The sequence below is a fragment of the Peromyscus eremicus genome, chromosome 9 (assembly GCF_949786415.1).
Source record: "Peromyscus eremicus chromosome 9, PerEre_H2_v1, whole genome shotgun sequence".
NCBI lineage: Eukaryota > Metazoa > Chordata > Mammalia > Rodentia > Cricetidae > Peromyscus > Peromyscus eremicus.
The window spans coordinates 63,484,195-63,556,283 of record NC_081425.1 but is presented as its reverse complement, the minus strand read 5'-3'; the positions used below and the strand labels follow the sequence as shown (position 1 = coordinate 63,556,283).

Here is a 72,089-nt window from a genome sequence, read left to right as displayed (position 1 = left end):
AAGAAGAAGCTGTTGCCTGTTCAAAGTATGTGTGTGTGAGAGACAGCCCTCCCCTCTCTGTAACTATTGTTAGAAATAATGAATGATGTATCAGGAGATGCCTTTCATGCCAAGCAGTTCCAAGGCTCTTTGCAAATGCATGCATAAACAGGAATTCCTTCACCTGCCATTGAAATGGGCTGCCTCTTGGAGGGGACATGGCAGCTGTTTATTGGTGTTTAGCAACATTCCCAAACAAGCCAGGCATGGAAGAGAGGGGCACATTGGCATCCCACTCAGATCACCTGGGATGTTTCTGGCAGCTGGGCAGGGCTGTGAGGTGCATTTGCAATTACAGCAGGCTAGTTCATGACCACCTGCTGAATTATCCAAATCCCAGAGGACTAGGTGATGAGCAGTCCTCTGCAGTGAAGCCAACTTCCCATACACTGGCTGATAGAGGAGGCTGAGTGGCATGGAAAGGTAGTCTGGAAGGAGGCTGTGGTACCTTGACCTTTGCCAAAATATCAAGACGTGAGAATGAGAAATGGCTCCAGGGGAAATTGGTCCAGTGTTTGCTATTTTCTTGTCATTGAGCAAATGTCACAAAAGAAACAACTTATGGAGGAGTTTATTTTAGCTCATGGTACGAGGTGTACACCACTGTGGCAGGGAAGGGCTCCCACTGGCTGCAGGAGGAGTAGCTGGATGCTTGCTCACTCTAGGACAGAAGTTCTCAACCTATGGGTCATGACCCCTTAAGGGTTAAATGACCCTTTCCCAGGGGTCACCTAAGACCATTGGAAAACATGGATATTTACATTATCATTCATAACCATAGCAAAATGATAGTTATGATGTTGTAATGAAATGATTCTATGGTTGGGGGGTAACCACAACATGAGGAACTGTATTAAAGAGTCCCAGCACTAGGAATGTCAAGAAACACTACTCTAGGAGGATTGGGAAGCTGAAAGCAGACAGGAAGCGAGGTCATGCTCAAGGTCAACCTTCAGCGACCCACTTCCTCAAACAAGGCCTCACCTTGTTGGTTCCAGAATCTTCTGAAATAGCCACTAGCTGGGGACTAAGTGTCAAACACAGGAGCTTCTGGGGTCATTCCAGTTCACACCACAATATTATAAAGCATGTTCTCCAGCACTGGAAATGGTACCCACAGTCATGAACTTTGAGTCTCTACCATGCTTCACATGGGTCTGCCCCATGTACCACAGGATCTCAGGCGGGACCACAAAGTGTATCTATTTTCAGCCAAAATCTGCTCAGCAAAAATTTCTTCTCTTTCAGGTCCAATAACTCAATTTACAGGTAGATCCATCTATTCTAGATTGGGAAAAATAAAAGTTTGATGACCATTTGTATTGCCTAAAGCATTCTGTGATCCCCTCCATCTATTGTCATGACTGAGAGGAAGGAGTTAATACAACACACCAAAATGTATGGAAGGCAGCAAATACAGTGCCCACAGGAAAATGAATAGTGTGAAGACATAGCCATCTAAAACAGGGCACAGGGGCTGGAGAGATGGCTCCTCAGTTAAGAACACTTACTACTCTTGCAGGGGGGCCCGAGTATGGTTCTCAGCACACATGGACCTCTTCTGACCTCCATGGACACCAGGCACACACACACAGTGCAGAGACATACACACAGGCAAACCATTCATCCATATACAATACAAACAAACCTCTAAAAATGAAATACCTTCAGAGAAATTCCTTCACGTGACATCTAGTTGTATGCCTCAAGGAACTACAGAAAGCACCACAAACCTAAACCCACACAGGGAAGGAAATAATGATTAGAAGGGTGAGAGAGGAAGGAGTCAAACAGGAAACCGCTTAATGAAACCAAACGTTAGCTTGAGGAGAAGTTGTTCAGCCTTTAGGTGGAGTGAGGAAGGAGGGTGGCAGGGACTTGATCTTCTGTTCTGGGTCTGGTCTAGTTTCCTCCTCCTCATGGTACAGGAGTCTTCACTGTGCTGCCAGGGATAACAGTGTTGGAGAGCAGTAGAGCCTGGTCCTGGAAGCTTGTGTAGCCAAATAAACCTCCACGTCTCATCCTCATTAGGTTTTCGAGACAGGGCCTGATTTTGAATTTGCGATCCTTCTGTCTCTGTCTTCCAAATGCTGAAATTGCAGGTGTGTTCCACTGTTCAGTGTTCTGGGTAGCACATGAGCAACAGGGAGATCACAGCATGGCAGGCAGGCAGGCAACAGGCAGGCAGGTAGGCAGGAGGCAGGCAGACAGGCAGGCAACAGGCAGGCAGGAGACAGGAGGCAGGCAGGAGACAGGAGGCAGGCAGGCAGGCAACAGGCAGGCAGGTAGGCAGGCAACAGGCAGGCAGGAGGCAGGCAGGAGACAGGAGGCAGGCAGACAGGCAGGCAACAGGCAGGCAGGAGGCAGGCAGACAAGTAGACAGGCAGGCAACAGGCAGGCAGGTAGGCAGGAAGGAGACAGGAGGCAGGCAGACAGGCAGGAGACAGGAGGCAGGCAGACAGGCAGGCAACAGGCAGGCAGGTAGGCAGGAAGGAGACAGGAGGCAGGCAGGAGGCAAGCAGACAGGCAGGCAGTGAAAAGGAGCAGCCTGGGGCAGAGGCAGGGATGCAAGGTCGGGTCCAAGTTTAGTAAAATCAGGAGGAAAACAGCAGTACTGGGGTGACCTTTCTGGAATGATTGTCTAGCCAGGGTCTTGGCTCAAGGCCTCAGTTGGCAAACCGTCTCCATTCCTGGTCTGAACCACTCCCAGCAGCTCTGTCTTCTCAAAGAGCAGGAGCCAGGGCTGGCTGTTGTTCCAATTCGCCAGCTTCTGGTGACAACTCTGACTCTCTGTGGAAAATTCCACATTTCCAGACTGGGTCCAAGTTAAATATTGACTTTGCTAATTTTAAGCTGTTTCACCCATAGACACTTGTGCTTTTAGGAGGGCATTTTGAAGACACATTCTGAGTGACCTCTAAGTCACCATTTCTACTGCCCAAGGCTTCACAGGGTGGTGCGCTGGGGAGCTGGAGGTATATACCTCTAGCTCTTTTCCATGTGGGGAGCAGTAAAGGACTTAGCCATAGGAACGCTGTTCCTGACCAGCATTTAGAGAAGCTGCTGGGTCTCTGTGGTCCTGTGAAATGTATATTTTGTTACAGTTATCCCGTTGCTTGCCTGCAGCACCTGACCACCCTGGGTCCCATTGATTTGCGGGTCTGCCTCTGCCCTGCTTTGGAGGCTCAGTGTTCCTTCCCTGGCCCATTCACAGAGGCTGCAAACGCACCCTTTATTTAACAAAGCCTGTCTCCCCAACTTACCGTGACAGGAGATAGCTTTTCAAGTGCTTGAATTCAGAGATCTACCGAGCTGTCAGCAGTGGTCCACAGCGAGGGCTCAGCTCAGCTTCGGGGGCTTTGCCATGTCACAGAGAGGCAGGGTTTTAGCAGGCACCTTGGGCAGCTTGATGGTTACTCTTGGCCGTCAGCTAGTCATGCTTTAAAAGTCCCCTAGAAGACACCTTGGGGGAGTGTCTGTGAGGAGGTTCAGGTTAACTGAGGAGGGAAACCCCATCCTGAGTGTGGGTGGCATCATCCTTTGGGATCGGATACTAGAACGAAAAGAGACAGGGAAGAACGCTAGCGTGGTGCCGGCAGCCGTCTCCCTGCGTCCTGAGCGCAATGCAGTGTGATCAGCTGCCTTGCTGTCTTGTCGCCATGATGGACCCTAAACTCTCAGACCGCAGACTGAACAAACCCCTCCTTCTTTAAGTGGCTTTGGTCGGGCATTTTGTCACGGCAAGGAGAAAACTGACTCATAAACTCAGATACTGGCATTGTGATGAAAACCAGTTAATGCCTTTCTTGTAACAGGTCCCTGTGGGCAACGTGACACATGACTGTGTTTCGGAAGTCTCCCCAAACAGTAGTTGCACTTGTATGCTCAGTGTGGAAGGAATAGACCAAAATGTCTTGTTGTTCACCTGATTAGCTGGTCGGTGTCTTGGCTTACATAGCACAGAACATAGCCCAGTGTCCCTCCACGTCAGGGCAGCCACCTGTGAAGCCACTGGAAGAAGGCAGCAAAGTCTGAGGCCTATTACCCTCAGCCTGAGGCTTTAGACCATAGCCTTGTGCTGAAGGTTGTCCTGAGATTCATGTGGAACCACCCAAGCCCCCTCTCTGTGGCCTGCGTCTTCTCCCTCCCTTCCTTCTGCCTTTGCCACAAGTGCCCGGAGAAGTCTGTTCCATTCACTGTTGCTGGGCACTGCTACAAAGTTCTCAATACTTCTACTGTCACGCTTTGCATATGAGGCCCTTCCCCCTGCCCCTGCCCCCGACCTAGAATTCGTTTAAGAGGTTTTCTTACCTGGAGCATTATCACTGTAAACAAGTCTCAGGTGTGAAGGCAAAGACTATGGTCTATGAATAAATCGGGATCTTGTTTCAACTGTAAGTGAAGGCATCGGCATTAGTAGAAATATTTCTCAGGCTATATTAGTAAAGCGGAAGTCAGGGAATGGCATGGGTGTTTAAGATGGGCCCTAGTCAGGCAAGTCAGGAGAGATGCTAGGCTCTAAAGGACAGTATTGGCCAGAGACAATGGTATCTGGTGTCCACCTACTCTCCTTTCAAGAAGAGCTGAGGTAGACATAATGAGGATGTTTTCCCGTGACGGATCTGGAGATCCTCTTTGGAATGTGCATCCTGTTACATACACTGTGCTAGGAGTTGGGTGTACAAGATGAGTATGCCCTGTTCTTGCCCTGGGGGTCCTCAATAGACAATTAATGTGAGACTTTCATGTACATACCAGTGAAGTCAGCTCACCTGCGTAGCATGGTAATTACGCATTTCACGCAGGTTTAATGAGATGGTAGGCGCAGTAGGAAAATGCAGCATAATTACTTAAAATTGAAGCAAGACGTTTTCTTAGATGTAGGTGTTCACACTTAGTGACCCCAGACAATCGTCTTTTAAAACCTTTTTCTTTGAGCCTGACCAACCCCCCAGTACTGAGTATTGAACTCAGGACCTCCTAAGTTCTAGGTTAGTGCCCTAACGCTGAGCTATACTCCAGCCTTTTTTTTTTTATATGTTTGTATTTTGAAACAGGGGTTCATTGTTGTAGCCCAGAATGACTTGGAACTCATTCTCCTGCCTCAGTCTCCCAGAGGGATTACAGAGGTGTACACGACTAAGCTTGGCTTCTTTGAGCCATTTACAATATTTCCTACTTAGCGTAGGGGCAGAAAGTTTACAATAGACCTGCAGGAGCTTGACTTAACCAACCCAGCTTAATTATCCCTTCCATAAAGGATTATTTTCCCACTCATTTCATGGTCACATTTATTTCTTGTTTTACTCACTCATCAACAAGACAAATGCAGAGAAAACCAAACGTAGCAAAATATTAAGTCTCTTTTTCTCTGGGAATCATTTATTTTGAAAAAGAGAGAGAGTGTGTGTATATTGTGTTTCTTAGTTAAGAACATTAATCTCTTTCTTGGAGTTTTGTAAGACTTCTGCCCCCTCACTCTGCAGCCAGTGTGGATAATACAGCCTTCTGTGTACAGATATTATTTTTCTCTCATACATCAATTCTAAAACAGTAGTGTGCATCAGGCACAGATCCCATGGACTTATGGCCATGGAGAATGCTTCCTGGCTGAGGCAGAGTTGGAAACTCCGATCCTCCAGGTTAGCTGAGCCCACCTGTCCCGACTCTCTTGTCTTGGCCAGCTGCTCCGAAGGCCTTGAGAAGCCCTGGGGGAAGAAGAGAGCAAGGGCTTTCCAAGGATCCTCTGCACGGCTAGCTTGTCTTCTGGAGGATGGATGCTCAGGGATGTGAGCAAGGACCAGCCCCAGAAGAATGGCAGTTTTCATACTCCATGTCTGCCTTACTGGAGGGTGTGTGGGAGGGTTGGCATCATCAGAAAGAACTCCTGTGTGGGTCAGCAAGAAACTGAGCATACTGTCACCTCTACACTGGAAAGTCTTCTCTCCACTCAGCAGCACATGTCTACAAAGTAATCCATTTCCGCCATCCACACAGGCAGTTGGTTCTTACCCCTCTTTCCTCAGAGTCATCCCTCTTCATTTTGAGCAGTTATGTTTGCAGACTGTTGGCCATACTGAAACCTTTCATGAGGCAATGCATTCTGCAGAGTTTCCCTTTCTCTTTGAAAAGCAGCTTTTTCTTCCCTTTGAATTTTGTTCTCTCTATTAAAATGGTTTCCTACTTTGTGTTTCTGCTACATTGGTTTGGTACATGTCTTCACCCTCTTTCAGGTTCTGATAGGAGAATATGATGTCTATGGTCTCTGAGAGATTCACCTCTCAGTGTAGTGTCTCAGTGTTTTCTCTGAGTGTCAGCTGAGGAATCTGGAGAAGCAACAAGCACTCTGTCTCAGAGTGTTACCATAGATTTGGACTCCCTTCATAACTGGCTCGGGACTTTAGGGGCAATTACGAATCTTCTTCCTGGCAGGTTAGATGCTGTTCAAAACCTGGGTAATGGAGGAGGTCGCTAGTTCCTTATTTGTGGGTAGCTGGGTCAGGGTCTATAGTAAGGAGGTGGTAAACATTAGCCATGAAAGGCAATGCCACTTTTTCTCTTTTGAGAATGGACTGAATGAAGGAGGTTTATCAAGGCCAGAGTGTTCTAGAAAAAGAAGCAAAAACCTTTGAGGAAATAACAGAGGAACGAGGAGAAAATCGAGGGAAGATGCTCCCAGTGTCTGGGTTTTTGTTTATCTCTCTTGGTGATGTGAAGAAGAAGAACAACAGGTGAGCTGCTGTTCGCTGGCATGGCATTGTGGGAAAGGATTGCCCCGGCTCTTTTGAGGACGGCGGTAATTCAACTCTACATGTAAGAACTGACACCTTCTTCCATTCTGAGTTCACCAAAACTGCCTTGCAAATCATCATCTCCTTGGTCACTTCAAGTGACTGTTTGCCTTTGGAGCAACAGCTCCCATCTGTCTGTCACTGGGATGTCCTTCCGCTTGGAGGTTACTGGGAGTTTTCCCATCCCTGAGAATGCATCAGGGGTAGGCAGGAGGATCAGATGGCAAAGTGATGAAACCAGAGACAAAGCAGCAGCGGGGTGAACTGAGAGCTCGCTCCCCCAGGCTTCTCTGGCCCCAGCTCCCTCCACTAAAGTGTGGTCCCCACTGAAGCCGGTTCTGTTTCACTTCCTGTTATTCTAATAGGCCATCTCTCTTGGCCTGTGATTGTTTGACCAACCTCCCCCGCCCCCACCCCGCCATTACCCAAACCACAGCAACATCAAAATGCAAGGGCTTTAGAAGGACAGCAAGTCTGCTATGTTTGTCCTGAAGGTTTTCACAAGATGAAGCAGCAGTCCTGGGTACGTGGGAAACTTGGGTCAGACAAATCCAGCTGCACTCTTTCCTCCCTGGACAGGAGACGGTGTTGCTTCAGATGCTTGGGGGTCATTTCTTTACCTCAGATGGAGGAACCGATATGTTGGGCTAACTTGGAGTTGTGAACTAGCCTAAATCTACCCTTTATTCACTTGCCTCCATCAGGACTCAAAGATCCCTGGCCTCTGATAGTTTTGCTCCTTTCCCACACAGCAGATATGTTAGTGGAGAAACTACTTCACTTGAGAAATGTGTAAGCAATTGTCATTTCCTATGGTTTATTGTGTCCGAGGAAGGGATGCAATTTTTAGTTGGCTACACATCTCCCCAGAGCAGTGGTTCTCAACCTTCCTAGTACTGTGACCCTTTAATACAGTTCCTCATGTTGCGCTGACCCCCAACAATAAAACTATTTCATTGCTACTTCATTACTGCCATTTTGCTACTGTTATCAATTGTAATGTAAATAGCTGTGTTTTCCAATGGTCTTAGATGACCCCTGTGGGGGTCACAACCCACAGGTTCAGCACTGCTGCCCCAGAGGTTTTTCATGTGAGAGCATTTACTGTACTTGTTTGAAAAGTGTTAGAGGACAAGGACTTTGGAGTCAACGTTGTCCCTTTGTGTTAACAGAGCAGCTATTTAGACTTTCTGATCCCTAGTTTCCATCACGTATGAAGAGGGAAACTAATATATCCCACACAGGAAACTCCCTGGGCTCAAGGCAGGTGGGTAGACAGTGCCTGGGGAGTCCAATGGTTAGTGGACCAGTTCTGTTTTGGTTCTGTATCTTTTGCTGCAGCAGTACACACGATAGCACTGATTTGATTAGTGTAGTAACTATCAAAGGTGGTGGTTGGGTGACCTTTGTCTTGATCTAGCCTCATCCCCTACTAGACTATTTTTTATCTGTGACCAAAAGAAGAGACACTGAGCTCCATGCTTTTGCAATATAAAAGAAAGTCTTGTGGTTTTTACCAGAGTCCAGACATACTGTAAGTGAAATTCTTCAAGATTCCTTATGATTTGTGTTCTCAAGATGCAAAGGTTTGTTCCTTGGTCACAGGAGCACATGTGGAATAAGCACCTGTTGAAGAATAATCTTTTAGTACACTAAAGATATGCCCTTGTGATTGGCTTCATAAAGAGCTGAATGGCCAATAGCTAAGCAGGAAGAGGTTAGGGAGGACTTCTGGGGACAGAGAGGTCTTGAGGAAGAAGAAAGGCATAGATGCCAGTGGATACGGAAAGGAAACAGGAGATGCAAGATGGAAGAGAAATAAGAGTCACAAGACAAAATACAGAATCATATAAATGGGTTAATTTATTAGAGCTAGTGGGACAAGCCTAGGCTATAGACTGAGCTTTCATAATAATAAGTTTCCATGTCATTTTTTGTGAGCTGGTGGCACAAAGAAAAATCCATCTACAAGTACCCTTATTCCCGTGGGGATAAAGCTGTTCTTTCTATGACAGTGGTAAGTCGTTTACACCTGAAGTTAGGATTTCCAGAGGAGGTTTTGCATAAATTTCATGAAAAGAAATTAAGTTATGGCTCTTGGTACTTGGTAAATATTAAAAGTCACCATGAAAGTGTAATGATGCAGATTTTACAGCGCCCCCTCCCCCATTTTTGTGCCTGGCATTTTCTTTTCAGTGGCTTCTGTTTGGAATCTTTGTGTCTGTGACACCTGGCCCCCATGTCTTGTAGCAGGGGAAGCTTCTTGGTTGGACTGTTAACCCAAACCTGCTGCAGGATTACTATATCAAGAAAAAAATCCAAACCCTTTTCTTCTCATTTTAGGGACGTAGTTATAAAAATGGCTCAGACCGGAAGATCCAAGGATGAGCCAGAATGTCACCCCTGTGAAGTGAGTCTTCTGTCCTGGAGCCTCAGATGGGAGGGCATTTGTTTGGGACACGAGACAGTTGGCCTCTTTGGAGTCGGGGCCAAATGGACGAGGATCTGAGAGGGAATCTGGCCTAATGGGGAACAGATTCAGATGCCCATCGGGCTTGAAAGGCTCCAGAATGGCAGGGATGGCGTCCATGAAGGACTGTGAAAGAGTCCACGCAGGCAGTTCCTGAAAAGATCCCCACGTGCACTTAGGAAGGGAAGCTGGGCAGTTCATCTTGAAACTGAGCAGGGTTGGGGTTTTGAATGGCAGAGTTGAGTGGCTGGGAGAAGGCAGAGACAGATAAATCTATCCCTCCTGACTTACCACACTCTTACATACAGTGGGATGGTGAGGAGGGTTGGGAGCACATACTGGAGAAAGGCTTGCATATTTGCTTCTTTGTTTTGCTTCATGAGCACTACAGGCATTGTGTAGAATAATTCATAAAGCTGCGTTTGCAAGGGGCCTTCCAGGGTATATGGTACATCAAAAGTACAAGGCAGAACCAACTGCCCTTTTTCCATAGCTTCTCCAGGTATGTGATCCCAGAAATAAAGTTCTATAGCTATTAGATTTTCAGGAATGAAGGCTTTGGACCCCACCCTGAAAATGTCATGTTTTTTTGGCCTATGGATCTTCAGTGTGGTCAGCTGTTGGCTTCTCTGTGGCTGAGTTGAAATGCCTTTGAGGCTATAGGTATATGCCACCAGAAGCTGATCTCTTAACAAAGAGATAGACAGCTAACCAAATGTTGTGCACGTTTGGAAGTCGTTGGTAACCTGATTTCACATTGATGATTGACATCATCAAACTCAATATTTTGTAATCAGGTGATTTTATTGGTGCTTCCTCCCTTCTCCCCTCTTCATCCCTTACTGCAATCCCAGTTCCTGTATTGCAAATGTTTCCTGCAGGTCCATCCAGTGCTCTCAATGATAGGAATGTGCAGCAACTCCCATGGGCCAATTGCTTCGTGAGCAGAAGACTCAGGATAGGAGTCTAGAATCTTTTAAATAGATTCACTTGTCTTGTAAAAGGAAGTAAAGTTTTAGTTGTCTGGTCTTGCAGATAAGCATGCACAACATCTGGAAAGGCCCTGGATGGAAAACTGGGTCTGAAATTGAGTTTTGTGAGTAAATTAGTAACTTCCTTCTGGGACCTCAAACTATCATTTAACTCATGGCTTTGTGTCATGTATCTAGAGAAAAAATTACCACATTTGGTACTGAGGCTACCCATGGCTTGCACCCTTCTAATAAACTAGTTAAATGAAGTAAGACTGGATTCAGACATAAAATGTAGGGGCCTGAAGAGATGGTTCAGTAGTTGAGTACTTATTCTTTCAGAGGACCTGGGTTCAAGACCCAGCACCACATGGCAGCAAACAACCACCTGTAACTCAATCCCAGGGGATTCAGTGCCTTCTTTGTCCTCTGTGGACATCGGGCACATACTTTGTGCACAGATATGTTGCAGGTAAACACTCATACAATAAAATAAAAAAAAATAAAAAACATAAAATGTAGATAATAGTCATACCAACCATAAGAATAATGCAAGCTCCTCTTCCCTGGCACTTTCTACATACCAAGCCCTTGATACTTAGGAAGCCTGCTAATCCAATAACATCCTGTCTTGTGTCCTCTTTATAGTAAGTAAATCTAGGAAGTGAGAACTGATGGAGACCGAGAAGCCTCAGGTCAGAAAGGCAGTGCATTAGAGGTGGTGGAGGAAGAACACACAAAGTGACATATTCTAACCTAGAGGTGCACTCTGTCATCTAATCCACCCCTGTGTCTCCTCTTCTGAAAACTACATAGGGACACAGTTCTCCCCGAGGTAACTAAGGGCACCAACTAATGCTGGCAACAATGAAGTCATGAGTATTTCCAATCATTTTTAGTTTTAGCATCTTTACCTGCTTTCCAAGCCTAGAATGGTCTGGAGTAGCACTTGCACTTTCACACATCCTGGTCTCCCACTTCCAATCCTTTTCATTTGACTCTGGTCCTAGAACACCCGCCTTTCTTGTCCTTGTCACCAGTGACACGTGGGTGATACTGCTGGGATCCACAGTGTGCACTGCTGAGTTAGCCTTTCCTCAGTGGCAGTCTTTTCAAACCCTGAGAAAACCCTTTGCTAGCGTAGCTGCAGACCCTTCCCACGCTCTGTTCTCTGTTTGGATTTTCTTCCTGCCGCCGCTGCTGCTGCTGCTGCTGCTGCTGCTGCTGCTGCTGCTGCTATTTCCCCTCCAAACATTGAGGTTAAGAGAGATAAACCTTACGGGGTATATTTTTCAAAGTGTCTGAACTTTTTTGCCAACAAAGAACCCACAAATAGATAAAGACCTCACCCACGGGAAGCATCCCAGCCCTGACGTCATCCTACCTCTCATCCCACAGAAAGGGTGGCTTCTCCAGGGTGTCTGTCCCCAGAGATGGACCTCTGACATGGCTAAGGCTTTATGCAGAGGGTAACAGCTAACAAAGCTCTGATTCCCCACAGTCCACTAAGGTGTGGAAATGTCTTACGTTTCATTTTTGTAGCCATAAAGTGTGCTTTTCTTTTGTTAGTCTTATTGGCTGCTTAACAACATTCCCGGCATGGTAGAATGTCACCATTCCATCATGGCTGTTAGCCTAGACAGTGGACACATTGTCTGGGGGAGACTCTCCCAGGTCCTGTTAGATCTTACGATCTCCTTTGCTGTCTGTCTGTCATGACCTATGACCCCGTGATATGCATAAAGCTTCAATGGACATGAAGATATCTGCTACTTGACTCTCATCTCAGTTACACATTGAATAAAGCAGAAGTCCAATTCAAGCATCCCCTAGGAGGCCAGCCCAGCTCTTATGTACTGAATGTTTTTCTGGCAATCTCTATGTCCTTTGGTGTGACCTTGCTTAGCTTCTTCTTTGTTCTCTCTCACTTGGGGATACTGGTAATCATCTCAGACTTTATATGGAATGGCCCGGCTTTCCTAGTGGTCAAGTTCTTTTTGGCGTATCTGAAAGGAAAAGAATGAGTCACCCACACAAACATCTCAAACACTAGTATTATAACTCTGGCCACCTTCCGACCAGCCTCCAGCCTCTTGCTTTTAGAGAACTGGCTGGACTCTCTGACCCTCGTGGTTCAGCTGCTTTGAGCTCGTGGGTAAGGCCTGGTGAGTACCTGACAGTATGAAGTCCATCCTGCCATCCTTCAGACAGAGTCTGGGTTTGATCTGAAGCCCTGACCTCAGTGGTCAGAGGAGCAAGACTGAAGCACAGCCCTCTTCCAGCACCCATTACCTGTTGTCCCCTGGGAGTTCTCAGTGTGTCTAAGCATGACAATAAGTAAAGGCCATGAAAGTGCCAGGTGATCTCAACAGACATTCTGACTAATGTCATTCAAGGAATGCTGTCATACAAGGGAATTAATTTTCACAGGTAATTTATAGGACCAAATGTTGATTTTTTTTCTATTTTTAAAATGTTCTACAGTTTTTCTGACATTAACACCCTGGGAAGCCGGATGGCAGAATGGGACACCCCACTGGACAGCCCTGAAAGCCAGTGTTGGAAATTATAAGGGGGACATAAAACCAGGTAGGAGCTCCTCAGTGAAAGCAGAACTTGGATATTTCAAAGTTCCTGTGGCTGAACGTAATATTCCATGAAGCAGGTTCTAATGGGGAGTTAAAACTGCAAGGTGTAAGGGGACCGCCCTCCTTGTGGATGTCCAGCATACTCAGCCATCAGTAACTATCCTCTGGTGGGGCTAATAGTGGGCGTCCTTTCCACTGTGAATCCGTGCTCTTCCTACCTGGGACTGCGAGGGTGTCAGCACTGTGCAGAGAGGACTGAGCTCTCCTATTTCCTTTTTAGCCAGCTGTTGCCTCTGCCCTATAATTTCCCCTACTCCATTTAGACAGCTGTGCATCCACTAGAAGCAGAGTTGGTCAGCTAAGCCCTGGCCAATCGGAAGCCTTCTGGTGCTTTGAAAAGATGTCAGCCTCATCCCACAAATGTCCCCTGTGGTGGAAGAGGCTAACCTCTGTCACAGCTATCAAGTGGCAGTTTGGGCCTGGAATACAGCCTGCTGTTTACCGGTGCTGGGTGGACTCCACCACCTGCCATTTTTCAGGTGGCTGAGAGTTGCAGGAGACAAAAAGCTTCTAAATTGATCCAGGTCTCTTTGACCGGCCCCCACAGTCACGGAGCAGCCATCTGGTGAAGGAGACAGTTCTTTACCTCGGAGTGTGCTTCTTGGTGTCAGTGTCAGTAAAAGGGAGAGTGGAGGGGAAAGGGAGAGTGGAGGGAAGCTGAGGATTATGCTTCTAGTAGATAACATGCTCAGCTACTGGTTATGGCTAGGAGGGTGGGATCCAACACCAGGCTTTCAGAAAGTGGTGGTGATCTGCACCCACACCTGGATTCAACATCATGTGACTTTTCTGTATTTAGAGACAAGAAGGGAATTGTCATAGAGAGTATTTTGTCCAGGTGTCAAAGTTGAAGACTCTTGGGGACAGAGTCTTTTCTTTTGTCTTCCGCAGAGAGGTCAAACCAACAAAGGTATCCTAAACAGAATCCTAAAAGCTTTCAGATTGTGTCACTGGCTGAGCAGTAGGGGAGGGACACAGACCCACCTAAAGAGTCAGACGAAAATGTACGTTCCCAGTGTGGGCAGATAGCTTACAGTAAAGTGTTTCGATTGCAACCAAGAAGAACCGAGCTCAAGCTTCAAAATCCACGTTCAAAAAAGCTAGGTGTGGTGCACCCAGTGCTGGGGAGGTGGAAGGTGGTGGATCCCTGGGGCTTGCACACTAGTCAGTGTAGCTTACTCGGTGAGCTGCAGGCCTTGTCTCCAAATTAAAAAAAAAAAAAAAAAGAAATTGATAGCCCTCGAGGAATAACCAAGTGTGGCGGGGTCTGGCCTTCCCATGCACGTGCACACACATGCATACACAGTTGGACACATGTGCATGTGGACCTGTACACACATGAACATGCACACACAGAGTACTTGAGCTTTTCAGGAGGCAGAGATGTTGTTTGTTTATTTCCCTTCAAAAGGTGTGGCGTTTCAATATATTTAACAATTAAGATGGGATAAAATGTGACAGTTTAGAACCTTGAGGCATTCTAGAAGTGGCAAATAGAAGGTTCCAATGAAATGTCTCATCTGAGTCCTGAGATTCAGCAGCCACAGCACTTGGGGAGTCAGGCCACCTCAGGGGGGCTTTCTGAAAGATGGATAACTTGTTCTTTTAGGATGGGGTTGATAAGGTCCTTCATCAATTTGCTCTGAAAATTAGTGTCTCTTTTATGCTTGAGGTAACACTGGGAACCCAAAGACATTTGCTGTAAGATGACAAATGGGAGCTGTCTACTAAAAACAAAATTGTTGAACGGCACTAACAACAATGGGATTTACCTTATGGGGATTGTCTTAGGTAGCGGTTCTATGCTGTGATCAAACACTATGGCCAGGAACAACTTGGGAAGGGAAAGGTTTATTTCAGCTTTTACTACTCTCAGGACAGCAGAAGGTCAGGACAGGAATTCAAGCAGGGCAGGAACATGGAGGCAAGAATTGATACAGAGGCTGCAGGGGAGTGCTATTTACTGGTTTTCTCCCTATGGCTCACTCGAGGCTCTGTCTTTTTTTTTTTTTTTGGTTTTTTTTATACTATCCAGGACACCACACATAATGACCTGGGCACTCCCGCATCAATCAAGAAAGTGTGCCATGGGCTTGCCCACATGCCAATCTGGTGGGGACATTTGCTTAATTAAGGTTCCCTCGCCTAAAATCACTCTACCTTGTGTCAAGCCGACATGACTCTAGCCAGCACAGGCTCAGAGATGATTATTCTAGTGATTCTTCTTCATGTGTAAAGTATAAAATTCATCACTACTGTGAACTAGAGAGAGACCGGGAGGAGGTGGGGAGGGGAGGAGGAGGTGGGGAGGGGAGGAGGAGGTGGGGAGGGGAGGAGGAGGTGGGGAGGGGAGGAGGAGGTGGGGAGGGGAGGAGGAGGTGGGGAGGGGGGGAGGAGGTGGGGAGGGGGGGAGGAGGTGGGGAGGGGAGGAGGAGGTGGGGAGGGGAGGAGGAGGTGGGGAGGGGAGGAGGAGGTGGGGAGGGGGGGAGGAGGTGGGGAGGGGGGGAGGAGGTGGGGAGGGGGGGAGGAGGTGGGGAGGGGAGGAGGAGGTGGGGAGGGGAGGAGGAGGTGGGGAGGGGAGGAGGAGGTGAGAGGGGAGGAGGAGCTGAGAGGGATTTTCCCTAAAGAAGAATGATTCTGACCTGGCAACAGCCGATCTCCTCAAGACTTGCCATAGAAAAGCAGGGAGTTTTCAAAGAGGCGGAAGTGAGGCATTGAAGTCAAGAGAGGAGACATAAATGGCTTGAACCCAGAGTTCGTTGGTCTCGAAGGACTGGGGCAGGATCTGTGCAGCCTCATTGATGGAAGATCCAGTGTCAGCTATTGGTGGAGGTGTGGGGCTTGGTGTCAGCTCATTGGTGGAGGTGTGGGGCTTGGTGTCAGCTCATTGGTGGAGGTGTGGGGCTTGGTGTCAGCTCATTGGTGGAGGTGTGGGGCTTGGTGTCAGCTCATTGGTGGAGACGTGAGATTGGTGTCTACTGATTGGTGGAGATGCAGTTGCTGGAGGAGTCCTCTGTGTAGACTATGCTGTCTGGATTGTCGCAGTCTTCAAGAAGGTTGAAGATAACTCTGCTACAGGAATCTGTGTATATGTTCATGGGATGCATATAGGATGAGGAGGAATCTCTTGTGTGTCTTTAAAAAGTCCTTGAAGCTGTATTTATCTCAGGCAGGCAGGCAGGCAGGATATCCCTCCCCCCTCTTTCATTATGTCCCAGCTCCAGGTTTGTCTGGGTCAGACAAGAATGATTTCATCTTGTATCAGGCAGTCTCACGGTACTGAGACTCAACACGGCATACAAACAACAAGAATGTCTCTGAATGGCAGTCTGGCTTCTTAAACGGGCTTATTTGGATAGCTCCTGTGGTCTGGCAAGGCAAGGATGGTTGTCTTAGCGCCAAGTGCTCTAACCAACTACTCCAGACTGGGTGGCTAAGCAACAGGCATTTCTTTCTTTTCCTTTTTTTTTTTCAAAGAAATATAGATGTTTTGTACTTTATTATTAAAATATATGCAAGTCAGAGTAGGTTAGAAAAAATGAAAAGACATTCTGAAACTTTGGAGAAAATTCTGCAAGTCACATGGGATATGAGTACATTTTCAAAATATACAAAAGATACCTATGAATCAAAAATAAAAAGACACATATCACAAAAATGTATAAATTATTGATTATATATTTTACAAAGCAATTATTGCTATAGATTATGGCTTATAGCCCTAAGAGAACAGATTAATTCTAAAACTAATTACATATATTTAGAGATTTGAGAATCAAATGATGCTCTACATCCAAAGGGAAATTCAAATACTTTACAAATCTTAAAAGCTTGTTTTAATTTTTGAGAATTTCATACATCCTACTAGTGGCCACATCCAAATAAATAAACAAAAATCAAAAACAAAAAACAAACCAAGATCTCCTTCCTCCGACAATTTTCTACATCCAGTAGCTCCCCAATAAGGTGTATATGCTGTAATTTTGGCTGGTGTGAAAAAGTGCAGGTCTTGTGTAGGTAACTACTAACTACAGCCCCTGTGAGTTTATGGTTGCCATAGCCATGTCATGCCCAGAAGACAGTACCCCAGAGCGCCCCTCCACATCTGTCAATGCTTACATTCTTTTCCTTGGCTCTTCCATGATGCTCCCTGAATGTTGGCAGGTGATGGGGTTAATATAGATGTCCTGTTTAGGGCTGGGCATGTAGTTTCTTATTCTCATCACACTGACCAGTAATGCATCTCTTCATTGACTGATGCCCACTTCATAAAGAAGCTTTCCTGGACAAGGAGTGTGTGTGTGTGTGTGTGTGTGTGTGTGTGTGTGTGTGTGTGTGTGTTATAGCAGTTCTCCCTAGGACCTAGGACCTACTCATTCAGGCTCTTTTGATCAGGTTCACATATTCAGGCATGATTTTTCCTCCCATGGAGCAGGTTCAAATCCAATCAAAATCAGGTTATTTGTTTGTTAGTTTTATAGTTTGTATTAGTTTATTTTCTTCCTTACCAAGGAAGCTTACAGAGGGAAGATTTATTTGGAGTTTACGGTCACCCCCCCCCCCAAGGGGGATGGAAGGATAGAAATACATCACCATGGTGGCAGGAATAGCTGAAAGCTCCCATCACAAAACAGAAGCAAGAGGCAGAGAACCCACTGGGAGTGGCACAAGTCTTATGGACCCTCAAAGCCTTTCCTCAGGGACACACTTTTTCCAGCAAGGCTATACCTCCAAACCTTCCTAAACAGCCACCAACTGGGACCAAGTATAAATGCCCCTAACTTTTGCAGTATGTATCATTCAAACCACCATAGAGCTGTGTTGCTTCTGCTCCAGTGACACATTAAGGTCAGTACTGCAGCATGCAGGGCCCAGCATGGGCTAAGACCAGTGGTGTCTTTTGTCCCCCATCAGCCTGTGTAGCAGTTCAAGATTAATTTCTCAATGTCCTGAAGCCAAAGCCCTAATTCATGGGGGGGGGGTCTCATGCCTTATATTGCAATTTGCACTTAATAACCCGTTTTCTAGGTAGGACATTGTCTGCTCATGTAGGGCAATCTGTTTGAACTCTTAGTTTTTCAAGTTGTGTTTTGAAATTAGTTTTCTACCTAGTGAACTTCCCTAAGACTACTAAGGTTAACTTTGGTTAACTCTCACTCTACCACACCATCTCCTCCAAACACTTCCCCATCCTTTAACCCTTACTATTGCTCTTCTTTAGTTTACAAAGGTTCTACTGTTCCTCCACATAGTTTTTAGTTGGGTTGGGAGATTGTAGGCCTCCATATAGTTTTTCATAAACCCTTTGTTTGGGTTAGCCTTCCCTATCTCCTCTTCTGATGTCCTCCATACTCCCCACCTCCTTCAAGCATTTCCACCGCCAGTATTCCATCTCATTACTTTTGCTTTGCCTATAGTCTATTATTTCCCCCTCCCTTAACATGACCCATACAACTCTTATCTGGTTTCCTGGTTTCCACTTGTGTCTCATGTTAAACACTCAAAAAAAATATGAAGCTAGGATCCACATATGGAGAAAAAGACACATAGCACTTACTCTCTAGGTCTGGGTTAGCTCACTCAGTATAATTTTTCTACTTCTACCCATTTTTCTGTGAAGTTCATAATTCCTTTTTTCTTTCCATTGTGTATATGGAGCCACATTTTTTCTTATCCATTCATCAGCTGATGGACATCTAAGTTAATGTTATTTTCTAGCTAGCCTGCAACTTTGCTGAAATTATCAGCTCTAAGACTTTTTTATTTGCTTCTCTTGTCTTATCACTCTACCTAAGATTTCAATCAATATATTGAATAGTAGTGGGTAGGGTGGACATCCTTGTCTTGTTCCTGATTTTAGTGGGAATTCCATGGTATATAAATATTCAGAAAGCAGTTTGACAACACATTGTATAGAAAAATAACAGCAGCAGGTTCCTCCCTAGGGGGCTGTGACCTCCAAAGCCATGGACTTTTGGCCAGGTTTATAGTTCTAGGCCAGAATCTTTTCCTATGGAGCAGGCCTCAAATCCAGCCTCAAAGCAATTGACTGTCTCCATAACCTTCCTGGCACTATCATGCCCCTGGCACATTTTAAGGTATAAGTTTTTCCTGTTTGATTTCTTTTTCTCCTTTTCGTGTTTGAGAGTATTTCACACATGAATATAATGTGTTTTGATCTAATCCACTCTCCACTCCCTCCCTTTGATTCTTCCCCTATCTCCACCACTATTTTCCCCTCCTACTGTGGGATAATGCTTTTGTACACTGGTTTAATAAAACGCTGATTGACCAGTAGCCAGGCAGGATGTATAGGCAGGATAAGCAGACAAGGAGAATTCTGGGAAGGCTGAGTCAGGAGATGCCAGCCTGCCATCCAGAGAGCAACATGTAATGACACACAGGTAAAGCCACGGAACATGTGGCAACATTTAGATTAACAGAAATGGGCTGAGTTTAAGTGTAAGAGCTAGTTAGTACTAAGCCTGAGCTAATGACTGAGCCGTTTAATTAATATAAGCCTCTGTGTATTCATTTGGTTCTGAGCAGCTGCAGGACCATGAGGATGTGGGAGCTGGGTGGGCGCAGGAAAACTTTCAGCTACACCCTCTGAAGTTCATGTGCTCTGTATTTTTTTTTATTTTTCTTTTAAAATCCACTTAATGCTACTTAAGTCTCTTTAATGCTGTCTGTATATGCATGGGTTTAGGACCATCTACTGGAGCATAGGTAGCTTCCAATGTTCTGCAGAACACTGACTCTCCCTACCCCAGTATTCATCAAAGGCATTTTAGCTAGCATTTCATAAGCAGCTCTTCCCTCCATGCTGGGATGGTCTGGCTTGATCTTGCACGGGGTTTGCACATGCTGTCACAATCACTGTGAATTCGTATGTGCAAGTGCCCTGTTAAATCTGCAAAACAATGTTTCACTGTAGTCATCCAAGGAGATACTGAGGACTTTTGTATCTATGCTCATCAGGGAGATTGAGCTGGGATTTTCTCTCTCTCTCTATTTGGTTTTGCTATCGGGGTAACATTGCCTTGGTACAAAGATTCTGGCAGCCTTCCTTCTTTTTCTGTTTTCGTGGAACAATTTGAGTAGTATTGATGCTGGTTCTTTGAAGTTCTAGAGAATTCTGCAGTAAATCCATCTGGTCCTAGGCCTTTTTAAATTGGGAGAGTTTAAATCACTGTCAATCTTTTTGCTGGTTATGGAACTGCTTAAATTATTTATTTGATCTTGGTTTATTTTGGGTAGGTTGCATGTTTAGATTTTAAAATTTAGTGGATTATAATGTCTTAGTTAGGGTTTCTACTGCTGCTACAAAACACCATGACCAAAGTCACTTGAAGAGGAAGGGGTTTATTTGGTTTACACTCCCATATTCATCATTGAAGGAAGTCAGGACAGTGCAGCTAGAGTTAGGTAATCTTCAAACACTTCAAAGACCTACAGAATATGGCATTTAGAATGGTTTAAAAATTTAGACTTTCTGGACAGTGAGACACATCTGCTCCTGGCAGCACCGATTTACTTCAGAGAGGAGGATGGGCATCAAAGACACTCCATATGGAGTTTATCTTCTTCTTGGCAAAAGTAGCCATTTGGGCAAGAAACTGTTCTTGCCTGGATTGCTTGATCAACTGGACATGTGGGACCCATAGGAAGGTGACCACTGAACTTTGCTTGGCAAAATGATCCTTTAGGATCCTGCTTCACAGAGGAAATTGCCAGACACTCTACGGGACACAGAGAAAAGTGACTGAGAGACTCTTGGCCTGTGGGCTAAAGACAGATGCCCCAACTTTACAGAGGAAATTTGGATGACTGTCCAGGCTGCCAGCTGTCTCTGTCTACTCTCGCAAGACTCCCAAAAGTTGCTTGTATCCTTCTCCCGTTTCTCAGGTAATATATCCTTCTGAGGTCTTTGATATAGTTGAAGACTAGATAGTTATAATTTTCTTAGTTATGATAAAAGATAAGTTAGATATGAAACCTTAGACTCACAAATATAGGATAGATAGGATATCTTCTTTAATTTTGCCAAATACAAACAGACTAGATATTATAACTATAATTCTTGCTTGATAATTGTTTTGTTATACGTAATTTTACTATGTTAAAGTTAAAACATTTTTTTTTAAAAAAAAAAAGGGAAGTTCTGGGATATCTGTATGTAGTGAATGTGTTGCTATGATTGATAGATAAATAAAATGCTGATTGGCCGGTAGCTAGGCAGAAAGTATAGTATAGATGGGACAAAAGGAGAGGAGAATTCTGGGAGGTGGAAGGCTGAGTCAGGAGATGCTGCCAGCTGCTGCCATGAGAAGCACGATGTGAAGGCAGAACTGGGAAAAGGTACCAAGCCACGTGGCTAAACATAAATAAGAATTATGGGTTAATTTAAGTATAAGAGCTAGTCAGTAATAAGCTTGAACAAATGGCCATACAGTTTGTAAATAATATAAACCTCTGTGTGTTTACTTGGGTCCAAGCGGCTGTAGGATTGGCAGGTAAGAGAGATTTGTCCTGACCACTGGCAGGCTGGGACATAGGAAAATTCTAGCTATAGGACAGGAACTCAAACTGGGCTAGAATGTGGAGGCAGGAGCTGATGCAGAGGCCATGGAAAATTGCTGCTTACTGGCTTCCTCAATATGGCTTGCTCAGTTTGATTTCTTATAGAACCCAGGACCACTAGCCTAGGGAAAGCACCACCCACAATGGGCTGGGCCCTCCCCAATCAATTACTAAGAAAATGCCCTACAGGCTTACCTACAGCACACTGCTACTTAGATCTTTTCTTAATTGAGGTTTCCTCCTCTCAGACGACTTTAGCTTGTATCAAGGTGACATAAAACTATCCAGCACATATAGATTTTTAAAGTATGTCCTGATGGTTTCCTGAGTTCCACTGGTATCTGTAAAATATCCCCTTTTATTTCTAGTTGTGTTAATTTGGGTCTTCCTGCTCCCTCTTTCAGTTAATTTGACTAAGGACTAGTTAATCATGTTTATCTTTTCTGAGTTTCACTGGTTCTTTTTATCTTTTATTTCTATCTCATTAAGTTTTTTTGCTCTTGTTTTGATGATCTAGCTCTTCCTGTCTGCTGATTTGGGGTTTGGTTTGTTCTTGATTTTGTGAGGCCTGAAGGTCCATCATCAACTTATTCATCTGAGATTGCTCAGGTTTTTTTTTATGTAAGCACTAGGCACAATAAACTTTGATCTTAGGACTACCTTGCTGTGGTCTTGGTATGTTGTGTTTCATTTTCATTCAGTTCCAGGAGTTTTTAATTTCTTTCTTATTTCTTCAGTGACAAAATTATCACTCAGTTGTGTGTGGGTCAGTCTCCACGAGCTTATGTATTTTCTGTAGTTTTTAGCACTGCTGATACCTATCTTTATTCCATTGTGCTTATATAGAATACAAACTGGTATTTTCTTTTTCCTATGTTTGTTGAGACTTGCTTTGTATTCTAATATGTGGTCATTTCTAAAGAACTGTTGCATGAGCTATTGAGAAGAATGTATGCTTTAGTGTTTGGCTGGAATTATCTGTCCATTAGGTCAATACTAACCATAGGATTAGATTCATTTGATTTATGATGTTATTTAGTGTTGTTGTTGTTTTCTTTATTCTTTTGGGGGGCCACCACCCAGCTCCCAAATAAATCACTCACAGAGGCTTATTCTTAATTATAAATGCCAGCCTTAGCTTGGCTTGTTTCTTGTCATCTTTTATCATTCTCTATTCCTGTATACCTTTCTTTGTTTCTTATTCTTTGGCTTGCTATATAGCTGCATGGCTGGTCCCTGATGTCCTCCTCTTCTTATGGCTCCTTCTTTTTCCTCTCCTAGATTTCTCCTATATATTCCCTCTGCCTGCCAACCCTGCTTATCCTTTCTCCTGCCTTGCTGTTCACCATTCAGTTCTTTATTAGACCACCAGGTGTTTTAGACAGGCACAGTACCACAGCTTCACAGAGTTAAACATATGCAATGTAAAAAAAAAAAAAGCAACACACCTTAAAATAATATTCTACAGAAATTTAGCTCTGGCATTTCTCTCTTTCATTTTTGTCCAAATGACCTGTCTACGGGTGAGAGACAACTATTGAAGCTGCCCACTAGCACTGTGTTTGGGGGTTTTTCTGCAGTTTTACATCTAGTAATATTTTGGAAGAACAAATTTGAGAGCATCTGTGTTGGTGGCTTTATATAGAGAATTATAATATCCTTTTGGTAGATATGAAAAGACCTTCTTTATCTCTTTTGGAGAGTTGTGGTTTGCAGTCTAATTATCAGACATTAGACTAGCTATGGCTGCTTGTTTCCTAGAACCATTTGCTTGGAATTTCTTTGACACTAAGGTAGTATTTCTCAACTGATGGTAAGGTGTATTTCCTGGAAGCAGTAAAAAGATGGACCTTATTTCTAATGCAGTGGACTAGTCTGTGTCTTTTTATTGGGTAAATAAGGCCATTGATATTCAGGGTTATTATTAAAAGATGTGTATTAATTCCTGTCATTGTGCTGATTCTATTGTTTTCTTTTGATGAAATTTCCTGGTGATGTATTCCCTGTGACCATTTGGTTTATTTATTCTCCTCTTGAAACTTAACTATTACTGCCTTCCAGAATCCTCTGTAGAGATGGTTTTGTGGTCATAAACTCTATTACTCTGTTTTTATCCCAGAGTTTTTTTTATCTCTCCTTTAATTTTAATAGATAATTTTGCTGGTTATGCTAGTCTCAGTTCACAGTTGTGATCTTTCAGAACTTGGAACACACCTTTCAGGCTCTTCTGGCTTTAAAAGTTCCCATGGAATAATTAGGTTAATATGAGGCACCTGCCTTTACCTGATTTGACTGTTCTCTCATTGGTTTCAAGACTTTTCTCTAGTCTGTGGTTTGTTTTTTCTTTTAACATTTTTAAAAATTTTCTAATAAGACTAAATTTATTCAATACCCTACAGTAAAAGTTTTGATTATAAGTGTCCAACAGTATAAAAAGTACAAAACAGATCTGTAGATTTCTAATATATTAATACAAAGTGCATGACTACATACAGTACATTCTTTTAACATTTTAAGTATATGCCTTAGCTAGGGTTTTCATTATTGTGAAGAGACACCATGACCATGACAACTTTTATAAAAGAAAACATTTAACTGGGGCTAGCTTATGGTTTCAGAGGTTTAGTCCATTGTCATCATGGAGAGCATGGTGGCATGCAGGCGAACATAGTGCTGGAGAAGGCTCTGAGGGTTCTACGTCTTGATCTGCAGGCAACAGAAAATGAACTGTTCCACACTGATGTATCCTGAGCATATATGTGACTTCAAAGCCCACCCCCATAGTGACAAACCTTCTCCAACACCACCACACCTCCTAATAGTGCCACTGCCTATAGGCCAAGCATTCAAACACATGAGTCCATGGGGGACCATACCTATTCAAACCATGGGGAGTTTATTTTATGGTCCTGTGTATTTGGGGCTCTGTAAGACTTCTGTACCTGTATATACATCTCTTTCTCTAGGTTTGAACAACTTCGTTTATGGTTTTCTTGAAAATATTTTCTATGCTTTTGGTATTGTATTCTTCTCCTTCTATGCCCATAATCTAAAGTTACATCTTTTCATGGTATCCCAAAGTTCTGCCATGTTCCATTATTGGGTTTTAATAGATTTATTATTGACCTTTACTGAGTAATCCAATTTCTACCTTGCCTTCCAGATCTGATAATTGGTTACCCATATGAATTATTGATGAGGCTTTTATCTGAGGTTTTGACATCATTTACTGAGTTCTTCATTTCCAGCATCATTTCAGTTTGACTTTTCTTGAAGAATTCTAGCTCTTTATTGAATTCTGTGTTTCTTCTTGAGTCGCATTCCTTAGGTCATTTGGCTCTGTTTTGTGCTCTTGGAGTTTACTCATGTCTTCTTCGAGTTTGAACAGTTATAATCATTCTTTGGAATTCCTTGTAAGTTCTTCCAGGTCAGTCTTATTGAGGCTCACTTTTATGGGATTACTAATTTTTGGAGAAGACATCCTGTCTTGGATTTTCCTTTTGTTTTTATTGTTTTTGTCCTGGAACTTGCACATCTGGAGTTAGTTGGTTGAGCATGAGTGTGAGCCTGGAGCTGATAATCTAAGGACTACTAAGGTGTCATCAGTGAGAGCTAGGGAAACTAAAGAAGTGTGAGTGAGCCGTTCAGGAACCAGGGACACCTTACATGTCACCACGAACCAGCCAGTGGCAGAAGTTTGAGTGGGGGTTACCTTGCCGTCGGCACTAGAGGCCAAAGGGGTTGCACAAGTTTCAGCCAGATCACAAGGCTCTAGGGCTTCTTTACCTCATGGTAGTAGGAGCTGGGCAGAGGACAGAAATTTAGGCAAGAGTGCTCAGGACCCCCGAATCCTTTACCTATTGATATCCTGTGCTGGTTAAACAGGAGAAATTTGGGTAGACATTTATTTCTTAGTGTTGGGATTAGAGAGTTCAACCTGCTGGTGGTAGGTAGATGCAGTGTCTGGTGAAGGCTGCCTTCCTGTATTGCAGATAGGTTTATTATTATTTTTGTTCCTTTTTTTTAAATTTTGTGTATGCATGGGTGAGATGGATCTCATTCAGGTGAGCTTCTCCTCCATAATTTAATTACTTCTCTACAGTTCTATCTCCTAATTCTTGCCATCTTGAGAGTCAATGTGTGCATTTTAAGAGAATACTTTAGATCCATAGCATTGGTTAAGACAGTGATTCTCAATTGGTGGGTCATGACTCCTTTAGGGGTTGAATGACCCTTTCACAGGGGTTGCTTAAGACCATCAGGAAACATAGATATTTATATTATGATTCACAACAGTAGCAAAATTATAGTTACGGAATAGCAACAAAAGTAATCTTACAGTTGGGGGTCACCACAACATGAGGAACTGTATTAAAGGGTTATAGCATTAGGAAGCTTGAGAACCACTGGGTTAAGAACTTTATGTCAAAAGAACACTAGATATGTAAATAGAAGGGACAAAGACTTTGAAAAATAGGAGCTACCAGGAGCCAATAGAGCTAAATCATGGAAGGCTTACCTCTCTGTGCACTCCCCTGCTGAAACACTACTAAAATCTTTTAAGATAACTATGGTGATGCAGGTGAGTGTTTTAAGTTCTTATTGTAAACATTCCTTCTGATGATCTCTTTCTGGTCAATAAGCAAAGATGTTGAGGGACAGGGTGATGTGACATGCTAATTGGCAGCTGTTGGAATATCCCTTGTTCCCTGGATGCCTTGAGCAAAAGGACTGTCAACCAGTTCACCAGGAAGGGTAGGCTACCCTGAGGCCAACGCTGGCCCAGCCGTGTGAACACTTCCTGGATGCCCCCGGGGAAACTCCATGGCAGTTGTGGCTCAGGAAGGCACGACCTCTGCCAGGACTGTTTGAACAGTTTCCACTGTCCTTTTGGCTCTAGCAAGCCTCCGTGGACTTTAGATAAACTTACAAATACACTCCAGCCTGAGGGGAGGCACCCCGTTGATGCCTTATGAAAGGGGTTGGTGAAACTCTGGAAGAGACAACCCGTGATTGGTGTAAACACAAATCTTCATTTACATGAAGGCTATGCTGGGTTGGTGCAAGCAATCCTTCTTTGACTACATAAGCAGGCTGTTCTGCTCACTTGGGAGTCAGCTGGGAGACACCTCCAGTACCGCCATTCCTGTACTTAGAAACTGACGCCAGCTGGCTGGTGCCGGCCAGTGCACTCAGGCACAGTTACCGGTGTAGGACATCCTCACGACATGGCAGCTGGGTTCTGAGGGCAAGAATATTGAGGGGAAAATAGTGCTTGGAGTTGGAGAGAAACACGTCACCTTTCCATCCTAGCTTTAGAAACCATGAAAAATACTTCCCTTGGGGAATCTTTATTAAAGGGTTGCCAATCCTGTCTACGTTCCAGGGGAGCAGAAAATGACCGCTCCTCCTGTTGAGAACTGTCATGTTTGCATAAGGACAGATGGAACCAAAAACACCGCTGGAGCATTTTGGGAAGTTGTAGTCTTCCAAAATGTCCCCGAGAGGAGCACACAGAAGGCAGGTCGGAAGTGCACACAGCCAGGTCCCACTGCTACAGAAGCCAAGGTACAAGATCACTTCTACAGCTTCGGATCCAAATGTGATCCCAGATGCCTCAGACCCGAGAAACAGCTTCTCTCGAGGCTTTCCTTTTTGTTTGAACTGCTGAGCTGCTTATATAAGGAAAGAAGCAGAAGCAACAGCTGTGATGGTAGTGGTGGGCTGACAAAAAGAAGTGGCCGTGTGGTCTGTCGCTTTGATGACTACGAAGAAGGAGGAGCTGCGGGAGCCATGGGACCCGGTGAGTGGCAGAGGCAGGCCTTGGGAGCAGCAGAGGTGGATCCGTGGGGACGGATGGGGGTCCTGACAAGTGGCGGAGGCAGAGATGAGTGACTGCCAGGCCGAGATACCAGGGCAGTGAGCTGAACAGCTGCACCGACAGCTGTCAAAGAGACAGGGCAGAAATACTGGTGGCTGATGGCAGCAGAAGGAGCCACAGCAGCCTAAGGACTTTGGTAGCCGCCTCCTGATGGGAGCAACTGGGCAGCAGTGCTGATGAGGAGCAGCAGCTGAGCAGTTCAGAGGGAATGCAGGGGCAGAGAGGAAGCAAAATGGAGCAGGGAGGAGGGATCGAAAGCTATACCGTGGTAGAGGAGAGAAAATGAAGGTCTTGAGTTTTGAAAGAGTGACAGAGAACTTCCCTGTCCTTTGGGCTGAGGAGCTTAGGCATATTGATGTAGGAGCTGTGACACTGGGTGTTGTCAAGAGTTGAGGAACTTAACTCCTAGGCCCACTGGGGAGCTTTGACATCGGCTAATACCAAGACTACCAAGGCGTGTGGTATCCCTGTCTTCCTAGCCTCGCACAAGAACCAGAGCCTCAGAAGGTGCTGCCTACTGCTGCTTCCCTTGTCAGCGGTGGCTGCTTGCTCCTGTCCAAAGCTAAGGGATATAAACGCTGCCAAACATCGACCAGCATTTGCCGAGTTTCCTCTCCCTTACCTAGAAGCTCTTTCTGGGTAGAGCAAAAGGACCCCAGCCAGTTAACCAAACACAGAGAGTGGACAGTTTTATGTGGATTCTACTAATGATTACAGAGGGGGTCAAAGGAAAGTCAGTGACAGTCAAGGGGAAAGTGTTTGAAAGGCAGGATAAATGGGTCGGCATGTAAGAGTGCTTGCCATTCTTCCAGAGGACCTGAGTTCAGTTACCAGAACCCATACTAGTTGGTTTATAGTCACCTGTAACTCCAGCCCCCAGATTTACCCTGGTACACAGAGCATACACTCACACATACACACACTCACACATAAATAAGAATAAAAATAAACCTTTTTTTTTAAAAAAAGCTTACTAAAATGGGGGAAACAAATAGTGATTTTTATCTTCAAGTTTATAGTTATCTGTATTATATCACAAATATAACAGTTTCCAAAAGAATTGCTACCCCGGAGTGTCCCCAAGTGTGTAGATATCTATTCAGGTTAGCACACTGCTTTGCTCAATCAGGTTCTACAATCTCAATGGACTGGGTGTCTTCCTGAAGGAGAAGTACCTCATGTCTCATACATGTCCTTCTGTGGCTGTTTACGATGGAGTGGATTTCCTTGGTCAGACTGGGAAAACACAATGGGACATAGAATCCTGCCCCACTCACTGATGCCAAGTTGGTTTTGATAAATGCCCAACCCAGAGTAGTGTTTTAAGAGGTAACAAAGAACAAAAGCCCACAGCACCTTCCTTAGACACCACTGATGAGTAATCATCTGTTCAACCAATCATTCATTCATCCTACAGATGCTAGCTAGGCACTTACAACTCACAGCAGCCATTGAAGACACTAAGAACTGGCTTTTGACTTGCCTCATCTGGGAAGATAAGTGATTGTGGGTAAAGAACTCAAGAAACCAGACATCAAGAAAACAAATAATCCAATTAAAAATGGGGTACAGATCTAAACAGAGAATTCTCAACAGAGGAAACTCAAATGCTAAGAAACTCTTAAAGAAATGTTCAATATCCTTAGCCATCAGGGAAATACAAATAAAAACTACCTTGAGAGTTATCTTAGACCTGTCAGAATGGCTAAGATCAACAGAACGGGTGGCAGCCCATGCTTGAGAGGATGTGAAGTAAGAGGAACACTCATCCATTGCTGATGGGAGTGCAAACTTGTACAGCCACTGTGGAAATAAGTGTTGTGGTTCCTCAGGAAGATGGGAATGATCTACCCCAAGATCCAACTATACCCCGATTAGACATATAACCAAAGGATGCTTCATCCAACCACAGAGACACTTGCTTAACCATGTTCGTTGCTGCTCTATTCATAGCAGTCAGAAATTAGGAACAACCTAGATGTCCCCCAACAGAAGAATGGACAAAGAAAATGTGGTACATTTATACAATGGAGTGTTACTAGGCTGTTAAAAAATGACATCGGGGCTGGAGAGATGGCTCAGCGGTTAAGAGCACTGGCTGCTCTTCCATAGGTCCTGAGTTCAATTCCCAGCAACCACATGGTGGCTCACAACCATCTGTAATGAGATCTGGTGCCCTCTTCTGGCCTGCAGGGATATGTGCAGACAGAACACTGTATACATAATAAATAAATAAATCTTAAAAAAAAATGACATCATGAAATTTGCAGGCAAATGGATGGAACTAGAAAAATAATCATCCTGAGTGAGGTAACCTAGACTCAGAAAGACAAATATGACTAGCTGGGCATGGTGGCACACGCCTTTAATCCCAGCACTCGGGAGGCAGAGGTGAGCAGATCTTTGTGAGTTCGAGGCTAGCCTGGTCTATAGAGTCACGACAGCCAGGGCTGTTACACAGAAAAATCTTGTCCAAAAAAAAGAAAGAGGAGGCAGAAAGAGTGTAAGAGACAAAGAGGAAGGAGAAGAAGAAGACAAGGCCCTCTAAATCAACAAGAACAAATCTCATATGGACTGCCGGAGACTGAAGCATCATGCACAGGGCCTACACAGGTCTCTACCAGGTCCTCTGTGTGCACATTATGGCTTCCGGAGTGAGTCTCTGATTCCTGTACTATGTGCCTTCTCTCGGGCTCTTTTTCTTCTCTTGGTTTGTCTTGTCTGACTCCAAAGTGACAGTTTGTGTTTTATCATATCATATTATTATATTATGTTATATCATTTTATATTGTATTATATGAATGAATGAAAAACCTAGCCACTAGGGTAAAGATTAACAACTGAACTGTCCCTTCTATCTGTTGAGAGAAGGAAAACCAGTTTTCTCTAATAGAGTGACACTGGGCATATCAACCACTCCAGGACAGGCCTCAGGTTCAGGAACCGTTGACCAACATATCATGAACTCCTCAGGTTTTTTGTGTGTGCCTTTATTTGGTTACACTTTGGTGGGGTTTTTTGTTTGTTTGTTTGTTTTGTTTTCTAAGGGGTTTTATTTTGTTTTCTTGGTTTGAGGAGTTTTATATTGGGTTTTATTTGTTTTTGGGTTTTTTTTTTGAGAAAGAACTTTGAGTTAGGTGGGTAGGGAAAGGAGAGGGTCTGGAAGTACTTGAGGGAGGGGAAAATATGTTCAAAATATATTTAAATTTAAAAATTGTTTTAAATAACAAAAACTAAAATATCAAAAAGATAGTTCAAATTTTAAAATCATATAATGATGAAGGAAAAATCAGGTTCAGCATTTGAGAATAAGGAATATGGAATTCATTAGAATACGATGACAGGGAATTTTTCCTGAGAGGATTTACATGACTTAAGATGTTCTGAGATGCATGAGCTCCATGAAATATTTTATCTTCTCTTGGCATTTTGGCCTCTGTCAAACCTAACACTTTTATTCAGTCTCTGTATAGCAGCTATCCATGCTCCTATGTACAGATAGTTTATAGCATGTCTTAATATGCATGTACAACTGTGATATATCATTATTATTCACATTCATAATGTTTTTTCCTTAGATATACTTTTAACATGCCTGTGTCATATGTTATAGTGTCTCTGTAAGAACAAGAAGAAAAATTTCAAGCTAAAGATTCTAAGTCAATATCTATGGCATTAGCCTGTTAGAACATATTCTCTGTCTGCCTGTCTCTCTTCCCACTGTCTCTCTAAGTCTGCTAAACAGTTTGAGACATCACACATGTATCCAAAATACTCCTACAACATACATATAATGTGCACTCATACCACACACACAGCACATACACAGTATACATGCATCTCACTGATATACAGACACAGGTATAGCATATATGTCATGGGCATATACTAGCATTTACACACCACACAGACACATGCACGCAAATACTCACACATGACACATATTACATATGCATATCATACTACACACACATATAGGACACACCTCATATGCATGTTCATACTTACACATATCTCACTGCACATGTGTACATCAGGTATGTATAGCACAGACATCATATGCCTGTAGTCAAAAATGTGGTGACTTCCCTTTGTTCCATGCTAGCAGGACAGTAATTGTTCCCACAAAAGTCTTCTCACTTGTTTATGATTAACATAAACTTAATATTTGGGGTTATTTTACATCCTTATTTACATCCTTATACATATTTCTAGAAACCTTGGCCACAAATCTCAGTGAAGGGTGTTATTTGGATAAGTATTCCCTAAAAATCCCCATAGTCAAAGCTTGGCTGGCAGCGCAGTGCTAAGAATGTTACTAGATGGAGCTGAGGCCCTTAGGCTATTGGGACAGTTATTGGTGAAATGATGGCCTGTTTCCTTCTTTGCTCAGCTTAATTCTTTCCTCTGTCCATCCCTGGTTCACCATGAAGTGAGCTCTTCCCTGTTACCACATGTTCCTGTCATGATGTGTGGTCCAGCAATACATCCAGCTACCTGTGGGCTAGAACCTCCAAAGTTGAGCCTAAGTAACTGTTTTCTGTATGAACTATGTTAGGATCTCTATATTGATAGAATTGTGGTTAACATAGTAGGGCATTTAGAGTCCTAGAAATGATGAGTAGCTGAGTCCAAACTTCCTTAGGTTCTTTAGCAAAATCTGGCTTCAGAGCAGGTAGGTACCTACAAACTACAGAGCTTCCGATGTCGGGGTTCTTCAGTCTTATCGCTGAGGTCTCCCAGGGGGTATGTAAAGAAGTATTTGAAAGGGAAAGGACTAGAGTTTGCTTGCGGATTGCTGTCCTGGAGGAGTTTGTACTTTTCCACACATACTTGATTCACTGAGCTGCTGTGTCATGTTGGTGAACATCTGGCTCTCTCTTTTCCCCCTGGACGACTCATTTCAGTCTATGAAGACACATTCACAGATGGTGATGACATACACAAATCATTTGACTGGATTCAGTAAAAAGTAAGGGAAAACAAGCTAAAATAAATCAGGCTAATTGAATTCCAGCAAGCACTTCTCTTCGTTTGTAAGTTCACAGCTGGCCTGATTGTGCGCTCTTTTATATCTTCGTTATGAGTTCTGAAGACCAGAGATTAAATAATAGAATCCGAGCTTGCTCCCAACCTCTTTCCCCCACACAATGTGCTGGCCATGAAAGGAAGCTTAATTTTCATCACAGGTGACAGACTAAACACATAAATTAAGCATGCTTACCAAAGTTGATCTCCGACAGAAATCATTTTGTTTCCTCAGCTCTGGAATGTGTGTTTTATAAAATACCACAGTTTATTTCATTACTTAACAGGAAAGAAACGTAGTCACATGCCCTGACTGCAGGAGGGGTTTTAGCTGTAGCCTGTTATTGGCTCGGACTGCCAAGTCAGAGGCCACTAACCTGACCAAGGTTTAGGGTAAATCTTGGCTTCTGGTCTCTGTTTTGCGGGTGAGATGAGGCAGAATGATAGAAATGAGTGGTTTCTGGCATTAACCTGGATCTGCCCATGAGATATTTCTCCCACGTCTTCTTGAAGCTTTCGGGAGTTCGTGTTTTGATTTTAAGGTAAGGACCGTATCTCTTCAGTGGTAAATGGGAAGACATACCTAGTGACAGTCAGGGGGAGAGCAGTGAGCACAGCCTTGCCTAGATTTTAGAGGGAGAGAACTCAAGAAGCCCCCCTCTCCATTGTATCTATAGAAACATTCACAGCTCAGGAGGAAAGGCAACATTCACTTTGCTTGTAGGCTTGCTCTGAGTGGGCACTGGCAAAGCAGCTCATTCTGCTCCGATTGGCATTACCTTGGGCAGCTCTGAGTCTGGACTGATGCCCCTTGAAGGCCTTCATTCCTGTACTTAGAAACTGACGCCAGCTGGCTGGTGCAGGCCAGTGCACTCAGGCACAGTGATTGGTGTAGGGCATCCTCACGACATGGCAGCTGGGTTCTGAGGGCGAGAATACTGAAGAAGGGAGGAGGGCTTGGGGTCAGGGAGAAGCATGTTGCCTTTCTGTCCTAGCTTTGGAAATGATGAAGATAAACTCCCCTGGGGAATCTTTCTTAAAAGGTTGCAAATCCTGCCTGGGTACCAGGGGAGCAGAAAATGGCTGCCCCTCTTGTTGAGGACTGTCATGTTTGCGTAGGGACAGATGGAACCAGAGCACTGCTGGGGCATTTTGGGAAGATGCAGTCTTCCAGAATGTCCCCGAGAGGAGCACGCAGAAGGCAGGTCAGAAATGCACACAGCCAGGTCCCACGGTGCAGAAGCCAAGGTACAAAGAGGTCATTTCCATGGCTTCTGATCCAAATGTGATTCCCAGATGCACTTTATTAACGTTATAGTCAACTTCCATAGGTATTACTATTCTATGCTCTTGCAGGCATGAGCTACCCAGTTCAGAGGAGTCAAAGCAGTCTGAGGACCGAATCATTTTTAATGGCTTGTTCTTTTTTTTTTTAAATTAAGAGTTTTTTTTATTAAGAAAAAATTTTTGTTCCCCCTCTTCCCTCCTCCCGCCCTCCCCTCCCACCCTCCCCTCCCAACTTGCCCCTCACTCCCACCCACAAGAAGGCAAGGCCTCCCATGTGGAGGCACATTCAGTAGAGGCAAGTCTAAGCCTTTCCCCCTGCCTCAAGGCTGCACGGGGTGTCCCATCATAGGTAGTGGGCTCCAAAAAGCCCACTCATGCGTCAGAGATGGATTCTGATCCTACCACCAGGGGGCCTTCCAAGCAGATCAAGCTACACAACTGTCTCACCAAGCAAAGGGCCTAGTCCAGGTCCATGTAGGCTCCACAGCCTTTGATCCAACTTGCATGAGTTCCCTCTAGATTGGTCAAAGCGTTGAAGTCAGTGTCAAGATTGGAATTCAAACTCACATCTTCAGATTTCAACTCTAGTGTGTGTGTTTTCCATTCTAATCACATTAAACCTGGGGAAGGAGAGTCCAAAACAAGCAAATGGTCACATTGGCTGTTTCAGTGATGGGGTAAGAGATTTACATGGGAGGAGTAAGCTGAAGATCTCAGAGTTAATTTTCCCTGCCTAAACTATATGGGACCCTAAACTCATTTATCTATTAATTTTTAAATCCTTACTAAGTTCTTATCATCCTCCCAAATGATATAGGTAGGATTATATATGCATGATTAGTGCTTTTAAGGCTCCATCAAACTCAATGAGAGGAAGAGACACAAAAAGATAACAAGACGTGTCCCTCTAGAAATTATACCTACAGCCTGGGTGTGACGGCCTGCACCTATGACCTCAGCACCCAGAGGTCAAGGAATGAAGATGGCAACTTCAAGGCCAGCCTGGACTGCGTAGAGAAGCCCAGGTTCCTCCTCCCTCAGTCCTTGGGTTCTCTCCCAGGATGCTCCCACAAGTCTTCCCTTAGACTCACTTGTAAGATGGCGCCATTGCTTTGAGGCAGGCTGTCTACAGGGAAACACACACACACAGGGAAGGTGTGCTGGCGTGGAAACAAGGGTGTGTGCTCCCTTTACTTGGGAAACCCCCGAGGCCACTTCTGTGTCTGACTGCATCATGACATCACTGTCCTTTCTTGTGTCTAGATCCCATCCTCATCCTCTGTGACTCCGCCTAGGACCTGTCCTATGGCTGGCTGCTGAGGTTTGGGATCCAGTTCTGCCCTCCTTGGTGGCTGTCCTGGAACCAAATGTTGGACCCAGTTCTTGAAAGCTGCAAAGGGATGCTGCCTGAAGAGAACACTTTACATGTCTTATGAAGAAAATCATATTCGACACACCTATGTGAGTTTTGTGTAAGAGGGGGGAAAAACATGTCTGTAAAGGTTTCTGATTTCTGTGATGTGGGACAGGGTTGAGAGATGCCATGGAAGCAGCAACCCGCCTGACCTTGCTTTGAAAGTAATCTCCCCGAGCGGAGCTGCGGGGACCACACAGGAGAAGGCGATTGCTTGCTGGCTGAATTCCTTCCTTGCTCCTGTTTAAAAGCTCTTGCCGTTTCTCTTTCATCTGCTCAGGGTGTCTTTTCTACATGTCAGGAAAGGAGACTGGGGCCACTACCCTCTTGTGTCTGTCATGATAACCTTGTCCCAGTGGCCCGCACCCTCTGAGCTCCGTGTTCTTGGAATTGGCTTTTGTCTCAGTTCAATGCTGGTGGTGCTTGACACCCAAGAGAAAGTGCTGAACCTTAAATTAATTATCACACATTTTCCTGTCCAGCGATAAAGACATCAAAGGCCCCCATCTAAATAAGGAAGGGATACTGAAGAGAGTATATTCTCTCTCTCTCTCTCTCTCTCTCTCTCTCTCTCTCTCTCTCTCTCTCTCTCTCTCTCTCTCTCCTACTCTCCTCTCCGTAATTCTCACTGTGTCTCATTTAAAACACAACATTGGGACCAGTCAAGGTAAACTTACATAAAATACCTTTTTCCTGGATTCAATGGTGAAGAAAGAAATTGCTTACCAAAGGTCTAAATATTGCCTGCTTCCTTCCAGAATGTTCTAATAAAGTTTCTCCTCCTCCTCCTCCTCCTCCTCCTCCTCCTCCTCCTCCTCCTCCTCCTCCTTTTCCCTGAATGCAGTAACCCCATAATCTCACAAAGGACAGGTCTTAGAAACTTTACTGGCCCTGTGATCACACACCCCAAAAGTTATTTTAGGAGTTGGTAGTTAGACTCTCTGTTCGCCTGAACCCTGATGTTGCCCTGATATTAGTTCTGAGCTCATTGGCTTGCTTTTCACAAGTGCCCCCTGTCACTTGGTTTGATTTTCAGTGGCATCGCTTTACACTGTCCTTCTGGGTCCTGGCTTTTTGGTGTGGCTGACTTGAGTCAGCCTCACATGCATAACGACAGTGCTTCTCAGCACAGTTGGCAAACCTAAAGATCCCGTGGCATCCCTATGTGTGCTGAACAACGTTCTAGAGATGGAGTGTTAAGTATAATACTGGGTAACAAGTATCCCGGATCCAACGTAAGATGTGGATAACTATTTGGATACTTCCAGTGTTGGAGTCTACAAACTCATTCAACTAACAGCTGGTCTTGAACTTGGCCCTAGGAGTGTGCTGAGCACAGTGGGACTGTTTCTTCTTGTGCAGAACTTGCAGTCCATGAGGTAAGTACTGATAGCACAGTGACCCCTCACACAAAGATCAAGGACGAAGTGCCATGAGATGGTGTTGCAGAGACCTGTCAGGGTCTAAGAGGGTTTCCAGGGAGTGCCTGAGAAGGGGCTGTAGAGCTGAAGTGGCCACAGACATCTGAAGGATGTGTGAGATTCCCAGGTGAGGGCAAGATGGGGGTACGGCATCAGGAGCCCTGGCTGGGGATGGACAGGGGCCTGACCATCCCAGGACTTGAAGTCCTGAGTTTGTGGATGAGACCTGAGAGGGCAAGAGGGATCCAGGATTACTGGAGGGAGCAATATCTCCTTAAAAATATATTTAGCCACTCAGTTGTGTGTGAGAGCACACGAGTGCATGTACCATGGCACACATGTAGAAGTTGGGGGACAACTTAGGGGTGGGAGTTGATTTTCTCTTTCTACTGTGTGGGTTCCAGGGTTGAGTTCAGTCTCGGTTGCAATCCTCTTCACCCACTGAGTGGTCTCAACTCTTGATATCATTTTGCCCTAGTCCCCCCTTCTTGCAGGTGTCATGAAAGTCTGCTGGGAGCTCTCTTTGATTCTCCAACCCTGAGCTTTCCTCCAGAGCCTCTCAACCAGGGCACCAGGAGGCTCGCCAAGTTTCTTATCTAGCAGCTGAATTCTGCAGATGCCAACAGATCTTCTTAAACCTGAGGCTCACACTTGGTACAATGCCACATTGGTCAAATGTAGTCATGGGCCAGCCCTACTTTAAGGGAATGGGAAATAGATTTGGTTTCTCAGCAGATACAGTGTGTTGTTTTGTTGTGGGCTATAGAAGATGGAACTCAGGACCTCCTGAAAGCTAGGCAAACTCTAAAGTGTCCTAATACCCCCTGCTCTAGGCTCCCTTTCCCAGAGAATACTAAATTAATAATAAAGCACCATGTAGACTACGTATGAACACTCTACAGTTGTCACTTGATAGGGATGCCACTTTAACAGTTTCCTGAGTGTTCTTTATTTCCCATACCAACTGTCATATCTAGATTCGGATTCTGAGTTCAGCTTCAGAATTTTAAATTTCCATTTCATTCAAGGTTCTCTGTGAGGTGAGACAATTTTAAGCACCCCCAAATAGGCTCACTTCTCACTTATGTCCCAGGTGGTCTGGCTTCTCCCTCCTGTAATGCTCTCTTTTTCCTGCTACCACTCTTTCTCCCCAACAAATCTCCCCCAAGTCTAAATGCTTCTCCAGGTCTTCACTGGCCAGTTAAGTCCGAATTGGATGATCATCTAGTTCCCATGTGAGCCTTGTCCGCCATGCTTATAGAATAGGAGCTGAATCAATATCTCTAAATTAAGCTGAAAAAAATTAAGATGTTCTAGAACATCCTGCATTTTGAACAATATTAGTAGAGTCATAATGAAGACTAGATGAAAGGTATTGTACTTACCAGGTTCAAGCATTCCCTGTCCCCTTTAAAATATTATAAACTGTCATGGGCACAACCTTCCCCATGTATGAAGACAGTGATACCATCAGGATTGCCTAAAATCCTTGTTGTCACAGTGATCCAGCACAGATGGAACTCCATGGTCTGCATCCCATCTCTTTTGCTTTTTGACACCACAGTCCCTCTTATTAGATATGGAGATTCTATTCACACATTCCACCAAATAAAACAAAATTCAGAATTTTCTCCAGTTCTTCCTGGAGCAAGTCCTTTGCAATTAGGATCAAACCTGATTGCCCCAATTCCCCAGGTGGACTTCATTTAAGAATCTTTCCTCAGTGGCTTAAGAGTGTTGTGGGCTGCTCATTGATATCCTCTTTGGCATGGCTAATTTCTGCTTCAAGCATGGCATTGGGAATTTTTGTTTTGTTTTGTTTTCCTGTTCATACTTAGATCCCTTCTTTACCTTTACCCTCACCTCCATTTAAAAACGAGTTTCTTTTTCTTAATTAAAATCCTTTATCAAGTGTATTGTAACCCACTAATGAGATTCCTATCCACATCTCTTTGGAAAAATATAATAATATTCATATCTCATATATTCTCAAATAACACTAATAATGTTCAGAAAATGATATTCAAAACCTATGAGACTCTGGTTTGAGTTGTGTCAGTTTGAAATTGATTCATAACTTCTGCTTGCCTTTTGTGTTTTGCTGCAAATCACTGGATTACAAACATAGTCAACAATGTTACTGGGACATGTGTCCTTATTTTGACAATTAAGTCTCACATACACTCTAGTATGTCCCATTAGATGAGAGGGGGCAAGCCAGATGCCACACAGGCTGAGCAGTCCTTACTGAAACTCAACGGATCAGCTGTGTTTGGGATTCGGGAGTTCTTCAGGTTGGAGAAGATTTGCACAAATGATCTCCTGAGGGAACCGAAATCTTGTGGTTTGAATCTGAAATCTGGCACGATAGGCGTGATGCCTGGGGTTCTTAGGAGTCAGTCAAATCTCAGGCTTTCCAGGCTTCCACCTGAAAATGCCTGAACTCTTCAAAGTGGCAGCGTGTCCAGCTTGCTCAGGGGTTCTTAGGAAGTTGTTTCCCAGGCCTTGTTTTCTTTTACTCAGCTATCTAGGCACACAACTGTGTCTCAAGGCCACAGCTGGGGGCAGAACACAGCTCTCTCCATGTGATGCTGGCTTTTCAGGCATGAAGAATGCATGAAAGATGAAGACATGGAGGCTTCCACCACCTTTCCAAGAAGGGCCTGGGAGGCCAGGCAATCTGAGGCGGAATTGGAGATCTGGAGGTAGTCTCTGTGAAGGTGAAGCTAATGATAGAATGGTAACCTGGTGACCCAGTGACCCAGTGACCCCAGGAGCTAGAGCCTAGGGTGCTTGAAATGCCAGAATCATTGAATGTCTGCTGACTAAAGCCACAGGCAGTGAGTGGAGCCAGTCTAGGGGAGAGGCTTTGTAGCTGGCAAGACCACAAGGATTAAATTGCCCATCTACCCCAGATGCCAGACTTGGATCTACAGGATATAATTGTCAATAATGCAAAAATACAACTCTTACCTCAAAGGAGAGAAGAGATTCTCTAAAGCCAAATCAGTGTGACCATAGCCTGGGAACACAGATTTAAACGACCTCAAATTCCATGTTTCAACATGGAGTCAGCTTCATGACATTTTTTCTTATAGGAACCAAACAAAAATCAAGACACTTTTCAAATACATTGGTGGAAACACTGAATCGGCAGATTACGGAAGAGTGGAGATATCTATCTCTCCTCAGTGCTCAAATGCTGTCTGATGACTCAGCCTCTTGGTTGTTGGAAACTAGAGTTTTGCTAAGGTTTTTATTTGTTCGTCACAGAATGTTAGGGCAGAAATGGCGATTTAGAGGGCTAAATTCAGACCAGCATAAATTGCAATGAGTTTCTGCACCTGCAGCAGTTGAAACTATGCAGTAACCAAAGTGTCAGTCAATAGGCCTTCACAGGCACAGCTGCCTTCCAGGAACTCTCATTCACATGTGTCCTCCTGCCTCGGTTGCAGTCTTGTGATCTGATCCTTGATATCCCCCATTCCTCTCTTTTGGAATGGGAATGTGTATTGTGTGTCATGAGTTCAAAGTACATAACGTGGCTGTCTTAGTGAGGGTCACTATTGCTGTGATGAAACACTGTGATGAAGGCCACTTGGGGAGGAAAGAGTTTTACTCAACTTATGCTTCCACATCACTGTTTATCATCAAAGTCAAGATAGGAGCTAAAGCAAGGCAGGAACTTGGAGGCGAGCTGATGCAGAGGCCATGGAAGAGTGCTGCTTACTGGCTTGCTCCTCATGGCTTGCTCAGCCTGCTTTCTTATAGAATGCAGGACCACCAGCCCAGAAGTACCCCCTCCCCACACACACACACAATGGGCTGGGCCTTCCCCCATCAATTACTAACTAAGAAAATACCCTACAGGATTGCCTATAGCCCGATCTTATTGAGACATTTTCTCAATTGTGGCTTCCTATTCTCCAGTGACTAGCTCATGTCAAGTTGACATAAAACCCTCCAGTGCAGTGCCTTTTGAATTTTGCAGGGGCTCATAGTGAAGACTTTGTGTGGAGTCTCAGAGGAGATGTTGGGATCTCCAACACAGCAATGTTCCGGGTGGAACTTTCATGAAGTCTCAGACCTTATAAAAAGATGAATCTATCGATAGTTTATATTTTCGTGGGCTATTGGTAGGTGATGGAAGCAGAAGAAGTGAGGCCCATTGGAAGGAAGTGATTCCTAGCAGGCATATCCTGGAGACAACAGCTTGTCCCTGGCTCATTCCTCCTTATGCACTCTCTGCTTCCTGCCTGCTGTAAGGGGAGCACCTACAGTTTACTATATATCTCTCATGATACCCTGCCTCCCTGTAGACTCAGGAGCAGTGAACCACAGACTGAATCCTATGACAGAAAGAGCCAGAACAAAAATTCCCTCCTCTAGATCTTTGGAAATAAGCACTTTTGTCACACTGAAGAAAAGCTGACAAATTCATGAATCTAAAGTTCATTTGTGTTTTGGATACCCTGCACACATAGATGAAAGGTAGTTTTGTTCAATATTTTAAATATGGGCCTCCAGCTCAAAGGTGTGCCAGTAAGTGCCCTCACCACCTGAGACATCTGGTTGGCCCAGAAACTTGATTTTAACTTAGCAAAAATACTTTGTAGTTCATGTATCTTGATATTTTCACCCCAGGAAACATGTAAAGCTTGAGACAGTCCAAAGGAAGAGAAGAATCAGTGAGGGTTCTTAGGTACTCAGTGGACACTATAGAGAATAAAGAAGCCCTGGTTCCAGCACCCAGACCACTGAGGAGCTTCTTGACCTCATTGTGTAAGAGTTTGTCCACACTCCTGTAACACCTGCATTGGGGGTGGGAGATATTAGGGCCACTGGGCAAGCTGAAAAATGGGGAGCTCTAGGTTTAATGTTTTGAAGGAATGAGAGAGGGGGCAAGAAAGAAGGACACCTGACTCTACTTTTGGCTTCTGTGTGTCCATGAACACACATGTATACACACACACACACACACACACACACACACACACACACACACAGAGAGAGAGAGAGAGAGAGAGAGAGAGAGAGAGAGAGAGAGAGAGAGAGAGAGAGAGAAATGTTCTCACAGTTATAAAGTATAAGCACAACTTTATAAATCAAAATTGTTTCTGCTTGACTATGTGACCGGTTAAGAAGTGAGTTTTCCTAAATTCTCAAAATCAATGATGAAATCAATGACTTTCCCTAAGACTGCTGATTTAGCAGTATAACAGATCACTCCACACAGAGAAAATATGTACTCTCACTCTCACAGAACTCAGGTGTCTAAGGAAGTGACAGGCTACGCTTTGAGAATGCTGAGAATAGGATGAAGGCTGAAGAAATGGCTTGACAGGTAGATGCGCATACCCAGCCTGGTGACCCGAGTTCAATCCCTGGAATCCACATGATGGAAGAAGGGAACTGATTTCCCTGCGTTGTCCTCTGACCTGTGGTGTATGCCCAGCTCTCTGTCCATTTCTACCTTGATGAACTTTGCTTTAAAGAGTCGATGTAGACTGGCTGGGTGGTTGTGATGGTGATCTTGGTTGTCAATCTGACTACATCTGGAGTCAAGCAGCTGCACAGGCCTGTGAAGGATTTTCTTGGTTGGATCATTTGAGGTGAGAGGACCCACCGTAAATCTGGGCCACACCTTATGGTGGCAACCCACATAAAAGGGCAAGGGAGAAGGGAAGTTTTGCTTTTTATCTGCTTGCCCTCACTCTCACTGGCCAGTTCATTCCTTCACCGGTCTTAGAGCCTGCTTCTTCAGGATTCCCATAAATACTAAAGACCAGCTGAGACATCCAGCCTCATGGACTGAACAACTATTGGATTTTTGGACTTTACATTGGGAGCTGACCATTGTTGGACTAGCTGGACTATAGTCTGCAAGCCACTGTAAATCACACACACACACACACACACACACACACACACACACACACGTACACACCACATATATGAAAGAATATGTATGTATTCCTTCTGTCAGATCTGTCCCTCTAGAGAACCTGGATAATACAGTGATAGATAACATGCTGAGGTCCAGGGCAGAACCTTAAAGTTCCCTATTACCTAAATTACTCATTAGATTAAATTATATTTTAAAAGTTGCTCCAATTCATATTGTTAAAAATGGTTTTACTGAAAGGTAGAGTTCTTGAGAAATACTGGACCATTATAGGAGATCATGAATTAATTCAAAAATAAAACTTGATATAATTTAGTCCACTATTTTATCTCTAAATTTTCTTTCTGTGGTGGTCTAGAAGTTGTATTTTGTAGTAAGATTCTAACCCCAGTGGAAAATAAATATAACCTTGAAATATACAATATTTAGAATAAAGCATGGAATAGGAGGTTAATAGATGCTTGTAGTTAGGCATGACTTCTGATGTCTTTAGGCCCATGGGTCTTCATATGCTCATCCCTAGTTCCCAGCCATCATGTCATCTCCACCACTGCTCACAAGAGGAAGCTGACAGTTGCACATACAAGAGACACCTTTTCAGCTACTGGAAAAAATGCTTTCTTAATTGATCAAACTCTATTGCAGTAACCCTGCCTCTTACTTCAGTCCTCTAAAGCCACAGTTAAGGGAAGTAAGGAGAGCCCCAAAACAAGCACATGCCACAGGGGTGTGATTCACTGTACACAACACCAAGGGGACTGTAATCACCATTGGCTTCAACAAGTCAGAAAATGACCCAGGAAGTTTAGGCCATCTTAAGCCACCAGTTCTGGCGTGACCAGAGCATCCCTAGGCTGGCCTTATCTGTGAAGGCCATATGGAATTGTGTCTCATTTAATTTTTAGTATCTCCTTCAGATTTGGCCACGTTATGTGTCACAAATCCCTTCTTTAGGCTACTGATCCTTGTTCTTACAGAGGACACTTGTTCAAAGACCTTTAGTAAAAGAAGTGGTCACTTGACATTGTCTCCCTTATCGATATTCCTTTTAAATCCTGTTTTTCAAAATTGAGTAGAAATTTCCAATGTGGTCTGCTGTGGGATGGTCTGTATGTCAAATTGCTCTGATTGGTCAATATATAAAACACTGATTGGCCAGTGGCCAGGCAGGAAGTAGGCAGGACAAGGAGAGAGGAGAATTCTGGGAAGTGGAAGGCTGAGTGGGAGAGACACTGCCAGCTGCTGCCATGACAAGCAGCATGTGAAGATGCTGGTAAGCCATGAGCCACATGGCAAGGTATAGATTTATAGAAATGGATTAATTTAAGATATAAGAACAGTTAGCAAGAAGCCTGCCACGGCCATACAGTTTGTAAGCAATATAAGTCTCTGTGTTTACTTGGTTGGGTCTGAGTGGCTGTGGGACTGGCAGGTGAGAGAGATTTGTCCTGACTGTGGGTCAGGCAGGAAAACTCTAGCTACAAATTGGTCCACAGTGATGAGAGAGAGGGGGAGAATGAAGAGAAGGACAGGAAGGAGGGAAGAAGAAGTATTTGCCGACATGGTTGCTGGGAGTCCCTCCTGACTTCTGAAGGACAGATCTTTACTCCATAGTCAAATTATTCACACATTGTTTGTTTGCTAATTTGTGCAGCACATGTCCTTGGATGTCCATGTCCTTGGATATCCGGTCTAGTGTGTCAGGACCATACACTGTAGGATGGACCCAACTGGGGCACCTGGGAATGAGGATAAGACAGATACCAAATGAAACACTGGGACTGGGTAAGCTAAGTGCTCTGATGGAGACAGACCAGCAACCTGAACACTGAGTGCGTTTATTATATACAGCTGACTGAGTAGGCAGGCTAGCTAATCTTGGTAGGGGGCCTTTCTAGGGGAGCAGTCCCTGGCTGTAGTCACTGCAAGAGGAAGCTAATACTTCCTGCACACAGTCAATAGCACTACTGATCAGTGGAAAGTCTTGCCATTCCCATGTGTCTGGGGCATCAAGGTCCTTGACATGGCATGCTCATGCTGGCTGTCCACACTCACTCAGGACTCCATCTGCTCTCCACGCCAGCCTGTGCAGCTTATGCCTTCATGCCCCTCCATTTAAACACTGCAACCGTTATCCCTCTCCAACCCTCCTACTTACGTTTCCTATACATCTTCCAACCTTTAGGCTTAAAGCTTTGCATCAGAGATCAGGGCACAAGATCAGGGCAAAGACAAGCTTTCCTGAAAATCAATCACATTGGATATCCAGGCCAATGCCTTCAGCAGTTAGTTATACACAAGAAAGCAACCCAGCAGCCAATGTTTCACTTTCTTGACCTCAGACACTCCGTGAATAAGGAGAGCCAGCAAGGCCAGAACAGATGCTGATAATGCAATATTTAACTTGTCCATGCAGACAAATTTGCATTTGTGTGTAGGAAAATGCTCTATTTCTACATACATAGTCGATGATACATAGGTACCACCTTGCTGCGCTGTCTGCTTCAAATCTCAAGGGAAAATTTTCAACCATGTGATGCAAAGAAGCTATAAGATTGCAAAGAATTTCAACTTGTTTTACCAGCAAAATGACAATTTCATGTGGTTTGACCTGCACTCGTGTTCAGAACAAATGAGACAGAGGCCGCTGCTCTCAGGATAGAAGATGGAGAGAGTCTCCTGCACCAGGAGGGACGTTAGGGTGCTGGTGTAGACTATGACTCTGTACCCTTGCCATCAGTACACCATCCTGCCTTTGCACACAGCTTGGGTGGCTGGCCAGTAGTTCTAAGTAGTTTCTCCAATGTTTGTTGATAGGCTCACAGAATTGAAATCACTTTGGTACAGTAGTCCATGGACTGTTAGCCCTTATATCATTTCTCCAGGGTGACTCCTGAGTGCTGTGAGCTCTACAGGGCTAATTATGTAAGAAGAACTTGAACTTTCAACAGTAAACAGTTGCTGAGTGGCACCAATGGATGGAGAAATCCAGCTCTGTTGCCACCATCCCTCCTGACTCACAATGTTGTCCAGTGGAGCAGATACTGGAATACTGGGATGGAAGAACTTACTTCCATTCCAGAACTTCTCTGAGACAAGATTTTTTTTTATTCAATGCCTTTCTCTCTCATATGTTGAAATGTGTTTCTCTATTAAAATGCATCTGTGCATGCATGCCTGTGTGCATGCACATATGTGTGTGTGTGTGTGTGTGTGTGTGTGTGTGCATATATAGGAAGGGGAAGTGGCATGATGTAAAACTTGTTTAGACAGGCTGCTGGCTGCCTGTGATTGATATTTACTCATTCTTCTTGACTCGCCCTGGATGACCGGGACTCTCTGTGCAAACATTATTCATGTCTGAAATTGTAATCAATATTTCAGTCATCGTCGTGGGGGCATGATAGAGCAAGTAGTATCTTAGTAAACTCACTGAGCTGAGTTTTTTTTTTTTTTTTTTTTTTTACAACTTCTGGTCTCTGTTTTGTGGCAATAAACCTCCAGTCACCTGTGGCAATTTTATAGCATAAATAAGTGCTCAGGAAAGAAACCAATTTCAGTACATGTTCTACTATAATATTTCATATAACAATGTAGACAACAAGGAAAAATTTCCCCTTTTTGCATATAAAGTTGACCCAAAGAATAATTTAATTAGGTCCCTGTATTAGGATTTTCTAAAGAAACAATTTATATAATGAATCTCTTTCTCATACATACATATATATGTATGTATGTATGTATATATAAAGGGAATTTATTGGAATGACTTAAGGTTGTAATCCAGCTAATGCAACAATGGCTGGCTATGAAGGAAAGTCCAAGAATCCAGAAGTTGCTCAGTCTACGAGGCTGGATGTCTCAGCTGGACCTTGGTAGACGCTGGAATCCTGAAGAAGTAGGCTCTAGTGCCACTGAAGGAATGGACTCGCTATTGAGGCAAGAGAAAACAGGCAAAGAGCAAAAGCTTCCTTCTTCTATGTCCTTAAACAAGCCGTGTGGCCCAGATTAAGAGTATGTCTTCCTGCCTCAAGATCTGGATCAAAGACATGTTTCTTCTTCCTACCTCAAAGATCCAAATGAGAAGTGGATTCACTTACTTCAAACCAAACAAAAGTCTTCACAGGCGTGCCCTCCATTTCTGAATTATAGTTCATTGCAGTCGTAGTCAAGTTGAAAACCAAGAGTAGCCATCACAGTCCCCACACAGAACCTACTACTACAATTTTGATATAATACCTAATGTTCCTCTAAATACTCAACCTTGTCTAATAGATCAGTACCTCTCTCAGCTCTCATCAAAGCAGCTTCTTGCTAGAGTGGACAGAGGTTGTACAGAGAACCATGGCTGATGAAAGTGCATACTATGTGACTGTGAAGTGTCTGTGACCGAATTCAACATCTATAGTACATCCACTACACCAGAGGCCCAGGACACATGGAGAAAGAGAGAGCGGAAGGATTGTGAGAGCCGGGGAAGGGAGGACTGCTGTAAAACAGTGTCGTCTTCAGGACTTTGCAAGGCTGTCACTTCCAGGAATCTCTACAGTAGGGATGTCTTCACAAGACCACACCAGTTGACATCCCAGCACAGAGAGCAGGGAGGACTCATAAGACCCTCTCCATAGTTGAAGACCTACAGGCAATTCATGGCTGCTGAGAAACAGTGAGTTCTCTTAGACAATGCGGAGCCCCTGACAGGCTGCCCACCCTACTCCTACATATGAGGGCAACACAAACGGGACTAGTGGGTTATAGGTCTAGGATTTATTTGTTCTAGAAGAAAACATAAATTTGAGATGAGAACATGGGAGGAATTGGAGGAGTAGATGTGTTGAAAATATATTTATGAAATTCTAAAAAGAAAAACAATAAAAATATCTCCTTTTAAACTGAGAGTGTTTTCTTTCTCAGCAGATAAGACAGGAGACTCAGGAGCTCCAGGGCATATGAGGTGGGGCTATGAGGGGAGGGGGAAGCCAGCCTGTTCAGAAGGATAAACGTGTCAGGACCAAAAGCAGTCAAGAGCCCAGCCTGTGATCGAAGTACTTTTATCTAGAGTGTGACAGCAGAAATAGGGTGGATTAAAGTTGGTTCTTCTTTTTTTTCTTTTTCAGAAGCATTGAGAAACTACATTCTTGTCACTCTCAGATGGCTGGGTGCGTTGTGTTTTCTGCTTCGCACATGTTTCTCCTTTTCAAGAGAATCTTTGCCTTGTTCTCACAAGACATGGTCAACATACAGAAATTCATGAAACTAGCAAAGACAGCCAGCCTCTTTTCAACTATGCTAACCACGATGATTGTGAGTATCATTGTAGTGGTTAATTACTAAACTTAACAATTCTGGATCCCTCTCTCTAACGAAATGATAGGTGCAATGAAGCAAAAGGGAACTCCAGCGACTGTAGAAAAATAAAAACATGGCAGAAAGGAAATCAACAACCACAGCAGGCCCATCTCCAGAGAAGCACACCCCGCCCCCTGCCCCCCACCCCCACCCCATGTATGCCAGTGTGGCCTGAGGTACCTGAGAAGCTCCTCCACGGACATCAGGGTGGAAAGTCAGACCTTCGGTACTTGCTTCACGAACACATGCTATCCTCATCATTTTTATGACCCTTGTTTATTTATGGCATAAAACTAAATTGAAATTATTGGGGACTATGGGGGTCCAGCCCCACGATAGTCCCCTCCCAGGGTCTGGGAAGAATCTACAACCAGCTGATAATTAATCTTTGATGAAAAGAAATGAATCTACATACATGAAATTCCTTAGTCCATATACTTTATTATTCTGTGTCAGTTACAAGCTTATAGTCTGCTCTCGTATTTAGCTCCTTTCTTGCCCAATTACTCTTTACATTTATCTGTTGTCCCCTCCAGGTTCTATCTTAACTCCTTTATCTAGTTCTGCCCCTTCTAGGTTCTCATCCATCTAGTTCTTTCCCCTATCAGCTCCTCTCCCATCTCCTTCTTCCTCATCTTGTTCTTCCCCATCTTCCATCTCATTCCTCTAGTACTCTCTTCTAGCCCTTCAATCTAGTTCTTCCCATCTCAATTTGTTCCTCTCAAGTTCTTACCCATATAGTTCTTCCATTCTCTTTTCTCGTCTCCATCCCGTGCCCTGGAAGTCCCGGTATAAGAAGGAAGGGTCCGAGCTAAATTGTGTAAAGCTATTACTTAACGTCCACCTGACCTAGGCGGTGTCTCCTTGTGGAATTTACATTGTCAGGAGACTTGCATGTGGGATGTTATCACTGTTAGTCCTTGAAAGTTGGGCATCAACTTAGGCGATGTCTCCTGTTAGTCCTTGAAAGTGGCTAAGGGAGATATCTGATTCCAGAGAAAGCCTTTCCTGAGGCTATTCTCCAAATACCTGGAATGTGTATGTCCAGAGATCAGTCCACACTGTTAGCCCTTCTTTGGGAAAAGTCAATTGGGAAAACTATGAAGGCACACATGATTTTCATAACAGAATACAGCTGATATATAACAAGCCAAATAACACCAAAAACTCCTTGGAATTTGGCTTCCTCTGGAGGAATTCCCTGATCCCTCCAGGTAGTGACTTTGCCATAACCAGCTGAGTTCTTATAATATATTCCTGTGGCCTGCAGCATGAAATGTCACAGTTTTTTCCTTATAATTACTTCAAATCTGAAACCATTTCTAACTAATGTTTCCACCAAGACATTTTCAAAGTCAGGTTTTTAAGTTAGCACACAAAGTAAGGGGTTTCATGACGATGTTTCCATACACATATTCTCATCTATCTTGTCGGTCCTCCTCTTGGTGGTCCTTCCCAGTGCCCTTGCCCCAACCCTTTGTCATCTTCCTCTTTCTACAGCTCCCACTTCTACATTCCCATTACAGCCATTCCACTGCTCTGGAGATCTCTGACCTCTCATCATCCCCTTTCTACTTTGTGACCCTCATATGCACGTGCTTGTGCATGAATATATACATAAAGTAAAATCCCGAATCTGAATCTGAGGGAAACATGCAATATTTGTCTTCCTGCACCTGGCTTATTTCTCTCAATGTGATGATGTCCGGTTTTATTCTTTCTTTTTTTTTTTTTTAATGGCAAGTGCCAGATTTCACTTTTTTTTGTAGCCACAAGTCCCATTGTGTGTCCACGCACCATACTTGCTTTGCCAGTCTCTTAGCTGATGAACTCTAAGCTGGTTCTATTTCTTAGCTGCTGGGGATAATGCAATAATAAACATGAATGTGCAAATATCTCCATAGCTTTCAGTCACTGGAGACAACTAAGGAAATCAGCATAAAGGTAGAATGGTTTGTTTTGGCTTACAGATTCAGAGATTTCAGTCCATGGTTAGTGGCTTTACTGCTTTGGCGCTTGTGACAAAGTGAAACACCCCAGGGTCAAACACAGGAGAACAAAGCTGTTTACCCCATGGGAGCCAAAAGGCAAAGAGAGAAGGGAAGGGTCCGAAGTCGCAGGATTTTCTTCCAGCGCACACTCGCAATGATCTCACTTCCTCCTACTAGGTCCTACCTCATAAACATTTTGGCACTCTCCACTCATTTCAGAGGCTTGTGGTCAAATCTTAATGTGTAAACTATAATTAAAAAAAAGTAACCAAATAATCATTGAGCCCAGAACCTTATATTTCACAAATGGAGACCATAGGTTTTTGGTACAACTTTCACACAAAACCATGTTCATTCTTGAGTGGTATCTAAATGCTTCATGGAGATTTTCAGGCTGCATCCAGTCTGTTAGGAGGTGACTAATAGCATTTATTAACTTTATTCTAAGAAATACTCTGCAATAAAATATGGGATGCAAGAAAGAACAAAAGAGGAAAACAGAAACTCTCTAGAAAGCTGTGGGAGAAAATGTCATACTGAATGTGATTTTAAGACAGGGCACCCTGAGCTCAGCTATATTTTATAGCACTCTAGTGTGTGTGTGTGTGTGTGTGTGTGTGTGTGTGTGTGTGTGTGTGTGTACATGAGCATACGTGCAGACCCTGAACACTAGCTTGGCTGTTATTCTTGAGGTGCCAACACACACCATGATTTCTGAAAAAGGGTCTCCCTGGGATCTGGAGCTCACTAATTAGGCTGGGCTGGCTGGTCAGTAAGTTCTGGGGATCTGCCTGTCTCTGTCTCCCCTATCTACAAGCCTGTGACCTCTCTTGAAATATTTTTTTGTATGGGTTCTGGGCATCACACTCAGGTAAGACAACTAGTTTATTAACTGAGCCTGCATCATAGCCCTGTTTCATAGTTTTAATTGCTGTGTTATCATAGAAAACTAGAATAAATAAATAAAATTTAAAAAATAACTCTAAGGAATTAGAACATGAAAAATAAATTTTACATAAAGCAACTAGGAAGAAAGAATTAATAAGAATTAAGGCCAAATTATTGAAATGAAAAACTCAACAACAAAACTTCTGAAATGTTAATTTATACCTAGATTTTTCTTGAATGACAGGGGTAGCAAGAGGGAGGGAGGAACCATGCATGACCTGACTCAAAGGCACAAAATGGACGTTCTTGGACAGAACATTCATTACATCTAATCAATTTTTTAAAAGAAATTACAAAGAGGAAGTAATGTGGGGTAATATATTTCCTTTGTCAATGAATGATGACAAGGTGCTGACTTGTAAGAGGAGGCAGGAATTTTTCTCCTGATGAACATATCTCTCAGTTCTGTAGTTCACAATACCCTGTGATTGTCCATTGACCAATGCTGACCTTTAAAGTATCTTCAGACTCCACAATTGGAGTCAATCCATTTGGGTAACAATGGCGCTCAGTGTAACAGTTACTGGTTAGATTCATACTGAAGAAAGGCTCTGGAAGATACTCTAGATTCTGGGGAATCTACAATGCAGGCTATCAGTGCCACCTGATAGCCTGGAGTTTCCTCTGTGTGGGTGTTTATATTTGAAAACACTGCTAAATTGGTCGAGAAGAGGGATGTTGGTCAAAATAGATAATTAAAGTAATTGTGTTACGTCTCCTGGGGAGATATGAAGAAATGTTTATTCATCCCAGATAAGGCACCAATAATAGATGAAAGTAACAATTCCATAAAATTCCAATTTGGTGAGCCAATGAGTTTGTTGGGTTTATTTCAAAAGTATTGGCAAGAGATTCCAGGAGCATGTGTAACTCAAAAACAGCAATCTTACCAGAAGGCCCAGCTTCCACCCCATCATGGAAGACATCATAAAGGCTGCATCATGGAGGCCCACCTTTAATCTCCAGTTAATCTTCCTCTTCCTATATACTACAGAATCTCGTAAGATCACATGCAAGTGGAGGCAGGAGGGAGTAATGGCTAGAACCCCATGGGATGTACCTCTGACCCTCCCTTCTTCTGACTAGTGCCAATAGTCCTATTACAAAGTGCACAGAGGTACAAGGTTCTGGTGATTCCTTGTCTTAACTGGGGGCCAAACACCACAGACAATTCTGTTCCTTGATGGTAGTCCAGTCAGGCCTGGAGGACACAGGCATACCACACCAAAGCAGACAGTGGTGGGATGTTTAGGAACACTAGAGGACCAGTAACTGAGCTCTCTGGTTTTCAACAGTAGCAACAACAATGTAACTTGCAAGGATGTGAACATGTTCATCAACATCACAGTTCAAAGAAGCAATGGTTACCACTGAGTCTGAAGGTCTTTATTCTATAGAGACGCTTCTTTAGCTAAAATGAAACTTGACCTTTGAAGATGTTCACATGCAGAATAAGAGTGACTTTGAGGGGCTGGTTAGGAACCTTGCTGGTCCTGCACATCTGGTGGCTCACAGCTGCTTGTTACAACAGTTCCAGGAGACCTAACCCTCTTCAGGCCTCCACGGACAATGCACACACATGGCAGACATGCATATAAAAATAAAATTTTAAGTGTAAAATAGAGAATGTAAGAAATGAGCTGAGAAACCCCGATTCAATCCCACTCCAGGCCTCCACACCTTGTGGGAATGACGCTTCATGATGTTGTGCTCTGAAAGAAAGTGAAATAAAGAAAATGGAAAAACACGTGGTATACTAGGATGAAAAACATGTACAATGTTACTTCTCCAGTTCAATAAGAAAATGTAAAAAACATGCAAAGACTCTTAAAGAAGCAGAAACCCAAATTGTAGCAAGCTGCTCTCCTCTAAAAGGATTTTGACATCCATGTGATCATGGGAACCCTGCCAGGCATACTTCTTTTCATCATACTATCATACTCTGGATCCACGCACACAGTTGATGGGCATTGCATTGTAAAGAAGTGAGACCCTACACCCATTGTCTTGGTCTTCACCACTACCTTGCAAAGGGAAAACAGAGAAGGCAACAGCATGACATGTTGTCACCAGATCTTGCTCTGGTCTCTCCTGGCCCTGTGATCTCTTTTGAAAGAATTCAGAGAAGGGCGTGGATTAGCATAGAAGATAGTGGAGTTTTTTTTTTTTAATTTTTATTTTGCAATACAATTCAGTTCTACATATCAGCCACAGATTCCCTTGTTCTCCCCCCTCCCGCCCCCCTCACCTTCCCCCCAGCCCGCCCCCCATTCCAATCTCCTCCAGGGCAAAGCCTTCCCCACAGACTGAGATCAACCTGGTGGACTCAGTCCAGGTAGGTCCAGTCAAGGTCGGATAAAGCACAGAGACAAATAGCCAAACAAACGGAAACACATGAAATATGAACCAATGGCTGAGGGGTCACCAACTGGATCAGGCCCTCTGAGTGGGTGAGACAGTTGATTGGCCTGATCTGTTTGGGAGGCATCCAGGCAGTGGGACCGGGTCCTGTGCTCATTGCATGAGTTGGCTGTTTGAAACCTGGGGCCTATGCAGGGTCCCTTGGCTCGGCCTGGGAGGATAGTGGAGTTTTTTATAGGATGAAGTGGGGCACTCTGAGGATAAGAGAAGACGATGGCCAAAGGGACCACTGTAGAAGAAAACACCAGCCAAGAAAGGGACCTTTGAACTAACCTGCACTTCTATGTAGACTCTGGGGCTATTTCTAAAGTTTCTGGAACATAAACTTTCCTAAGAGTGTTTTCCGATCTAGGTGATTGACAGACCTATTTGGAGTAACTCCAGGCAGGAGGCGATGCTTCGTCTTTATTCTTCACAGAAAAACTTTGGCTACAGTGGCTAAATAGTGACCTTGCAATCTTTTGGGCTAGGACTCAGATCCCAGCTTAAATCCCTGCAGTGCTAGTGCCTGGTTTTACAAAGTGCTGATTATGAGAATGGGGCCAAGCCTGCAAATAGCCAAGTAACCACCTAAAAGTATCTATTGATTAATTCATTTTTCATCAACCCATGTAGAATTCTAACCATCTTAGGAGCAGGCAAAATTATGTTGACTGTGAGTGATGATGGAGTGTAGGTGAGAGCAGGAGGGAGAATGAAAATGAGAGAGGAAGAGGAAAGAGAGAATGAGAGAGCAAGAGAGGGAGAATGAAAGAGAGAATGAGAGAGCAAGAGAGAGAATGAGAGAGGAAGAGAGAGAATGAGAATGAGAGCAGGAGAGAGAATGAGAATGAGAGAGGAAGAGAGAGAGTGAGAATGAGAGAGCAAGAGAGATAATGAGAGAGCAAGAGGCAGAGAATGCGAATGAGAGAGCAAGAGAGGGAGAATGAAAGAGAGAATGAGAGAGCAAGAAGGGAGACTGAGAGAGAGAATGAGCAAGCAAGGGGGTGGAGGCTTTTATATATAGCGTACACCTGGGAGAAGTCCAAGCCAAACAAAATGAGGGTTGAGAGCAAAGCCATGTTTCACTGATTTTTTAGCCCGTGGTCTCATTTTCCACGGAATGACACAGAGCTCTTCTCCTCTGAGTCACAAAAACTGTCCTAGACAAAACACTTGTCTCAGCCTCAGGAACGACCTCAGTCTGGAAAGGACCAGACTCACAGGCTAATTTTCTCTGCTACATGGATCTGTTTCCAACACACATATATACAACACACACACACACACACACACACACACACACACACACACCAACATATGTACACAACTGTTCCTGTCATTTTTCTGCGTGGAGAGAAAGTCACTGTGTACAAGCATGACCTGGACATTTTGTGCCACTGACTTCTCTGCCCCTTGGGTTGCCCTGTCTTCTGCCTTGTTTGTTGTGCTCTGAGAATGAGAGAGGGGGTTTCCTCTTCATTTTTTCCACAGAAGGTGGGTGTGACTTTGGGAGAGAGGAATCTGTGCTAACTATCTCTAAACCCTCACAGTATAATCATGGCCACATGCCATACAGGTGTCAACATGCACTGCTTTCACACACACACACACACACACACACACACACACACACACACACTCACCTGTACTCACACATGTATTTCAGTCTCTGGACACACTTAAGAACTATCACTGAGTTGTTTCTGTTAAATTCGTGAGCCTATCACTTAAAATATTTGGGGGATGGAAATCCATGGAACATGAAATCCATCATTTTGAAGTATTAAATTTAGTGAGTTTAGTAGTATTGGTGTACAGCCCACTGGTATTTAGCATTTCATAGTGCTGTGCTATCTCAAGCTCTGACTAATTCCAGAACTTTCTCAACATCACCTCATGAAGACATCTCATTCCTGCCAGGTCATTATTCCTTTCCTCATATGTGGGAGTCAATTTCTTACAATAATGCTACTGATTTGTGAATCACTTTCCTCTGTCTGTCTGTCCGTCCATCCATCCATCCATCCATCCATCCATCCATCCATCCATCCATCTATCTATGTATCTATGTATCTATCTATGTATTTATGTATCTATCTATCTATCTATCTATCTATCTATCTATCTATCTATCTATCTATCTATCTATGTATGTATGTATGTATGTATCTATCTATCTATCTATCTATCTTTATCTTCATCATCATCATCATCATCATCATCATCATCATCTTTCCATCCATCCTATTGATTCAATTTGTTTGGAGAACCCTAACTAGTATATCATTACAATGAGGCCTTTTGTATCTTCTTTATTCATGTTTTTCAGCTGTATCCAAAGATCATATATATCAATACTTCATTCCTTTACATGGTAAAATAATAGTCCATTGTATATAAATCACAATTTCCTAATAATCCATCCTCTGATAAACATATGTGTTGTTTTAAACCTTTAGATACTGCAAATACTGTGTCTGGAAATACTTGTGTATATGTTTGTGTGTAAACATATATTTTCATTTCCGTTAGAAGAAATGCTTAGGGTAGAGTTCCTGGACTGAATGTTAATTCCATGAGGAGTCAAGAAACTCCATTCCATCATTGTGCACTTTTATGCTCCAGCTAACAACACTTGGACTTTCTTATTTCCAAACATGCTTGGCAAATTTGTTACTCTTTGCGTCTTGGACTAAAGTTATCTGGGTAGGGCTCTGGTGCTAACTTACTGTGAGTTTTGCTGTGGGATGGTCTGTATGTCAAATGTGTTGCTGATTGGTCAATAAATAAATCACTGATTGGCAGTGGCCAGGCAAGAAGTAGAGGCGGAACTAACAGAGAGGAGAATTGAAAAAACAGGAAGGCGGAAGGAAGACACTGCCAGCCACCGCCATGACAGGCAGCATGTGAAGATGCCGGTGAGCCATGAGCCACGTGGCAAGGTATAGATTTATAGAAATGGATTAATTTAAGATATAAGAACAGTTAGCAAGAAGCCTGCTATGGCCATACAGTTTGTAAACAATATAAGTCTCTGTGTTTACTTGGTTGGGTCTGAGCGGCTGTGGGACTGGCGAGTGAGAGAGATTTGTCCTGACTGTGGGCCAGGCAGGAAAACTCTAGCTACAGACTTTGATTTGCATTTTTGAATGTTTTTGCTCTAGACTTGTATACCATCACACTGAATGACGGAGGCAGATCTTGTGTCAATGCTTGGTTGTTTACAAGGGTCATTTTCAGCTTTTCCCATTGAGGATGGTGTGAGCTGTGTTTTCTTCTGAATAATTTTTAAACTTTTTAATTGTTTTAAAATTAAAATCATAATTACATCTTGCCCCCTTTCCTTTCCTCCAATCCTTGCCATGGCTCCATTCCAACCATTTTTTTTTAGGAAGTTTCCTTTTTGATTTTGTTATAAATAGGTCTTGGATATTGTCAAATGATGTTTTTACTTTGCTTGGATGATCATGGTTTTCCCCCATTTCTTCTGTTAATGAAGGTTTTTTTTTGTACTGAATTACTTATGTCCAGCAGCTCTTGACTTCCCAGAATAAATGCCATTTGATCCTGGTATAGACACCACAGCTATTATCTTGCTGGTGTTTGTATGTTTTGTGTCTCTGTACACACTGGGTCATGGCCTTGGATTTTCTCACAGTACTTTTGTTGGCTTTGGATCCAGTGCAGTGTTGGTTTTGGAGAAAACTTTCTAAGCTTTGTACAGTTTATGAGCTCACAGAGAAAGCTTCCTGTCCTGAGCTGTCCTTGTTGGGAGTTTTTAATTACTGATTTGATTTCTTCATTGTGGTGGGTGTTTCAGACTTTCTATTTCCTTTGTTAGTCAGCATGGATGTCTAGGTTTGCATCAAGTTGACAAAAACTAGCAGTGTACAGTTGATCTGGATGAGGGCCTTTAATGGTTTTGACCCCTTTAAAGAACAGATGTATAGTTTTGTTGATTCTGTCGCTTTGCCTAGTCTTTATTTCTTCTATCTCTGTTATGTATCTCCCCTCTCTGGAGGCTCTGGCTTTCCTTTGTTCTTTCTCTACTTCACTGATGGATAAAGTTGTCAAGGTTTTTTTCTTTTATAATGTAGACATTCAAGGATATATATATATATATATATATATATATATATATATAAAAATTTTTATACATTGAATTTCTTTTAATTTTACAGAGCATTTTTCTAAGCTCTGGTGATATTTTTTATTATCAGGTGCTTAAGTTAAGTGACATTATATATATATATATATATATATATATATATATATATATATATATATTCCAATTTTCCTTCAATTATTGGCTTCTAGTTACGTTCCACTTTGGTTGGAAAGATATATTTTCTTGACATTAATCCTTTAAGATTTACTGGGTATCATTTGATGGCCAGACATATGTCTACCTTGGAAGCTATTTCATGTTTACTTGAGAACAGTATATATTGTTTTCAGGGGAGTGTTTAGTGCAAATACTCAGTCTACGTTTACAATATTGCTGAAGTTCTTTATTTTCTTATTAATCTTCTCTCTATGTGTTCTATATGTTCTGAAAAGTGATGTGTTACAGACTTCAATGTCATTGCAGGACTGCTGATGTCTCCCTTCGATTCCATCAATGTTTGCTTCATCTGCATCTGGGTCGCTGCTGTCTGGTGCATGGGTTGTCCTTGGTATATTTACTGGAGGACTGGTTACTTCACTGGCATAATGCTTCCATCATTGCTCTTGGAACAAGTTCTCTCTTGTTGTTGGGGTACCAGCACCACCTCTCCCATTCCTTGTACTATTTATACAGAATATAATTTCCCCTTTTCAGCACATACACCTTATCTGTATTTAGGGGAGTAAGATGCATCTCTTGGAAGCAGGACACAGTCAGCTCACTTTCATTATCCATTCTGCTGATTTTCTCTTAGAATTGGCACCTTTAGACCATGTAAGGCAGAACTCCCTCCTGCGGTTGCGCTGCTCCTGCTCTTTATGTCCTCTCCCTTACTTTTTTCCTATTCCTCTAGTATCCCTTCTCTTTATGTCCTCTCCCTTACTTTTTTCCTGTTCCTCTAGTATCCCTTCTCTTGTATGTGGATTCACTGATTGTTTTCTTTGTCTCTGCCGTTTTGATTCCCCCGTTCATTTTGTCTATTGCATAATTTTTTTTCCTTTTGGTTTTTCAAGACAGGATTTCTCCATGTAGTTTTGGTGCCTGTCCTGGATCTTGCTCTGTAGACCAGGCTGGCCTCAAACTCACAGAGATCTGCCTGGCTCTGCCTCCTGAGTGCTGGGATTAAAGGCATATGTCACCGGCACCTGGCTTGCATAATTTTTTAAGTTATTTTATTGTTGCTCACCAGGAGGATAATAGTTAATATTTAAAGTGTATAACTAATTGGATTTGATACAAAATGATATCACTAATATATGCTTTATTCTTGCCAAATTTCATCTCCCTTATGTTACTATTATTAATTTCATCTCTGTATATGTTGTGTGTTCAAGAACATAGATTTTATAGCTATTATTTTATGTATTTGCCTTAGTCACATAGAAAACTAAATTACAAGCAAAAAGTATAATAACATTGGCTTTTATATACACCAGATATGATGGTTGATCTCCATTACCAATTTGATGGACACAATCCTTTGAGCATGTCATAAGGAGGTGTTTCTAGATTAGATCAATTGTGTAGGGTGGAGTCAGTCTAAATGTAGTGGTACCCACTCCATGGACGAGGGTCTCAGACTGAATAAAAATAAAGAAATAGGATAAACATCAGCGTGCATCACTCTCTACTTGCTGACTGTGGATGTAGTGTAAGCAGCCACCTCCCAGCCATTATGATATGCTTCCTCACCATGATAGACTGTATCCGCATAAACTGTAAGCCTAAATAAACCCTTCCTCCCACGACGGACTTCTTTTTAGGTATTCACAGAGTAAGAGGAGCAGCCAGTATACTTATGGAGTTGTAACTACCAGTGATATTTATCCATCATATGGCTTTGGGCTACAATCTAATAGCATCAAGGTGTAGACTGAGAGACTAGCTCTTCAGGAAGGTCTACCAGTGACAGCTCCCTTCAGCTTCTGGTCAGCTTGGGATGTCTTAATTTAGTACTCATTTTTGAAGAAGCATTTTCCAAATCTAGAAGTCTTGATTGTCAGTTTCTGAAATTTCATTTGTTAGATGCATCTTACTACCGTTTTGTCTGTCTGGTGAATGATGAGCTGCTCGTCTTACTGAAACGCCTTTGTATAGGAAACTTTCTTCTCTCACTGTTTTCTCCTTTCGATGACTTTTGGCACTCAATTGCAATACATGCTTGTGGGACCTTTTGCTTTTAAACTGCTTTCAGTTGAATTTCTTCTATGTATAAATTCGTGTCTTTCGTCTAATTTTTGGGACTTCTCCCGCCATTCTTTCTCCAAGTGTCATTTTCTGCCTCTCTTTCTCTCGGCCTTTCAGTGCTTCTGTGACCGTGTGCCATGGGGATCCCGGGGCTCTGTTTTCTTTCATTCGTTTCTTTGTTTGTTTTCCATATGTTCCTTTCTGCTCTTCAGTCTGGGTAATTTTAATTAAACTTTTAAAAATCCATTGATTCTCCCTTCTGTATACTTCTGAGTATGTGGATGTACTATTGAACCCTCTTCAGAAAAATTTAAAATTTTAATCTTTTTACTTTCAGCTCCAGAATTTCCACGTGGGTCTTTAAGACAATGTCTACCATTTTTTCATGTTTCCCTCTAGTCTTTTGTCCCTGGTTCCTTTCACTTTTTTGAGTCAGCAGGCAAGGTATTTGTCTAGGTTTCTGATCATTTCTATTTTTCTTGTGAATGGGCCACAGTTTCTTGTTTTTGTATGCTTTGTAATTTTGGTTGTGGATGATGAGAACTGCGTACCTTTAGCATGAGGTAATTCTGAGGAGAGTCTCTCCCTCCTTGGGGATGTTCTTGTTTCTTGATGAATGCTATAATTGTCTCTTTGTTCAGTGACTTTCCCATGCTACTTTTGGAGAGTCTATACTCCTTGTCATGCATGTCCTCTGGAGTGCTCTTGTGTTTTCTCTGCAGTCAAATAATGGCCTGACAGAAATTGCCTTATAGCCTCCCCAGTGAAGAAATGAAAAGGAAGGAATGTCATTCATAACCTCTTCTGACTTAAGCAGTAGAAGCCATTTCAGCTGGTGGTTTGATGGAATGTCCTGTCCCTCTCCTGGTTCCTAAGTAGTCAGAAGCAGTGAATGGAATGCCTAACTCTCATTCTGAGGATCCCTGGTGCCCAGTCTGGCTCCAGTCAGCCACAGTCCAGGTCTCATCCCTAGAGAGATGAGATGATATCTAGAGAAAAGAGATGATAGATACAAAGCAGAATATTGAAATGCAATTAAATTTACTAACATCTTTCTTCATCAAGTGTTCCCCCTTGGTGTTGGAATGTTATCTTAGGCTCCAAATTTCAGCGTTAGGTGAAGTCACTTTGCCAGCTCCATGGGGTTTGTATTTGGATGTGTGCTTTGTAGTGAAGGGAACCTCTGGTAACTTCACCGTCTTCTGTGATGTAAGTTCTACCTTCGTTCTGTTCTTCTGTTGATAAAGAAGAACCCAAAGCCATGTTTAGCCTCTCAGCCCAGGTAGAAATGACTCATACACTAACTTTCCTATTTTGTTGCTATGGATCAGAGAGTAACAAGTGGGAATCTGGAAAATATATCAGGATCTTAAAGTGGCCAGTGTGGAGGCACTCTGGAACTTCCAGGGAACAGTGGAGAGGCAGGGTGACTTTGAAAACTCTTGAGAATGGAGGCACTATATTTCATTTCAAGTAAGTTATATTTGGTGTGGAAACTCCACTACTTAAAAATGTTTCCTTCTATGAAAAGAGGAACTTAAAAAATTATTAATATGGAGAAAAACTTCCTTATCATGACTAATAGGTTTTTGGACATTTACAAAATAGACACTAGCCATTATAAAACATTTCTTAAAATAGACCAAAGTAGAAGTCATGGGGTTCAGAAAGTTGTAACGATGACTTAATTAGTCTGAAGCTTGTCTGTCTCCTCTCCTGGTGAGCAGCCAAGTTAGCAAGCCTCTCGGCATGAGGCGGGACCCTCAAAAGCACGGTCCCTGTCAGACTTACTCAGATTCTGGAACTTCCACTGTCTAATAAAATTACCCAAAAAGGTGGGAGAATTTGGTTGTAATGTTTAGCATTTTCACTACAGTTTTAGTGAAAGAAATATAAGTGTGCATCTTTAAACTATGTGATGTTTACTAATTCTTCATGAAGTAAACTAACTTTTTTTTTTAAGTTTTAGTTACTAGCATGACTTGGGGAGACCAATTCCTGAGGTAGATCTAAGAGAAAATGAATCTTGAAAGTCTCATGTAAAGGAGAATATAGAGAAAATTTAAAGAAATTCTCATTTTGTGGTGGGAACCTAAAACAGTAACTGAACAAAGACCCCATTTCACATGTATAAATAAAAACAACAAACCTATTAGGTCAGTCTTATTTTAGTTATAAGGCATACTATACATTTGAATATAAAAAACCAAATATTTTATAATCGTGTCAATAAATCTGTAATAATGCTTCAATTTAGTTCTTTTCCCCCAATTTGTATATATAATTTTGGATCTTAAAAACTCTATCAACACATCCACAAAATACAGTAGATCATAACTCAAAAACAATGACAGTAATAAACATAAAAACAAAAATCTAATAGCAAATTATAGTTTTTTTGGCATATGGATGATCAGTTTTTGGAATATTAGAAATAACAGAGTTTTTATCATATGCAAACAGATAGTTCTGTAAAATTTCATAATCCAGCCAGCATTTCAGAGGGGAGTACTGATGAGTCACGTTAGAAGTAGGTCTTTTAATCACTGACTCGCCTGAAAAGCAAACGATTCAAGTAAGGAAAAGTGTTCTACAGGCAGTTATGCACTTGATTTTGAAATGTCTATGGTTTGAAATAATTTATGCAACTTAATAAAAATCACACTACACCCTACCTCTCCACTCAGCCAGACCTCCTACCTCCTTCTCTGAAGTCTAGCCTTGTGAGTCTCCCTGACTTCCCCATCCCTGCCTTCTCCCCATCCTGCCAGATCTAGCCCAGGTCCCACATCCAATGCCCTGGTTTAGTCAGTCTGACCTCCTAGCTTGTACTCCAAATGACTTATAGACTTCTGCCAGGACCCTGCTTACATATCCCACAACCTACAGGCCCCTTTCATGCAAATCCAACCTTTATACCCAGCAAAAGGAACCCCACACTCCAGGCTTGGACCAAGAGGCACATACTATATTCCAGTCCAGTCCAATCTGTCTGTCTGACTTCATTCCATCCAAGCCATTTCCAATCTCTAGGACCAACCTGCCCACACATCATCTCTTCTGCCCCAAGCTACTCTGTCCATACCAGAACTAGAACTAACAAAAGAAGTCCACATGCCCAGATCTCATTGTAAAAAACAAACACACACAAAAAAACCCAACAATATTAAAGAGCAAGTCTGCATTTTTCTCTCCAAAACCTACTAGTCCAGTAGAAATGTTTGCCAATGAGAATTTCCTAGACAACACAGGACACAGAACAATCATACACCTCATTGAAGAATCGAGGAGTTTAAAGAAGACACAAAGGAACAGCACAGTAAAATCAGCGGAAAGGACTTAAGGAGAATAAAGGCTTGATTGATGCTCAAGAAAACACAGACATAAGGTTGATGGAAATGAAGAAGATGATCCAGAACTTGAGAAAGTAAGGCAATCAGGAGATAGAGACTTTGAAGAGGACTCAATCTGAAATGAGGACGAAACTTAAAAACCCAATAACTCAACTGGAAAGTTTTACAAGTAGCATGGATCAAGCAAAAGATAGAATATCAGGTCTTCACAATAAAGTAGATGATCTAGACCAAATAAACAAGGAATGTGAAAAAGTAAAGGAACATACATGAAGTGTGGGACACCATGAAAAGACCAGACTTTCAAATTATAGACATGGATGAGCAAGAGGAACCACAAAAGTCAAAGACATAGACCAGATCTTCAACAAGATCGCAGAAGAAAACTTTTTCAAACCAAGGAAAGATACACCTATACAAATACAAAAAGCACACTGAACACCAAATAGACAAGACCGTAAAAGAAAACGCCCATGGCATATTATAACTGAAACACTAAGAATATACTACAAATAAAGTTTACTGAAAGCTACAAGAGGAAAAAGAAGTAACACAGAAAGGAAAACCCATCAGAATAACAGCTGATTTTTCAGTGGAAACTCTGAGGCTTGAAGTGCCTGGAGCAATGGTTCCAAGTCCTAAAAGACTATAAAGGAATAGACTAATTCACTCAGCAAAACTCCCTGCCATCATTGAAGGAGAAAGGAAAACTCCCCACAATACAGACAGCCTGTATATATATATATTAGGCTGTCTGTAACTAAACCTCGAGAAAATACAGAAAGCAGTATTTCAGGCTAAAGAGAAGAATGAGCATAACAGAGAGACTATGGGAAGAAATGCTAAGCCATAATTATTAAAAGACAAAGTACCACTGACTATACCAAAGTACCAACAACAACACCAAAAATCAACAATGTGAAGACCTAAATCACCACAGATATTACAATAATAACTTTAAATACCAGTAGCCTCAATTCTCATATTAAAAGACACAGACTGACTGCATGTATCAAGAAAAATTTCCATCTATCTTTTCCCTACAAGAAACACGTCTTAGTTTTAAAGTTAGACACTACCTTAGCCAAAAGTACTCCAATCAAATGGGACCAGAAAGCAAGCATCACTATCCTACTATCTGACAAAACAGACTTAAAATTGAAACTAATCAGAAGAGATAAAGGGACACTTTAATCAAGAGAACAGGTAACCAAGAAGACATTACTATCCCAAAAACATAAACTCTAGGGCACCCAATTTCATTAAAATAAAATGTGCTACTGTATTTAACAATATAAATTAACATCAGTCCTTTTACAGTAGGTAATTCCAATACCCCACTTTCTCCAATAGACAGGTCATCTGGATAAAAAACAATCGGAGCGACACCAGAATTGATTGGCATCATTTGTCAAATAGACTGAACAGATAGCTACACAATAATCTACCCATACACCAAAGAATACACAGTCTACTCACCAGCCTATGGAAGATTTTCTAAAACAGACCGTATTCTGGAACACAAAATAAATCTTTACAAATTCAAAAGGACTGAAATCACTCCTTGTATCCTATTGGCAGCTGACATGATACTCTATATTAGAAAACCCAAAAATTCTACCAGAAAACTTCTGGAAATGATAAACAAGTTCAGCAACATGGCAGGATACAGAATCAACTTGAATGAATCAATAGCTTTTTCATATACTAACAATAAACATACAGAGGAGGAGATCATGGACACACTCCCATTCACACTAGCCTCAAAGAAAATAAAATATCTAGTAATAAGCCTATCCAAGGAAGTAAAGGACTGCTTCTAAAATTCACATGGAACCACAATAGACCCTGGATAGCCCAGACAATCCTGAGCAAAAAGAACACTGCTGGAGGGGTTACTGTTCCAGCTATTAAGATATATTACAGAGCCATGGTAATTTGAAACAATATGGTGTGGTGCAAAAGCAGACATGTAGACCAAAGGAGCAAAACTGGAAACCCAGTGTGAACATATGTAACTTAAGCTACTTAATATCTGACAAAGATGCCAAAAATATAAGCTGGAGAAACAAAACAAAACAAAACAAAACAAAAACATCTTCAACAAATGGTGCTGGGAAAGCCGGATGTTCATATACATAAGAATGAAACTAGACCCCTGTCTGTAGCCTCGCACATAAACTAACTCCAAATGGGCCAAAGAGAAAACCTGAGACACTGAGGGTGCTGAAAGAAAACATAGGCAGTACCACGCATGCTACAGGTGTAGGAAAGGACTCCTGAATAGAACTCCATTTGCTCAAGGATTAAGGCTAATAAGTGGGACCTCATAAAACTTAAAAGTTTCTGCTCAGTTCAAGAAACAACCAGGTGAAGATGAGGCTCACAAAATGGAGAGAATTTTTCCCAGCAGTCTATCTGACAGAGGATTAATATCCAAAACATATACAGAACTCAAAAAACAAAGAATCAAAAAGCCAAATGACTCATTCAAAAATGGGCATGGGATCTGAGCAGAGGATTCCCATGAGAATGAAAAGGGGAAGGACAAGAAACGGCCGAAATAATGCTCACCATCCCTAGCAATTAATGAAATACAAATTAAAACAACTTTGAGATTTCCCCTTACCCCAGTCAGAGATCAACATACAACTTCCAAAAAAAATGTCAGAGGGGGACTTGGGAAAAAGTCCTCCTCAGTCACTGTTGGAGGGTTAGCAAACTGGTGCAGCCACTATGGAAATCAGTGTGAAGAACTCTCAAAAAGCTAAAAATAAATCTACCATATAACCCAGCTATATCACTCCTTGGTATATGTCCAAAGGACTTGGCATCATACTCAATAGACACTTGCTCAGCCATGTTAATTGCTCTATTCACAATAACTAGGAAATGGAAATAACCTAACTATCCTTCAGTTGACAAATGGATGATGAAAATGTGGTACATATACACTATGCAATACTATCCACGTGTAAAGAAATATGAAATAATGAATTTGGCAGGTAAATGGGTGGAACTAGAAAAGATCATGTTGGGTGAGGTAACCCAGACCCAGAAAAACAAACATCACATATTTTCTCTCACTGGAGACTCCTAGCACCAAATCTTCAGATGTGTGTCCATATCCTGGAGTAACCACAGAAACAAGAAAAGGAAAAAGGGACTTTTGCCAGAGGAGGGGCTAGGGAGCAGGAGAGAGGGGAAACATCAGAATACAAATAATCAGGTCAGAAAAATGGGAAAAGGGGGCTCTAACTAGGAAGAGTGGGGGGATAAATACAGAAGAAGGAGGGAGAAGGGTAAAATAATAGTAAGGAGATCTGGAAAAGTCATAAGATCATACTTCTAAATATTTACCTAAAAATAAACTCTGTAATACGTGTAATTCTGTGTATAAACATACATATATAATTTAAATGAGCTTTTCTCATCTGGGCTGACAACAATCCTCCCAAGAGCCAAAGACCACCTAACAAAACCCCAACACCTGTTTCTCTTGCACATGGGTGGCACAAGGGTGTATTTTCAACTTATATGCACTGTGAGGTGCCAGAAGATCACTAAGGGAGTCTGGGGTGTGTGTTGTCTTCAGAACGTCACAGGCTCAATTTGTAGCAATTTTGCTGGATAAGAATTGGTAATCCTAAGTGAATTCCAGTATTTCTTCTGTAACTTTTGTGAAAAATCTGCTTGGCTTAACTAGAAAGTCAAATCACGAAGGAACCTCTTTCTCTGTGGCTCTTTGTGAAGAGTTGCTACCTCTTCTCTGGCTTCTCTGTTCCTTTGAGTTTTATTTTTCCCTTTTGAGAGTGCAGTCTCTCCCCCCTACCCCACCCCCATATATAAAATCTTTTCCCTCTTTAGGGACCCTCTGTTCCGGGTCTCAAAACTTTTATATTGCATTTATATACTTGCTAAGCTACAAAGGTCTCTCACATAATATGTTACGTGTGACTGAGGGACCCGTCACAGGTGTGCTTTCTATGTCATGAGAGAATTTGACAACAGTGATGAACCACAAGGTATGAGTGTCTTCGTCAGTGTTCTATTGCTGTGAAGACACACCATGACCATTGTGACTCCTATAAGAGAAAGCATTCAATCAGAGGCCGGCTGGCAGTTTCAGAGGGTAGTCCCTTATCATCATAGCAGGGAGCAGGATGGCAGGCATGGTGCTGGAGAAGGAGCTGAGAGCTATAACCTGATCTGCAGGCAGGAAGGCAGGCAGGCAGGCAGGCAGGCAGGAAGGCAGGTAGGCAGGTAGGCAGGTAGGCAGGTAGGCAGGTAGGCAGGTAGGCAGGCAGGCAGGCAGGCAAGAAGACAGGCAGGCAGGCAGGCAGGTAGGCAGGCAAGCAGGCAGATAGGCAGGCAGAGAGGAGAGAAGGGGGAAGGGGAAGAGAGAGAGAGACAGGAAGAGAGAGACTGGGGTCTGGCATGGGCTTTGGAAGACCCCATGTGACATACTTCCACCAACTTCAAAGCCCTCCACCAGTGACATACTTCCCCAACAAGACCACATCTACTCCAACAAGCACACCTCCTAAGCCTTCTCAATCTACTCCCTGGTGGGTAAACATTCAAATACGAGTCTATAGGGGTCATTCTCATTCAAGCCACCATGAGGAGTATTTATGATATTTTACAAAGACCAATCGCCACCCAGAGCTAGGATCTAGAACAGTGGTTCTCAACCTATGGGTCACAACCCTTTTGGGTTTGAACGATCACTTCACAGAGGTGTCATATCAACTATCTTGCATATCGGATACTTACATAAGGATTCATAACAGTAGCAAAATTACAGTTATGAAGTAGCAACGAAATAATTTTAAGTTTGGAGTCACCATAATATGAAGAACTGTATTGAGGGTCGCAGCATTAGGAAGGTTGAGAACCACTGACCTAGAGGGAAGGAAACGAGTGTGTGCCACAGGCTCAGAGACTGTATCTCTTCATCCTGCTCATCCTCCTGGAAGGAGACACGGGATGTGGCAGCCCAGGAATGCTTCACAAGAGAGGAAGCCCAGAGCCCAAGCTAGATGGTAGGGCATGTGGGATGAAGAGCAGGTGCTGGACTGTGCCTGGTTGATGGCATAAGAACTCTGGACTAGTGCCACTGTGAAGCCTGGAGTCTTGAGCAAGCTGAGAGTGCTGGCCGAGGCAACTATTTCACTGCGGGGTTCTTGAGTTGTCTCTGAAGCAAGTGGCTTAGTCGTTTGTGTCTCCTGTCTACATTGTTTATCAGGGGTGGGAAAGTACTCTGGATTCCTTTCCAGCATGTGTCAACTGGTCATACAGGCTCCTCACTGTGCTGTATTATAGTTGTTTACTTACATGTGTGCTTTCTTCCCCTAGACTGTGAAAAGAATTCAATGGTTCATTTTCATTTAGAATGATAGATATGTAGCCTGGTCACAATTTAAGTTGAATCATAAAGCAAAGCAATGCAAGGACCAAACCAAATGAACCAAATCCACTCTGCCCGCATGCCTCTCTTCTCCCTGCCACCTCTTGCTTTTTGTTTCTAGCCCACAATGAAGGGCTGTGATCACAGTGTCACACATATAATCTGGGGACCCCCGCTCTCAGAGCTGGCTTCTAGCAGCTGGGGTGGCAGTTCTGCAATGGGGTGAATGGACCACACTGATCCTTTCTCCCTTTGGCCCAAGTTTGCCATTTGCACTGTGTGTAGACCAGGAGGATGTGCCCACAGACTCCTGCTGGTTTCACGGGTGTACCTGCACTCCCTTTCTTCTTTTTGAAATCTGCATGCCCTGACACAAAGTCCTTCTGATTTTGTAAACTCTTTCAGACCACATCACTTATTAAGAAATAATATGGAAAGACGACCTTGGTGAGTCCATGACATTTATCAAATACTTGTTATTTAGGGCCCTCTGCCAGTATACACAATATACAGTGCAATTACAGTATAAAGATATTGAGTGGTTCGTGAAGACATGGTAGATTTTGTATCCTGAAACAAAGAAGATATACACGTATAAAGACATTTTGGTCAACATTAAATCACATATATGATGGTGTTTATAAAAGGTTATAATGGAGCTGGGAAGATGGCCAGCGGACTGAGTGCCTGGCACTCAAGTATGAGGACCTGAATGTGATTCACAGCACACCCATGAAAAGATGGACACAGTGGCACACTTGTCAGCACAGTGCTGGGAGGTGGGGTCAGGCAGATCTCTGGGTCTCACTGGCCAACCAGGTCAGCCAGGCAGTGAGCTCCAGGCTTACTGCAAAACCCTGTCTCCAAAAAACAAGGCGGGAAGAGACTGAGGAAGACAGCTGACTTGAACCTCTGGGTTTCACAGGAACACAAGGGGAGTGGGGAGGGCAGAGAGAGAGAGAGAGAGAGAGAGAGAGAGAGAGAGAGAGAGAGAGAGAGAGAGAGATAGATAGATCATAATGGAGCCAGGAAATCCCTCCCATTTGTACAGTAACATGCTGTAAAGGCTTGTATGAGAATTGCAGGCTGCCCAGTACAGCCTAGGTATGTAGTGGACCGTCCGCCTGTCTTTGGGTAAATATATTCTCTGGGGGTTACCCACTGATGAAATTGCCTATGAATGCCTTTCTCAGACTGTATCCTCATGTTTAAGTAGAAGCAAAAAGGGTTAATAACTCGGTCTGCACATGAAATTTGTTTCTTCTTTTCTCTTGACAAACCAGGGCCTGTCCCGAGAAGCATTTGCACAGCAGTGAGAGGCTCTAGCATCCCGTAATGCAAAGAGCAGGTGAGAGGATTCAGGATGTTAGCTCGGGGAAGAGAAGACACAATGGGGACAAGGTAGCTGTCTTGAAACCTTTGAAAAGCTGTCAGAGGGGTAAGGGATTAGGATGATTGGGTGCACCTCCAGAGGGCATGACTAAGGGGGCAAGTTTCAAGGAAGCAAGTTTGGCTTGAAAGAAATTTCTAGCAATTTGAGCTATTGCTAGAACAAATGATGTGTTCTAAAGCACTGCAGGGTATGCTGAAAGAATTTCTGCACCAATTAATCCACGGGCGTTTGGATTAAACGGATTAAGTGGTCCTCTAAGGGACCGCTTAACTCGAAGATTCTTGGTTTTTTGGATATAAAAATTCTACTTTACACAAAGAGTTGGTTTAGTTCACCATAATCTGTCCTGCTAGCCAACTTACAAGCATCCCAACAGGCAGATGTGAACATAGCTCACTGGGACCTCTATGGAGACAGCTGCCAGCATTTCTGTCCAATGCCGACGAACTCTCCTGTTGTATGATATTTTGTGTTCTGACAAATAAAGCTTGCCTGGAGATCAAGAGTGTGGAGCTAGCTACTAGTTAACCACAGAAGCCAGGCAGTGGTGGCACACACTTTTAATCTCAGCACTTGGGAGGAAAAAGCACGAAGATCAGGAGTTCAAGGCTACCCTGAGCTACATGAGATTGGACCAGTCTAAAAGAGAAATAGAGCCAGGTGGTGGTGCCTCACACCTTTGATTCCAGCATTTGAGAGGATTATGCCTTTGTTCCCAGCACTTGGAAGGCTCATGCCTTTAATCCCAGCACAATCAGGAGGTAGAGACAGGAATATAAGATTGGTGGAGACAGGATCTCAGCCCCTATTTTGTAAGAAGTTTCTAGTGGCTGCTGCTCTGCTTCTCCGATCTTTCAGCTTTCACCCTTGATATCTGACTCTAGTTTTTATTGTTAAGACTATTTAGGATCATGCTTCCTTCTCTTTAATGTCCAAATCCAGGGTCTGATATGCCACAGAATCAATGTGACACTACCACTGGAAAATGTCACATCTTGAAACTTTATATCATGCTTCAAATTATTAAAGATATTAGATAAAATCGCCTTCAGGTTATGTGTATAAAGACTACATGAAACAAACTGATCTCATGTTTAGATTTGGAGTCTGCTGCGACTTGGGTATAGTTTGCTACCCCAAAGTTTCACTTGGTGTGGCTCTCGGCACGAGAGGATTAAATTGTTGAAAATTTTAAGAGGGGACGTAGTGGAATGTGGGGGCATAGGATGTACAAGAGATTAGCACAGTTGTTGAGGGACCCTAGTTCTTTCCTTTGAGAGTGGGCTGTTTGGAAAGAGCAACTCTGACCCCTGAATTGTTCTGACTTTCTCTCTTGCCATGAGATCTCTCTCTTCCATGGTCCTACCATGATGCCATCGGCCATGTCTTCATGCCAAGAAGGCCTTCCTAGGCTGCTAACAGATGGGGCCACTCAGTCCTCCATTTTCATCCTCCCAAACTGGGAACCAAATGAACCTCATTATTTTGTAAAGTATTGGATACTTTGTTAGCATAACATAAACAGGACAAGTAGAGTCCTTATAGAAGAAATACCTCACTGTGGTTATGCAAGTATTCCAAATCAAAACCTCTAAAATCCAAAGCCTAGGAACAAGGTTGGCCCAGCCTGCTACATACCCTTCTGCTCACCCTCCCCTTGCTAGGCCCCAGTCTATCCTTCTGTGCTGGGTAGTTTTATGTCAACAAGTTAGAGTCATTTTAAAGGAGGGAACCTCAATTGAGAAAATGCACCCACCAGATTAGTCTGTGGGCAAGCCTGTAGTGAATTTTCTAGATTGATGTGGGGAAACCCTGTTCACCGTGGGCCACACCATTCCTGAGCTATTGGTCCTGCATGCTATAAGAAAACAGGCTGAACCAGCCGAGAGCAAGCACACCAATCAGCAGTGCTTCTCCATGTCCTCTGGGTTCCTCCCTGTTTGATTTCCTGCCCTGACTTCCCTCAGCAATGCGGTGTGACCTGAGAATTGTATGCTGACAGAAGCACTTTCCTTCCCTGGTTATTTATAGTCGTGGTGTTTCACACAGTAGTAGCTGTCCTGACCAAGACACCTTATTTCCCTAGATGACTTTGGAGCTGTCAACAAGGATGTCTGTCTTCTAGGGAGGAATTCTTGATGGACCCAACTTCCCCTTTGAGATGCCTGCACGGTCCACACACTTCCCTTCTCAATATGTTTCCCTCACTTGTTCTCTGTCTTCCTACATCTGCGAAAATGGGGACATGCACATCTGCAGCTCTTGACTGTACCTAAGCACAGTATTTCCTGAGTAGAGACATTTTTAGGTGAAAGTTAGCCTGGTACGCTTGAGGAATGCTCATGCATGTGGATACTGGATTTCCTTTCAAACTTTCAAGAACTTGTGTCTTGTGCATGGTCCTTGGGTATTTCAGAGAGAAGATGGGAAGGTTTGGGGATTAGAAATG

General features: G+C 43.1%; 1 long non-coding RNA gene across 1 annotated transcript; it reads right to left on the bottom strand.

The window, feature by feature from the left end:
• Positions 1-12,129: 12,129 nt before the first annotated feature.
• On the bottom strand, positions 12,130-34,897 carry LOC131919998 (uncharacterized). The gene is made up of 3 exons (XR_009381484.1): positions 34,790-34,897; positions 34,146-34,318; positions 12,130-12,277 (listed from the first exon to the last, which is right to left on the bottom strand). It is a non-coding gene; the product is annotated as an uncharacterized LOC131919998 (long non-coding RNA).
• Positions 34,898-72,089: the final 37,192 nt, after the last annotated feature.